Source organism: Astatotilapia calliptera, chromosome 6 (genome assembly GCF_964374335.1).
Source record: "Astatotilapia calliptera chromosome 6, fAstCal68.1, whole genome shotgun sequence".
Lineage (NCBI taxonomy): Eukaryota > Metazoa > Chordata > Actinopteri > Cichliformes > Cichlidae > Astatotilapia > Astatotilapia calliptera.
The window spans coordinates 44,409,784-44,472,283 of NC_137427.1; the positions used below are offsets into that span (position 1 = coordinate 44,409,784).

At 44.1% G+C, this 62,500-nt stretch overlaps 3 protein-coding genes and 1 long non-coding RNA gene across 6 annotated transcripts in view; 1 reads left to right on the plus strand and 3 right to left on the minus strand.

Moving 5' to 3' along the window:
* The first annotated feature begins 2,352 nt into the window (after positions 1–2,352).
* Positions 2,353–3,080, plus strand: LOC145429272 (uncharacterized). Its single transcript, XR_013909510.1, has 2 exons — positions 2,353–2,824; positions 2,910–3,080. It is a non-coding gene; the product is annotated as an uncharacterized LOC145429272 (long non-coding RNA).
* A 5,200-nt stretch (positions 3,081–8,280) lies between these two features.
* Positions 8,281–24,593, minus strand: cd5 (CD5 molecule). The gene is made up of 6 exons (XM_026169396.2): positions 24,392–24,593; positions 17,960–18,115; positions 14,397–14,519; positions 13,666–13,716; positions 10,993–11,058; positions 8,281–10,214 (listed from the first exon to the last, which is right to left on the minus strand). Exons 1-6 carry the CDS (start codon positions 24,441–24,443, stop codon positions 10,144–10,146), a joined length of 519 nt encoding a protein of 172 aa, XP_026025181.1. The 5' UTR covers positions 24,444–24,593; the 3' UTR covers positions 8,281–10,143.
* A 3,768-nt stretch (positions 24,594–28,361) lies between these two features.
* vps37c (VPS37C subunit of ESCRT-I) lies at positions 28,362–41,022 on the minus strand. 2 transcript variants are annotated; one of them, XM_026172174.2, is made up of 5 exons: positions 39,350–41,022; positions 38,641–38,750; positions 36,507–36,678; positions 34,654–34,736; positions 28,362–32,502 (listed from the first exon to the last, which is right to left on the minus strand). In XM_026172174.2, the coding sequence occupies exons 2-5, from the start codon at positions 38,731–38,733 to the stop codon at positions 31,786–31,788; spliced, it is 1,065 nt and encodes a 354-aa protein (XP_026027959.1). In that variant the 5' UTR covers positions 38,734–38,750; positions 39,350–41,022; the 3' UTR covers positions 28,362–31,785. The 2 variants fall into 2 exon arrangements, with proteins under 2 accessions (XP_026027959.1, XP_026027958.1); XM_026172173.2 differs by having other exon boundaries at positions 39,140–41,022.
* Positions 41,023–53,878: 12,856 nt separating this feature from the next.
* LOC145429273 (uncharacterized) overlaps positions 53,879–62,500 on the minus strand; it is a 12,905-nt gene continuing 4,283 nt past the window's right edge. The window contains exons 2-6 of one of the 2 annotated variants that reach the window (XM_080302555.1): positions 59,394–59,460; positions 59,199–59,309; positions 55,579–55,635; positions 54,349–54,498; positions 53,879–54,213 (exon numbers count right to left, since the gene is read on the minus strand). In XM_080302555.1, the coding sequence (XP_080158681.1) occupies positions 54,106–54,213; positions 54,349–54,498; positions 55,579–55,635; positions 59,199–59,309; positions 59,394–59,460 (493 nt within the window). In that variant the 3' untranslated portion in view covers positions 53,879–54,105. The remainder of the gene's footprint in view (positions 54,214–54,348; positions 54,499–55,578; positions 55,636–59,198; positions 59,310–59,393; positions 59,461–62,500) is intronic. The other variant, XM_080302556.1, reaches the window with a different exon arrangement.

Genomic DNA, 62,500 nt, shown 5'->3' on the forward strand with positions numbered 1-62,500 from the left:
CAATGCCACTGATATTTATTGAGACTCATTTTCTCCGGTTGATCTTTCTGAATGTTCAACAAACTGACCCCACTGCCCATTGTTCATCCAGTGGTGCTAGTTTCAGTCATTGTGCAAATGAGTTAATACAAGTCATACCATTTTGTGTTTTCACTATTAGTGTTTTTTAAACGTGGTGCTAAATGTTAAATGTTATTATTTAGGTTACTATAAAAACATGACAAATCTGTGCATGTTGACTTTTATTGCAGTGTTCACGTTTATTGCTGTTTCTCTCTTCAGAATAACTAATCTAACTTTGTCTTCATAGTTTAGTATATGCCACTCTTCCACATTTGTCTCTTTCTTATTCTCATCTCCTTTCATATTTGTCCCGTGTCAATCCCCCCCAGCCCCCACCTCCACAGGATAATCTGCAGCTGTAATCTACCATCATCTGTCATTGTTTCTCTGGATGGAACATTTGCAGCAAGGCCAGATTAACATCCCATGCTGTGACCTGAGCAGGGAGGACAGGGCAAAATACGCCCACTCATATACAGATAGATACAAACATAGAGTCATGTTTCAGTCACTCCCAAGGACATGTTAGGCACTTTGTTACTAGCAGCCTATAACAAAAAAAGTTCCCATTTCTTTAGTTGAATCTATGAAAAGGAGCATAAACCTGGTGTAGGACCAGGAAGATGCACTGTTCACTGAAGCATCATCAGATATGGTCTCAGTGGCTGTTGAGAAGCTAGAGAATGACTTTAGTGCAGTACTACCATGACATGTGATATTACAGTCACCAGCCACTTCATTAGGTTCAACCTGCTTAAATCCCCTTATGCCTGGAAGCTCTCTTAATTCTTAATGGCACAAATAGTGCAGGAAACATCACTGAAATGACCGTCATAGATTCTAGGACTCAAGGTTATCACATTTAGGTGTGCATTTATTTACAGTGCAATCACAAAGTGCTATATACAGTGGTGCAGGTGGGGGAGCGAGACTCCAGGGATCCAGGGAGAGGTAAGAAACATCCAGTCTTCACACACTCTTCACTGGCAGCCACAGGCTCACCAAAGTCCAGGAGGGAAATCCAGGGAGCTCTGCACAAGGAGACTGGGAACATGTTAGCATTCAGAGGCAAGACAACTAGAGCAGACGATGGTCAGTAGCCACAGTAACTGGAGAGAGTTCAACGATCCAGCGAAGACTGCAGTTCAGCCGCCATCTTAAGTGATGGCTGCGATGATGAGTTCATGAGTCGCAGGTGGCTGATTGTCAGCAGGTGTGTTGGCAAAAGGCAGACCAGCGGCGGAGTATCCTGCTGTATGACGCTAGTATTACCACAATAATCACTGAAGACAGAAAGTCATCACAATATTAATCCTTAATGACCTCATAATTTCATGCAAATTGTCCCTCTCTTTTCCTGAGAACCCCAGTTTCAGGAAGTTTTTGTCTGTTTGTTTACATGCTCTCACTGGCACAGATTATAAAGAACAACAAAATAAACTATCATAGCTGTGCAGATGACACACAAATATATATCACAATTCAATTCAATTCAATTTTATTTATATAGCGCCAAATCACAACAAAAGTCGCCTCAAGGCGCTTCATAGATACAGAGAAAAACCCAACAATCAAATGACCCCCTATGAGCAAGCACAATGTCACCAGGAGACCGAGGCCCTGTACAGGCTCTTGGTAAATGCATTGAGGAAATTAATGACTGGTTGTGCCACAATTTTCTCCAGCTAAACAAAAACAAAACTGAGGTAATAGTCTTTGGCGCCAAAGAAAAACGATTACAGGTCACCAGAGAACTTCAATCTATACACCTAAAAACCACAAACCAGGCGAGAAATTTGGGTGTAGTGATGGATGCAGACCTAAACTTAGAAAAACACATTAAGACAATAACAAAGTCAGCTTACTATCACCTCAAGAATATATCAAGGATAAAAGATCTGATGTCTCAACAGGACCTGGAAAAACTAGTCCATGCATTCATCTTTAGTAGGCTTGATTACTGTAACAGCATCTTTACAGGTCTACCCAAAAAATCAGTCAGACAACTACAGCTCATTCAGAACTCTGCTGCTCGAGTCCTCACTAAGACCAAAAAAGTGGACCACATCAGTCCAGCTCTGAGGTCTTTACACTGGCTGCCTGTCCGTCAGAGGATAGACTTTAAAGTTCTGATGCTGGTCTATAAAGCTCTGAATGGTTTAGGACCAAAATACATCAATGACCTCCTGACCCAGTATGAACCTTCCAGATCCCTCAGGTCATCTGGATCCGGTCTTTTATCAGTTCCCAGAGTCAGAACCAGACACGGAGAAGCTGCATTCAGCTTTTATGCTCCTTATATCTGGAACAAACTCCCAGAAAGCCTCAGATCAGCTGAAACACTCAGTTTATTTAAATCCAGGTTGAAGACTCACCTGTTCTCAGCTGCATTTGAATAAAGCACCAAATCCACACTTTAAGCTTAAATTTCAAAACTTACTGTCACAGACCCGGCTCTGGAGGACTCGGGGGTCCGTGACCAGTTTTGACTGTTGTTATTGTTGTTAGTATTATTATTATTTGGTGATGTGTGTTTTCTCCACAATGCTGTGTTAGTCTGTGTCCCACTCGTATGTATAGGCAGGGTGTGGCTGGAGGATGGAGCACAGCCACCTGCAGGCCTGATGGGTGTGGCCCTGCGAAGGACTGGCCACACCTGAAGTTCCTGTCACACCTGTTGGTGATCAGGGCTCGTCGGGGGAGCTACTTAGGAGAGTGTTGGAGCTCCCACCGGCACGGGATCATTGAGTTATCGTACCAAGTTAGTGTGTCAGCATATGTCTGTGTTGTTCGTATATGCCCGCCGAGGGTTAGTGTTGACGGCTGCCTCTATGGTTTCGATGCAGGAGGAAGAGTGGTCCAAAAAGGCAGCACGCACGGGGGGTGCGGAAACACAACAGCGGGGAGCACGAGCACAGACGTCGGAGGGAAGCACGCACACGGGGTTCAAGGGAGCAACGGGGAGTTATTGTATTTACAGCTTTTCACTGTGAATAAAGAGCACTGTTTGCATCGCAGAGTCTGCGTTTTGGGTCCTCCTTTCCCCACATCCCCACGGTCTGCCAGCCAGACCGTGACACTTACATTCTAACTACTGATTTTATCTGTTGTTCTGATTTTATCTACTTTTTTTAAATCAATTTTAAATCGTGCTTTTTATTGTTTTTGTTTTTTAAGGTCTCTATAAAGCACTTTGAATGACTTTGTTGTTGAATTGTGCTATACAAATAAACTTGCCTTGCCTATGGTTGAGGAAAGATCCCAGTCCCATGAGTCGAAACTCATGTTCAAAATCCTGCTCCTCACATACAAGGTCTTAAATAATCAGGCCCCATCTTATCTTAATGACCTTGTAGTACCATATCACCCTATTAGAGCGCTCCGCTCTCGCTCTGCAGGCCTACTTGTTGTTCCTAGAGTATTTAAAAGTAGAATGGGAGGCAGAGCCTTCAGTTTTCAGGCCCCTCTTCTGTGGAACCAGCTTCCAGTTTGGATTCAGGAGACAGACACTATCTCTACTTTCAAGATTAGGCTTCAAACTTTCCTTTTTGCTAAAGCATATAGTTAGGGCTGGACCAGGTGACCCTGAATCCTCCCCTAGTTATGTTCAGTGTTGGGAAGGTTACTTTCAAAATGTATTCCACTCCATTACAGATTACATGCCCCAAAATCTATTTTGTAACGTATTCCGTTACGTTACTCAATGAGAGTAAGGTATTCTGAATATTTTGGATGGATAATATATTATCATATTTTTTACAACTACATGAATGTACTGTTGCTGTGTGATTTATTACTATTACTGAAGGATACTCGTCATTCCAATACCAACTCAATTTTAAAATCTTAAAATGAAATGAGTACCAGGGTGGACATTAGGTAAGGCTGCACTTTTTGCTGCGATCTTGTATAGAAAACTATTTCTGTATCAGTCATATGTTTTCTTTCTGTCTGTTAATAATCATGTGAAACTGCACATGATTATTTGCAGCTAGCAGGTTGTTAATGCTATCCATCAAGTCTAAAACCAGCATGTTAAAACGTCAAATATTAAACACAATTAAATTATGGGGGGATGGCTACAAAAACTCCAGAGGTGCGATGTCATCATGCTCTGCGTTCTCGACACCGGACTCCGTGAATTTACGAAGTCCAGACTAGCAAAAACGCGAGTACAGATAAGATAAGATAACCTTTATTAGTCCCACACGTGGGAAATTTGTTTTGTCACAGCAGGAAGTGGACAGTGCAAAAGTTATGAGGCAAAAATTAGAATACAATAAGAATAAATACAGTACACAACTGTACAGAATAGAATAAAATAAAATAAATATACAATAAGATAAAAATAGAATACAAATACTATATACAACTGAGTAAAAATACAACGATGACAGAAAGGATTATTGCACTTAGTATTATTGCATATGTATGGATGTGTGTGCTTGATCAGTTAAAGTCTTTATTATGGAGTCTGACAGCAGTGGGGAGGAAAGACCTGCGAAATCTCTCCGTCCCACACCGTGGGTGCCGCAGTCTCCCACTGAAGGAGCTGCTCAGTGCTGTCACAGTCTGCTGCATGGGGTGGGAGATGTTGTCCATCAGGGATGACAGCTTAGCCGCCGTTCTCCTGTCACTCACCACCTCCACTGGGTCCAGAGGGCATCCTAGAACAGAGCTGGCCCTTCGGATCACCCTGTTCAGTCTCTTCCTGTCCCCAGGTTCTAATGTAAGCGACCTGTTAATGTTAGTGGTGTCAGATACAAAATGGACCTGGAGCCAGCAGTGCACGGGCAGGAATGCATTTCTTACTTGGAAATGGGATGGGCGACATACTATTGCTGTGTGATTTTTGTTACTATTAATGTAGACTACTCACCACCGAGCTAACATTGTTAGCTGGTGTTAGCTGAAGTTAGTTCATAGACTGCAGACTATTAGGCTGTTTCTAAATACTCATGTACGCCCGTCTGTTGCACCTGTTATGAGCAAGCACTTTGGCGACAGTGGGAAGGAAACACTGTCACGGTACTGGGTCCGTTGGACCCAGTATTTTGAGTTTATTATGTTTTGGTTTAATTTTGCATCATGGATTGTTTTCTTGTTCTCTTGTTGTGGTTGTGATTATTATTATTAGAATTTCATGTTACTGTTATCCATGTTTTAGGAATTGTGGTTTCATGTATAGTTCAGTTCCATGTGTCATTTTCTGTCTCTGTGTTGAGTCCGTGTCTCTGAGTTGCGATTCATGTTTCCTGTTTTATTGTGAAAGTCTTTGTCTTATGTTAGTGTGTGTGCAGCTTTGTTCCCCCTGTCTCGTTAGCCCTGATCTCTCCCAGCTGTGCCTCCCTCCTGTTGCCGATTCCCCCGTTACCACCCTGTGTATATAAGCCCTGTGTTTTCCCATGCTCGGTGTCGTGTCGTACCATCAGATTGTGCCTGTGTGTTTCTGTTCTCCGTATTCAGTGTTCACGTCATGTTTTGTTTTCGTACCAGCAATAAAGCTGAGGTTTTTGAGTTTCAAGTTAGTGTCTGAGTCCTGCGTTTGGATCCTCCTCTCCGCCTGCCCGCACTCAGAGCCCTGACAAAAACTCCCTTTAAACAGGAAGAAACCTCCAGCAGAGCCAGGCTCAGGGAGGGGCGGGGCCATCTGCTGCGACCGGTTGGAGTGAGAGGAGGACGACAGGATAGAAGATCACGGGTGTGTCCATGTCCTCCTAACAGATGTTGGAGCTGGATGTGTTGAGAAACAAGATCTTTTTGTTTCTTTGTGCAACATGGGCCAAAAGTGCATAGAGGACTTATTGTTGTATGAAGAAAGTTTAATAACTCAGTTAGTACATTATGAAATAACATTCTTCAGTAATAATATAGATAATCAAGATGAGGCAGTAACTTACCTCTATATATATACATATATGTAAGAAATAAGAAAGAAAGACACTGGGCAACAATGGCCTACATGGCAGAGTTCAAGACGAAACCCACTGCTGAGCAAAAGGAACATAAGGGCTCATCTCAGTTTTAACAGAAAACATCTTGATTATCTCCAAGACTTCTGAAAAAACACTCTGGAGTAAAAGTAACAGCATTTCAGAAAACATCATACCACAGTAACATTTGTTGGTGTCAGCGTGATGGTCTGGGGCTGTTTTGCTGCATCAGCACCTGGAAGACTTGCTGTGGTAAATGGAAGCACGAGTTCTGCTGTTTACCAAAACATGATGGAGAATGTCCGCACATCTGTTCATGACCTCAAGCTGAAGCTCACCTGGTTCTGCAGCAGGCCAATGATCCAAAACACACCAGAATATCTACCTCTGCATGGCTTAGGAAAAACAAGATGAAGACTTTGGAGTGGGGGGGTCAAAGATGAGCGAGCCTAAATTACATTTTTAGGATAGGGGGCAAAGACATTTCATACAGGCCCATGTAGGTTTGGATTTTTTCCCCTTACCAATAAATGCCTTCATTTAGAAACTGCATTTTATGTTTCCTTGTGTTATTGTTGTCTAATAGTTACATTTGTTTGATGATCTGCAATGTTTAAGTGTGACGAACATAAAGAAAAATAGGAAATCAAGAAGGAGGCAAACCCTTTTTCACACCACTGTGTGCTCCAGTTTGTGCGATATATAATGTTAACATGTTTACATGGTTACTGACTTTGACTGGTTATATTCCAGTTTATTGTGACAAAGCCAATACACAGCCATGGTCTTTTCCTTTTTGCTTCATCAGAGTTCTGCTGAACTGTGCCAATGAGCATGGCTGCCTTCTGTTTGCTTTCCAGCACATTTACAGTTTCCATTCACAGAAAGAGTGATGGTGTCAGAGCCAGGCTGTTTTGGCCAGCAGGGAGGACAAGGCTCTCTCTGGAGCGTTCCTACATGGTTTGAGTGATTATATGAAAGATGGATTAGTTGCTACAAACTTGCCTGTTCAACTCGTGTTGCCATTGGCTGCCACCAGGCCTGAAATGGTAATCTGACATGCCAGGTATTTGCCAGGTGGCATGAAGAGCATGTGGGGCAATGGGTCAATATAGTTTTATAGCAGGCTAGGTAGTGCTGTGCACCAAGCCTACAACCACTGACAGCAGCCCATTTGTTCATTTTCATTACTGACACTGGATTACCCAAATCTCTTAACACAACCAGCCCCTCCCCTACCTCCCGTGTGCTCATGTATCTTTTCAGTTTATTGTTGAAAATGTGGTTGATACAGATAGACAAACAAAAGTGAAAAGACAGAGCGAGAGAAAGAGAAAAATAAACTATACATAGATGCAGCAAAATGCATGTGATTGGTACCAAGCTAGTACCAACACGACTAAAGGAATGAGGTGACCTTTCCGGTCCAGTGGTGTAAAAATAACAATCAACATTAAAAACATAGAGCAGTTTCCAGCTGTACGTGCCCCCACATGCTCGGCCTGCAATCATCATCACAGTCCATGGAGCCGATCCCAGGCTCACCTGTCCCAGCCCCACATACTTGTCTTCCTGTGCAGTACCGCAGTTCATTCTGTTATAGTTTTCTCTGCATTTATGCCACATTATAAATTATGAAAAAAGAAATAATGCACAATGCATTACCATTACTGGTTGTATTACAATACTCCCAGTAGCCACAATGTATGTGGAGTTATTTTTTCTTGTTCAATATACAAATTCCTTATTGGAAGACTTTTATTCTTATAAAGCTTTTAGTTGGTATATCATTGGTTAGCTCTTTAAGACCACATGACAAAATGGCAATTAAAAAACTCTATTTAAAATCTGCAACACAAAGTGTGTAGAAATGGTGATTGTGAGGTTACAGGAGAAAGGACTCCTCTACAGTGACATCACTGAAGTTTTCATCAGTAAGAAGCTTTTGGTTCAAATCCTTTCAGTGGTAGTGGAGACATTGTGTGACACGAACAGCTCAACCCTCAGCCCTCACTTCACCACACAGGAGATGGAAAAATGAGCATAGTGAACAAGGAAGGGCTGATAGAAATGAGAAGAGAACATGAGAGAGAGTTAATGAAAGACAAGAGGGAAGACATACAGATTGCACCAGAAATAACACAAACAGGAAGCTGGTGTCAACGGCAAAGGAAACCACATCTCTGCACTCGGTAACCACCTTCATCCCTGTCTCTCCCCATTTTCTTTGTCTTTCTGTCTTCTTTAAAATCAACAAAATGTTCAAAGAAACAATCAGGTCAACTTGGTTGAATCATTTTACTTATGACAAAAAGTTGCACTTAGTATAACAAACAGTACTATATTACCATGTTACGCTCCAATTGTTCTTTTTCTGAAAATGTTTTGATGAGGAGAATATTTACAACATGTTGAAGATTGTTCCTGCAGTTCTCAGGGTCATCGTTGGTTATTCACGCACAAAGAGTTCAAGTTGTGAAACTTGTAAGCAAGCAAAGTAAAAAGTAAAGTGAAAAGGGCTGTGAAGACGCTGAGGCCACTAACTGCACTAACACTAAAGATATACTCAATCAGACACAACATTTAATAGAATAAAGCACAGAAAGAAAAACATTTATCTGCAAGTTACCATTTAAAAAGCTGGAGTGCTTGCTTAAAATAGCATTTTCTGTTTTCAATCCTTCTTCATGACTAACTTTCATATTAAACAATAAATAAAAAAACAAAAAACAACTTTAGACATTTCTAATTGCTTAGTGGATTCTTCTGAATCATTGGGTGATGTGAGCCAAACTCCACCCAGGAGTTTGTTGCTCATGAACACGTCAAAATGTGATGCAATTCAAAACTTTATTCAATACAGTTATATTTAAACACAGAAGTTGTCTCAAGGTGCTTTACACTGTAAGGCAGAGACCCCTAATTAAAAATGTTTATGTGTGTGAGATATTAATAGATTAAGTGGATTAAACTAAAACTAAATGGACTGTGATGGAGATAAGGCTCTGCAAAACAGGACAAAGGATTTGGTTAAAGTTTGAGAGGATGAGGGCGACAACTCACATGTCAGAGATGTAGAAATGATTTAAATGGTCCTGTCTCTGTCTTGTATTTATTCATGGTTAAGTTACAGGCTTTGCACAACATGTAAAACGCCATCTGTTTCAGTGTCGAGAGTAATTTGGACAAAGCTGCAGGTGGTGTAACCAAAAAGAAACCAAGAGTTACATTCAGACACACAGAAACATGGGGAGCTTTGCACTAAGGTTATATACGACTGTTTTAGAATAGATGTGGTTTTATAGCTGTGTGATTGAGAAAAAAACTCAACTACATTAACGTAAACTTGGAAATCTAGGTGTGTGTGCTACATCCTGTATGTTTTATCGATTTAAACGTTACATGATTGGCACTTGACAACAAACTATAAACAGATGTCTGATTTGATGAAGCTCCTTTTAATGGCTTTGTTCTTTTCCAGAGTGGAATGATTGCACAGCATTCTCTGACATCACTCTCAAAACAAGAATTGGGTGAATTGATTTGGATGTTATCTACTACAAAGTTGTGTGCTGTACAGTCATTCATGAATATTGTGTGCGTGTGTGTGTGTGTGTGTGCGTGTGTGTGTGCGTGTGTGTGTGCATGTGCATGCGTGTGTGCGCATGTGTGTGTGTGTGCGTGTGTGTGTGCATGTGCATGCGTGTGTGCGCATGTGTGTGTGTGTGTGTGTGTGTGTATGTGTGTGTATGTGTGTGTGTGTGTGTGTGTGTGTGTGTGTGTGTGCGTGCATGTGTGCGTGTGTGTGTGTGGTCTACAGTTTTTGGGTTGGTGTTGTAGCTGCCGGGCAGGGATGAGACCCTGTGCAACGTTTTTGTTCTCTCACTGTGGATCTCTCACAGTGGATCTCTCACAGTGGTGAGGCCACAATGAAACTCACTTTTACATAACTTTGAACCTAAATTTGTGACTTCTTGATAGACTCACAAAATAGGTGAAATATAGTTACAAATGAAAATATACTACATTTCCAGCTCACATAAGACAATGATGACAGTGATTATGACGGAGGAAGATGATGGAGGAAGATGACGGAGGAAGATGATGGAGGAAGATGACGGAGGAAGATGATGGAGGAAGATGCAAGTCAGAGGTTGTAGTCACTGTTCCTATTGGATGAAGGCTCTCTGCTGTCAGAGATTACCAAACGATCCAGAGCTGTCGGCACACGGGAGAGACATCAGATTTAGAGCAACAAAATGAACTCTTGTGTACAGACACACACACACAGGTGTGTGTGTATTTATGGCCTTGTGGGGACATCTCGTCTCCCTAGGTGCTAACCCTAACCATTAAAAATGAATGCCTAACCCTGACCCTTATCCTAAACCCCACCATAACCTAATTGTAATCCTGACACTAAAACCACATTTTGACTCTCAACAAGGCCTTCAAACTCGTGGGGACCTGGTTTATGGTCCCCACAAAGATGTTAATACCCGTCTACACACACACACACACACACACACACACACACACACACACACACACACACACAGAGTCTGGATTTATATATTATATATATTTCATATACTTTTCATAACAACATGCCTGGGTCTTTGAGAATATTATTGATGTGGCTAGATGCTGAAGTCGGTGTTTTTGTTAAATCGGGGATAAAAATGTTTTCCTCCGCCACGTCGTTTACCTCCTGTGGTCTGTTCAGGTTCAGTACTCCTCTTTTACAGACTGGACCAATAACTGATTTGGACAGTCCTAAAGTTTCCTCTACCTGTGATGTTTTTTTTCTGTTTAGCCTAATTATGACCTCTTTTATGACTTTATCAGTGACTTGTCCTATTACTTTTGCACTTGTAAAAGTATGTACATGTATGTAACAATTAAATTCTAAAATTTGAAATGCATTTTTCTCAAATATTGTAAAGAATTAAAGGAGGAAATAATTATACATATTTTTTGACTTTGTGTGTGTTACCAGGGTAGGAGTGTCTCTTATCTCCATCATTATTTTTAACTGCCGTTTTCCCTCGATGATAAGACACTGAAAGAGACACAAAGAGATGGGATATCCATTACATTTTTATATGTCTACATGTTTTTCCTTTATTTTTCTGATCATCAACAAAGCACACAAACCACCCATGTACATTAACGAGTGCAGTCCTGTGAATAAGACAATTACATAAACTTTATGAGTCAATAGCTTGTGGAACCACCTTTAGCAGCAATAACCTTAAGTAATCATATTGTGTATGACTGTCTCTTGCAGATCCTTATTCTGCCTCCATATTCTTTACAAAGTTGCTTTAGTGAAGACCTTCAGTGTGTTTGCATAAATGTTTCTCTAAGGTCCTGTCACAGAATTTAAAATTCAATTCAACTTAATTTACATAGCGCCAAAAGACAACAACAGTCACCTCAAGGTGCTTTATACTGTACAGTAGACCCTACAATAATACATACAGAGAAAAACCCAACAATCATATGACCCCCTATGAGCAGCACTTTGGCGACAGTGAGAAGGAAAAACTCCCTTTTAACAGGAAGAACCAGGCTCGGGGGGGGGGGCATCTGCTGTGATTGGTTGGGGTGAGAGAAGGAAGAGAGCCAGAGATTAATAACAAGTATAATTCAGTGCAGAGAGGTCTATTAACACATAGTGAGTGAAAAGGGTGACTGAAAGGAAAAACTCAATGCATCATGGGAATCCCCGGCAGAAGTGACTGCATTGGGCAATCTTAAAAGTAAGATAGTGTCTGTCTCCTGAATCAAACTGGAAGCTGGTCCCACGTAAGAGGGGCCTGAAAACTGAAGGCTCTGCCTGTCATGGTGCCTGTGCTCACCAGCTGATCCTGTATTAGGCAACATGTGTTTTTGATGTTTTTTGCTCTCTCTCTCTCCTGCCGGGGCGATGCTCATTATGGGCTCCCCTCCCCCCCCCCCCCGGCCCACGCACCTGCCATCTCCACACCTGCTGCCTATCTGCATAATCGTGAGCCCTACTTAAGATAGCAGCACTGTGCTAATCGTCGCTGGATCGTTGAGCTATCAGCATCAGTCGCTCAGTAGTTTGAGAATCAGAATCTGTGAGTTGTTTCCATCTGTTCGCCTCTAACTAAAGTTTATGTGTACAGATCTTTCCCGGACCTTTCCCTGCCTGCCTGTCATCTCGTGGACGAGTGTGTGGATTTGTGTAACCCAGTTGTGGAGAGAGGAGAGTGATTCTTTGGAGCGCGTCTGATCCCCTTCCTTTCCCTCCAGCACATTGTATATAGTATCACCTGGTGTTGTCTGTATCAATAAACTGTCTTCTCTACAAGGATTTCTGGTCTGTGCATCAGTCCGTTAACTGAACGTGACACTGCCTCCCATTCTACTTTTAAATACCGCCCCCTCGGCCTGTGCTTCGAGGTTTCTGGTAGTTAGAATGACTCGGGGGTGCTGATTCATTTAAACTAACATAATCATCCTGCTGCAACCAGGTTTCTGTAAGGCAGAGTAAATCGATTTGTTGATCAATTATTGAGTCATGTACTAACAGAGACTTGGAGGAGAGAGACCTCTTCAAACACTTTGAAGTCTGGACTTTGTACCATTGCAACACCTTGATTGTTTTCATGGTCGACCTTTCAGATTTTCTTTTTTCCTCATATTTGACCCAATTTGAGTCAAGCTTTACCTGTCATTCAGATGGCCTCACCTTTGACTCTAGAGTATTATGCTATACAGAGGAGGTTGTGGCGTGGTGATGTGATTGTTTCCATTGTTGTCTCATAGCAAGAAGGCCCTAAGTTATAATTTACTTGCTGAATGGTTGTCTGTCTCTATATATTACAATCAGTCATATGCAGAGTGTTCCCATCCTCTTGCCCTGTGACCAATGGAATAAGCCCCTGATTTGGATGGATGGATAGATATGGCTTAGATAGTTCATGGTCCACTCGAGGACTGCAAGATGTCTGGGTTTGCTCAAAGAAATGTCAAAACACCCAGGAGCAACGTCTCAGTTTAATCTTCAGGCTTGTGAATGCTGATTATAGTACAATATGAAAAAGACTCCACAAGTATAGGTTCTTTGGAAGGATTTCCAGGTAAAACCTCTTTTCTTAAAAAAAGAACACGGAAGCACAACTTAAAGTTGCATTTGAACAAAACACAAGACTTCTGGAACAGTGTTTGGATCAATGAGACCAAAAATGAAATCCTTGGCCATAATGCACAATTCCATATTTGGTAAAAACCAAAGACAGCAAATGTCTGGAAACAATCTAAAGCAACATTGTTACAAACAGGAGTTCCACAAGCCATCGGATCCATTGAGTCCTGTGAAACACTTCTTACATGACCATATATCAAACAGGGTACTATTTTGAAATACAGTATGTTCATACTTCTTCCTACTCCTTTTCAGACCAAACATTGTTACATTATGTCAGACGATTTTGTTTTATTTCATTATATATTTTTTGTTTATCTGAACACATACGTGTGTGTGTGTATATCTACATATATATTCGTATCTGTAAATGAAAATATATGTAGTGTGTATATATTGTTTTTTGTTTTATATGTCTGAAACAAATAAAGATACAATACAATACAATGTGATCAGTGATATTAGAGCTGAGACTTAGAGTGCATGACTCACCGCTGTGACTCTGTGTTGGTCCTATCCAACGATTCTGCCTCCTGTCTGAAACTGGAAATCAACAGTGAACATGTGTGTCAGCACATTAGCTATGCCATACTCTGGTTTCTCTGTTGTGTGCCAATTAAAAACACTCCCAGAAAGTTGATTCTATTCATCGGTACATTTACAAAGTGACCAAATCTAGCACCACTGGCTAACAATGGGCTGTGAGGTCAGTTGCATGATCATTAATATGCAAATTGTCACATGACCACTGATCAATACCATGAGTACCATCCACACAGAGATGACTATGGTTGCAATCACATCATTGTAAGATGGTGACAGTTGTACCCTTAGGCCCCCTCCTTGATTCAGAGATGGTCTTTTCCAGAGATGGTCTCCTCGACTCCTTGATCCTCCTGGCACTTACCAGTGTACACTATATTACTCTGTTTGTGCCAATGGAGCAGATCCTTGGGGTGATTTTTTGCAAAATGATCCTATTGGTCATTGTGCAAATGTACTGTTTATAATGTTGGTGAAACCTGGAGTCAGCTGAGACTAAAGAAGTCACTTGGATTAACGAAATGGTCCCCTCATTGAAAACGCCATTTCCAGATGAGCAGAATGAACTTTCTTGGATTTCACTATCTGAATGACTGAGTGTGCATCAATTTGAATCTGAAGTCTTCCAACAGCACGTCATCTATTCTATTTTATTCTGAAAAAGACCTGTGTGTACTCACATCTCTTCTGCAGGGCTTTTACAGTAGGCCTGGTGAAGCGCATCAGGAAAAGGATGAGCAATATGCAGAAGAGCAACGCTGTCATCACTTTGTAGGTCTTCAGCTGTGCCGCGTCCTTCTCAGCTGGACACACACAAACAGGAAAACACACATATTATCTGAATAGCACATATACTGTATGTATAAAAGCTGGTATTCTGTGTAAAGTACAAATAATAGTTTAACGCAATAGTATACAGATAATTTATTTATTTGATAATAGTACAAAGGTTTGGCATCATCTTTTTGAAATAACTAACATTTTTGTGAAGAATCTGCATATGTTGCTCCTAAACCTGCCATGTAGCATTAATGTGGTTTTACACAGACTGCTCCACGTTTTTATCAGAGTACAGCATGAAGCCAGTTAGACTTTTGGGAAGTTGCTCTCATCAGTTAAGTAGCAGAGGGGGTCATTAATTAGTTTCAGCTTCTACTGTGTTCACGACATTACCAACATGTTCAGGAACAAGAATGAGACAACCTCCAAAACATGAATGGTTTTACAGGTGGAGGCCAATATTTTTCCTTCCTCATCTTTTCTGACTGTTTTTTCACTAGTTTTGCATTTGGCTAAGGTTGGTGTCACTACCGATAGCATGAGGTGATGCTTGGACCCCACAGAGGTTGTGCAGGTAGTCCAACTCCTCCAGAATGGAACATCAATAAGTGCTATTGCCAAAAGGTCTCCCAGCACAGTCCAAGAGAAAGGCAGATAGGGCTGTAGAAGGTCCTTAATCCATCAGGAGGACCGGTATCTGCTCCTTTGTGCAAGGAGGAACAAGATGAGCATTTCCAGAGCTGCAAAAGATCCTTTGGCAGCTAACCGATTCTGATTGTTCTGACCAAACAATCAGAAACAGACTTCACGAGGGTGGCCTGAGCAGGCAACTGCCTCTAGTGGGCTCTGTGCTCACTGCCTGGCACCATGGAGTTGGACTGGTATTTGCCATAGAACACCAGAACTGGCAGGTCCACCACTGGCACAATGTGCTTTTCACAGATGACAGCATGTTGACTGAGCACATGTGACAGACGTGAGAGGGTCTAGAGAAGCACGCTGCCTGTAACATTCTTCTGGATGACCGATTTGGTGCTGCATCAGTGATGGTCTAGGGACACATCTACATGATGTCACAGGCCTCTACAGGCTTGGCAACAGCACCCTGACTGCCATTAGCTTTCAGGATGAAATGCTTGCACCCTTGGACCCTACACTGGTACACATTCCTCCTCATTAGGAGCATGTCCCAATGTTGTCAGGCATGCATACAAACACATGGGGGCTTGTGTGCATGCTCTATTGCTGCAAAGAAATTTAGGTAAAATGGACTAGCCCGCAGCACCTGTCTTTGAATTCAGTCCTCTGTAGGGTGATAATTTACATTTCCATCAAACAGTGTGAGATCTTCTCACTCCCCGGGCCATATCAGTTTAGATATCCAGCGTGGTTTGTTTCCCCACTGAGATCTGATTTCTTGTTTTCCAAGTCTTCCTGTGATTTTTTTCAGCATATTTATAGAAAACAAGTTGTCAGCTGCACTAAGGGAAACCACAGCATCATTTCCACCCTAAATGTGTTTGTGAGTGCAGTGACGACCCATGTTTACAGGTAATGTTTGCTAGTGTTTCTGAGGCCTGGCATAAATTAACAGAATCAATATAGATTCATGTATTTATTTTCCCTCAGTGCCGTCTAGACTCCAAGATCACAACTGGTTTCGGTTGTCGATCATAAATTTAAAAGAGTATCACATGTGTTGCAGTTCTTAAATGCACAACTTAAAGTCTGCAGAGAAAAAACAAGTCAAACCACACGACATGAAATTGGCACCGTTGAACATCTACAAAGACCTGCAGACAGCAGACCAGCCTTTGACCCACAGCACAGGCTGGCATGTTGTTTGCTACTCCAGGGCTCTAGAGTGCCACCAATTTGGTCGCAAATGCGACCAAATTTTTCAGTGGTGCGACTAAAAAAAAATATTTGGTTGCACCTGTGCGACCAAATGTTCGGGTAGCAAAAAAAAAAAAAAAAATCTGCAACCTTCCCTGTGGTCAACAACAGACACACATTTTGCCCCTATCGTGGACTAAACCAATCAGAGATAGTAAGGGGTGGGACCTCTCTGATTGGCTGTGGTCCAGTTGAAAGTGCAGGTGGAAGTGGGAGGTGAGTAGCTTGAATAAAGCGATATCGATTCATTAAATCCTGAATCGACTTTTAAATATAACTGTGTTTTGCCAGAAACGCCAGATTCTCAGATTAAAGCTCACAAAACCATTTCAACAACAACCAAACAGCAGATGAGAGCAGGTACACGGACTCCACACAAAGACGTAAACACAGACCCGACGCATCAGAATCAGCTTTGTCTTTCTCGGCTTTCTCGCCCGACGGCCCGTAGACGGACACGCTGTCGGAGCTCAGCGGTTCTGATGCGTCCGGTCCGCGCTGTGATTACGTCTTTTTGCGCTGATTCTGAGCTGCAGGTTTTGTCTCTCCAGCCAAAATTCACCGAGCCAGCAGCAAAAGAAGCAGCAAACTGCGCTTCACATCTGATCAATGTCGTCATGAATTTTGCTGTTTTGCTTCCACGACTATTAAAATCACACTTCCTGCACAGCTAGCTCTATCTCTCTCTCTGTACTTCAAGAACAGTTCCCGTCTCCAATCTCTGTTTTCTGTATTATTCAGTCGCTTATTACCCACCAGTCTACCGTTGTTTACAGCGCTGTGGCTGCTGTCTTTTTCTTTTTCACTTAAATGACCTCAGACAAGAAAGCCTATTTTTTCTGTTGTTCAATACTGAAGAAATTTAAACTTTATATGCAGAACATTGTAGAATATTTTTAGGGTTTTCTGCTATAAAAAGCCAGACCAGGAAAATCTCCTTCATGTTTTTCTGTTTTATTCTCAGTTACTTTCACACAAAGGCATCTGCTGTGATGTTCACAATTCTGATGAAGTCAGTGCTGATAAATGATCAGAATTATAATATATCTGACTGTCTGAGGCTAAGTTGAATCGAATCGGGACTTTGAAAACCGGAATCGAATGGATTATAGAAATCAGTGATGATACCCAGCCCTAGTGAGCAGCCTGGGCACGACAGAAGTGGATGTAGCTGTAATAGGAAAAGAACTATTGCTAACTTTTCTGTTAAGGCCTGATCCTTCTGAAATTCATAGCCAGTGCTCTGACACGGTGCCATCAATCTTTGAATGCTGAAAAAGCACAGTGTATCCAGAAAAACACATTATATTATATCAATTATTATAAAATTTGTGTGCGCCTAACTTTTGTGCCAGTACGCCCATGGCAAAAAGTTAGTCTAGAGCCCTGTACTCTCTCAGTAACGCTGTCACCTTGATGATCTCTGCCTTCAATCCAATCCAGCTATGGCTCTCTGATCTGACACACATCTTTCAAATGATGCCTGAATTGTGTTTGTTTTTTTGTTTTTGTTTTTTGACCAAACAGGAAGCGGTGGATAGAAAATGCAGGATTACCACAACATTACCTTTACATTTGGTTGAAGAAGTGACTGCATTGGGCGCTTTATTCACAACGTTTGTAGTTTTAGAGGTGGTGGCAGTTGTCACAGGACTGCTAGTCAGGGAAATGGAGCTGACAGTGTAGTTTTCAGTTTGGGTATAGTCTGGAGTTTGGGTATTTCCTGGAGGACACATATCAGTTAGTATATATAACAAAAGTACAACAATAATGAATGTGTCCCCCTGTTGTGGACTTCAGTATGTGGACTAGAGACGCTGTGAATCAAACCTTATGAAGACGACCTGCAGGGAAGAATAAAGTTACAAGAAACATGGAACAAAATCATACATTTACAAGAGAAACAAAGATATTCTTTAAGATTATGTTTGTGAGAAAATAAAAAACAACAAACGAAAAGATTTTTCAAGGAACAGCATCCTTAAAGTTTATCTTCCATTGGACGGTCGTTGCTGTGAAGCTGACTATGACCCAGCTAAGCTCCTGCAGATTACAGCATATAAACCTTTGATCCTCATCAACTGCAGACGCACATTCAGGACCTGCTCTACACTGTTCCAAAAAATAGTAATGTCACAGCATCTTACTGTATATTTTACAGTTTTGTCTTTCTAGAATATCATTACATTTACATAAGTAGACTGTGACTTTACATGTCAAAGGTAAAATAACATCACTGTAAATATAGTAAAACACAATTTACTTGTTTTTTAAATATATTTTTTGTACATGTGCATATTTAGATTGTAAAGATACATTCAGAAATGTATCATAATCTCACAAATATTTGTCTGTTATGTGAGAGAATGATCTGTTAAATTCAAATGTAATACTATGGAAAAATATATAAAATGATCGAAAATTAATGAGAATAATCAATAATTAAAGGAGCATTTGAATTGTAAGTTTGCTGAAAAGTTCATGTCATCCAGGTCTGATTCAATAATTCAGAGGTAACAAGTGAAAATATAATTAATAGGAATAAAAACATAAAACATTGCACGGCCACGCTGTGCTAATTATATATTTTAAAAAATAAATGTAGAGGTAGGAATTGCAATTAATATAAATCTCAAAGTATTCCCAACATTCCTGAACAGAAAGAGGCCTCTGCACCTGGGGTGAGGGTGTGGCCATGAAAACAATGTGACATGTCATTGGATGTTGGGACACATAATAACATGACACTAAGCATCGGCCAATGAATGTGAACTAACAACCACAAGGTTGCGGGTATGGCTGCGCTGTAGGAAAATCCTAATGTGAAAGTATTTTACTGCATTTCACAGTTTTGTTCTGTTCTTCTAGAACATCATTAAAGTTACATAAATAGACTGATTTCACATTTCAAATGTAAATTAACGTTAAATCACTGTCATGATTGTTAAATATGCATATGTCTGTACATATGCATATTTAGATACAGATTCACAAATGTATCATGCTTTCACAAATATCTGTCCGTTATTTGAAAGATTGAACTGCTATGGAAAAGTATATAACATGATCCCTATAAGCTTGTGTTACATCACATAAGTATTATTATCATTGCTGTTTCTTCACCTACCGCCTACTGGTGATGGCCAGAGGGGCTGATAGTGCGATATGGCAGCCTCGCCTCTGTCGGTCTGTCCCAGGGCATGCAATCCATTATTATTTACGTTAACTGTATATTTCTGTACATTTACGTATTATGATTCATATTGCCACGTTCAGTGACCTTGTTTACAGGTAATTTCATTGTTTGATCACATTAAAATGTTCCTAATTTAATGTCTAAAAGCACTTGGAAAAGGCAGAATCCCATGTGAAGTGAGCCCTATTTACATTACTGGAAATAACCGTATTTTCATGAGGAAGTTATTTTACGGTGGTATTTTGGCGCCCCAGCTGCTGGATTATTACCGTTTTTTTAAGATGTTTTTTTAACAGTGTACTCAAAGCACTTTGGAAATTGGTGAAACCAGAAGAAAAGACTTGATGCTACAAATTTATAGTTTTGTGAATTTTGTCCCGCATGTTGGAAATGTTATTTTTTAGAGCCGTAACAAACTGTAAAAAATGACATCAAAGTTCATTGATGGATATTTAGTTTTTAATCAGCGATGACTTTCTTAGTAAACTAGTAGCAGGTACGTGAGCTCTGATGTGTTTTTAGATATCACCTTCTTATTCTTGAAACACCAGAAACCATCTTCTATTTGGTGCCGCTGAGCTGTAGTGGTGACACAAGTTTCAGCGGCATGGATTTCAAAGCCTCTGCAAACAGAAGTGAAACTATGTGCACGACTAAACCGCTGTAGGGAAACATGTACAGATAAGACCTTTTTATATAAAGATGAACAGTACAGACTGACCCACATTTCAAACTTATCTTACTAATAAAATATGCTAATTTTATCTGGAATACATACAAAACATTTCATATGTATGCATGTTATTTTTAATTTATTTTTACTGGTATTTTTTTCTTATTTATTTTATCATTTGGCTTGTGTCACAGTCGAGGTTTGTGTGGATCAGAATGAACAGGAAAGCTTTAAAAAGCAATCGTTTTTAGGGACAACTAAAACAACAAACAACAAAGTGTAAATGTACAGTAGTACTACCATTAAAATGTACCCGACGTATCAAACCAGTAAAATTACCCTTTGAGTATATCATGAACAGTATCAGGTCATTGGGTGCTACTCCTAAAGCATAATTCAGTGCCCGTTCGAATGTGAACTCTATTGTATGGTCATTTTTGGCTGACGATAACAACGACTGTTTGCACTACGACAAGCAGATCAAAATGGCCAAAGAGGCTGACGGCCCCTCTGAAGCATTTTCTCTGTTTTCTGCAACAGTGTCGGGCAGCGATCATCCGAGGACCCTGAAAGCACCACAGGTGACCTTTGTAGACGGTCTAAACCAGGGGTGTCAAACTCAAATACACAGTGGGCCAAAATTCAAAACTGGAACAAAGTCGCGGGCTAACGTTAATATTTATTGAAAAAAAAAAATCTTCCTCCAGATTTAAGAATGAATCTCTTTTTATGGACTCAATTTTTGCTGGAAAACTGAATATGGAACAAGCAAAGCTTAATACTAAACAATATATATATTAGCTGTATGATACCAGTAGGCCCGCTCTAATAGTAATTTGGTATGGCTTCGCGGGCCAAATGTAATTAGGCTGCGGGCCAAATTTGGTCCGCGGGCCAGAGTTTGACACCTGTGGTCTAAACTAACATCACATCTTGCATTCACCTTGATTTTATTCCCTCTTCCTGCTCAAAATGAGTCTTTGTTAGTATCTCGAACTCATTGTCTCATGTTATCGATCCACCGCTCAGGATCATTGTGCTGCTGAAGTAACGCGCCGATACTGAAGTATCTGTGGGGGGTATTTTAAGTACGCTATATTTTTCCAGCACTTGCTTTTACACTACAAGCCACAATCACACATTTATACAGTGCTTCTTCTTCTGTTATCTTTACTACACACACTCGCACCAACAGATAATCAACAGTTCAGTAACTTGCTCAAAGATATGAAGGAACTCTGCAGAAACCGGGAGCGATACTCAGATTAGTGGACGAACGCGGTGCTAAATCGTATCTGCCAGTAAAACTAGTGTTTAATAAGAGTGCGCTTTTCTCTGTCAGTTAAAGCAGGTTTCAGACTCACTGATGTCATTTCTAGCTTTTGTCTCATTCCAGGTAAATTATTACCTGTAAAAATGACTCACAGCACATCGTTATCTCTCCATATATTTACTTTAGTAACTAAACTCATGAAGATTTGTAGATTAAATAAGATCAAAAGTCCAGCTGACGGTTGTTTCTGCAGTGCATCATTGATGCCTGACAGAGGGCAGCTACAACACATCGCACAGGCTGTAACTGCGCTGTGGTGTGAGCGCTGGTGATACTCGGTTGTAATAAAAATGAGTTCATGACCGTTTTACAGTTCACAGCAGTTTACCATTGATTTGTTGCATTGGTGTTATGACAGCATTTTTTATTTTGGTTAGAAAAATAGCTTTTTCTCATCACTATCCATTCCAGACTAGCGATCGACACAATAGTACGCAGCACCCTGAATACGCAGTCAGCGGTGGACAAACTCGGCCCAGCTGCTGGGATATCACAATATCAGCATGTTGGTGAAGACAAGAGTCATACGAGCAGCACACATTAATGACGAGTTGGCACCAGAAATGTTTTTCCTGTGCTCAGATTAAAATCAGTCCAAAATAAAAGAAAGATGAAGACAAAGGATGATTTGGGCGATACTTTGCTAACAGCTTCCTAGTTCACTAAGATAACGACGAAGGTTTTGACGCTGAGTAAAACCAGCAGGATTGTAAATGCAGGGAGGATTTGTGCTTGTGTCGGTGGCCTTTAGCTGTGCTCTGTATTGTTTGCATCATCACGTACTGCATGAAATAATGTGCAGCAGACAACATTTAACCTTTGAAATCTCTTATTTTAATGGATGTGAATAATCTGCATCTGGTCTCTTTATTCTCACGTTATTTGTAACCATCTTCTGTCTGTTTTTGAGGTGTTATTTTATTCTGTTTTTTACTTTAAAACAAGTTTAAAACCATGTTGCAGTCACGCGTGCTTGGTGCAAACACACAAAATAAAACAGTGTAAAAACGATGCTTGAAAACTTCCTGCATGCAGTGTGGGTGTCTCCTGTAATTTATATTCAGCATTGTTGTTGCATGATGTTCACAGAACCTGAACGACCTTAAAGCAAATCAGATTTAAACATCCCACATCGATAGTTTTCAACATTTTCCAATCGTGTGAGCAATGATGATGCGAAACAGACAAGAATTAAATGTTTAATAAGAGGCTAAAATATATATTTAAATTTATTTTAATGTTCGAGTGTTTAACAGTAATTTTCTTATTGTCCTGGTGTTATCGAGCTCACGGCTTTATAAGAAAAATAATGAATTTCTCAGGTTTACGACAAACTTTGCGATGCTTGAATTCAAATTGACGCTTCTGTCAGCAGTTTAAGGTCAGTAACAGCTTTTCATTAAAAACAAGATTTTAGGTGATGGAAGGATGAAAGGCCGATCAGACCTGCCAGGCTGCGGCGACGGTCGGCACAAAATCACCTGGATAAAAAGGTGAAGTGGAAGAAATGAATTAGAGGTCTCAGAGAGCGGGTCAGACGCCAGCGCCTTCAATGGAACGGCGCTCTGCATTCGCAGCAGCAAACGGACTGACACTGGAAGGACGACCCACTGACACCATGCTGGTGTGTCTCTTGTCTGTGTTTTATTTCCCAGAAGCTGTTTTTGTTGGAGTGCATTGTGAGGCTGACTGGGCCACACCGATCTTTGACGCTCCTGCAGGTTTTCACTACTGATGGCAAATGACATGACGGACAGCGTTCCTCTCCAACGCCTGACGTGTGATATGTTAAAATGACTTTGTTGTTGAAAAGAGTAAACATGCTCAGTGCTAGTTTCCTGCTGCTCCTTTTGTTTCCATGTCTAAAGTATTTGTGAGTGTTTAGGGTCCGTGGACCACAGCTTTGTGCTGCTGGGAGACACTGGAGCCCACGGCGTCAGTGCACATGTTAAACTCGGTGAACAAATAGGAGGCCAGTATTCACATTATCTTTACTATACTTACTGTACTATCTTTAGTATTTTAAGTTTGTGGGGTGAAAATAAGTGTTTGCTTCACTTTTTGAGGAAGCACCTGTTAGCTAAGTTCAGCTCCACAAAGAGGCCTTCAGCAGAGGAGCAGGACGCTGCTGCTCAAAGCTTTGAGTTCTTAGTGACGCTGACAGTATTTAGCTCATTGTTGGTGGTGTGGTAGAGGAGACGCTGCCAGTTAGGTGAAACCAATACGATGAGATACAGCAGACTCTCCGGACTGTAAAATATCCAAGTTAATTATTGGTGACACGGACGTGTTCCCGTGAGTTAGTAACACAGTGACCGCTACCTTTATAGTCGTTACTATAAAGGTTACAATGCAGGTCACTGAATGTTTTCAGCAGTGACACACGCACAACAACAGGGCTGACACTGTAAGATGGTCGTGTTGTTGTAGTGTGATGCAGTGATCACAGAGTCCTCCACACGCTCACTCTTTACCTGATGTTTGTTAGCATAAAATCAGCTCCGAGCGTTCATTCATCCTCATGGTGAATATATGACATGTCAAACCACGAGCTCCACATTACAGCTCTAAGCTCTCGATTATTGCTCGCTCATCAAGGTTTGTCTGATGAAAGCAAAGTTAAATGAAAGGACGGACTTTACTGACCTCTCGCAACAAAGTGAGGAGTTTATCTCGTGCCCCTAAGCACTGCGTCTACAATGCATCCACAGTTACAGCGAAATGAGACAAACCGGTCTGACTGAGAGGCCTGCTTTGCTTTTAGTATTCAGTTTGCCCCAAAATAAAGCAGACTTACCATTAGTCACAAGTAAGAGCGCAGAGATGATCACAAGAGCCCTCAGATCCATCACAGTATCAACGTGCCACCAGAAGGTAAGTGAGAAGGCAGACAGACGACACAAATCAGATCAAGGCAGCAACAACAGTAAACCTGATGTGAAAGGAAATGATGCAGAAGTGTCAAACTCCTCTGCCCTGCCCTCCCTCCCCCTTCTCCAGGCTGTGAATCACTTCATCCCCAGCCTGCTGCTGCTGCTCGTGCTTGTGCAAAAGTGCAAATTTCCTCCCTTCAAAGCGAGCTGAGTGAAGAAAGGCAGAAAGGGGTGGGGAAAGTAGCACGATAAGAAGCGAGGAAGAAGGAAGGGGTAGGAGGAAGAGGTGAAGGGAAGACTTACGTGCATGTGTGTATTCATTTTCACTTCAGCAGTTCTGACTCACAAGTCTCTGTCGCCCGCCGAGTCCGACTGCAGCAACATAAACCTGTTTTCAGGTGGCGTCGCTCTCGGTTAGCTTTAGTTCTGAGGCTGAAATCTTACACTAGTGTGTCCCTCTGCTTTTCATAAAGACACCAACACACACACGCTGTGGAAGCTTCCTCGGACACCTGACTTTAGGGGTAACGAGCCCACACGTGTTAACATCTATACGTAAACACACATAACGTACATATTTACAGTCGTGGTCAGATGTTTACATCCACTCATCACGTGGTCGAATGTCATGTTAGTTTAGGGCTTTTCTTTTTCCAGGGTGGAACAGCTGTTCAGCTTTACAAAGAAGAGTTTATTTTGGATCATCCAAAATACATGAACTGTTTCTAAAGTATGTATTTATAAACCCCACTAACGTTTGGTTAAGTGTCTCTGTTGTAACTTGACTGGACATTTTTGTAGTCATCAACAACCCGCCTGACATTCAACCTCTCGAGCAGAGTTCTTTTAAAGTGGCTGGCTTCCCGGCACACAGCCGGCTTTGGGAAGGCCATTCCACAAACAGATTTGTGGTGAGCTTTGACTGTAATGAAACTGTGTTGTTCCTGTGGCTGACTAACTGATTCAAATATGAACAACACAGTTTATAAAACAATGTCTGCATCTTTATTCTCCCCCTTGAAAAAAATCCGTGCACACAGCACACTCGTAGAAGTAAAATTTACACAACACATTACTCCTGAATAAAGTGGGATTAGCGTGAGGACACAAACTCTGTGCGGCCAGGATGGCTGCGTTTCTGCACCTCCCACATTAAACAATGCTCAAAATAAAATCAATATCGTATTATACACGATACTGCACATTGTAGATAATCTAATGTATAACAGGCTTACAGCAGTTTTAAGATAAGTTTAAATTCTTATAACACAGCATAAAGTCACATGACCTCTAAAATTCACACAGCATATTTATTCATTTTTTATTTTTTCTTTTCTGCATCTTTGTTGTGCATTTATTTGTTGTAGTGGTATTTCACATTGTAAAGCGATTTGTGCAGCCTGTTGGTAATGTGCTATATAAATAAATTTCAGTTCAGATCATTTTTACTTCAAACATTTCAAACAGGTGCCTTCACAATCATTACAAAATATCATTCCATTATTTGTTTGAAAAGGAGTAGGCTGAAGTATTTACTTATTTGTCCCTACCCCCTCAAGTTTTACCTCTCATTCATTTAATTTTTTTTTTGTCTTAAATTAAACAAACAATAATAAAAATATATATTCGAGTAAAATCAAGTGTTGGCTTTTTTTAAATTCTCTATTTTTAACATGTTTGATTTTATTTTCTGTTTATGTTATTTGTCTATGTTTAGCACGTTTGATTTTAAAGTGCTTAATAAATAAAGTTGGTGCTGAGAGTCGTTCATCGTCACCCTTCAAAGGGACGCTGCAGCATGAAGAAGAATAAAAGCAGTGCAGCCATGTTATTAGCAAAACATAAAGACAAGAAAACAAACTTAATACAAAGTTGTAACACAAAATACGGCACACTCAGACAGTATGTGTCAGCACACACTCAGTTTGCCGTGCTGTGTGCAGACACAGACTGGGGGGGAATACAGTTTGGCTGCTGGAGCAGAGCCGAGCATCGAGTTGGCTGTTTGGGTTCATGAATGTAAACGTTTTCAGACATGAGAAATTAAGATGTTTATACCAGGTTATGAGAGATATATATATATATATATATATATATATATATATATATTAATAACAGTGAGCTCTCAGGTAACACGCTGTAATCTGATGCACTGGGGAAACACAAGAACTGTGCTGCTTACAGCGAGCTACAGCTGCAGAGCGTAAATATCAAGCACATTGTCAGAGATCTTTTCAGTACAAGACATGAAGCAGTTACAATGTTCCAAAGTAAGAATTCATATAACATAAACAGTACAGGGAGGGACGGGTGGCTGTAGCTCAGGAGCTCGAGCTACTCATCTGCTGACGGGACGGTTGGTGGTTTGATCCTATGCTAAAATGATTTCATCAGAGTGTGAATGTTAGATTCACATAGTAGAAAGTGAGACGTGGTGTGTAACGTGCTATAATCACTGCGGCTTTTTAAACAATGATGTGTTGTATACATGTGACAAAAACATGTACATTTGATCCCACAGCAGGATCTGGAGGCCCTGTGTGCGTGCTGTCATGTTAGCAGCAGATTAGCGTTTCCTTAGACTTCACCATGTGCAAAGATCCGAGCATAAATTACGACACCACAAGATGACAAGTTTGTGCAGGAACTGTGACTAAGTGAACTCATACATCATCCTCTGGGTCTGTGACAAACAAAAATATCTTGTGTTGTTGATTCATCTCGGCGTGGACTTTGCACACTACTTTACTCCGTCACCTTCGTCACTCTCGTTTTCTCTCATTCTCCACCTCTGGTTTACGGCGCCGTAGATACGACAAAACCCCCACAACTTTCAACTCCTACTCCTCTCTGCACTGAATTTCCCAAATGTCTGCGCGTTTTCCCCTCACAGGAGCTGGCGTCATGAGCTTCACAAACCATCACCCACAGCACATCCACGAGCTCGTATCAGTCTCTCAGGCAAGAACGTGATGTTTGGGAATAGTGTTTGCAGCGTATACAACAAAACTCACTGACCCATCTAAAAGGAATTGTAAATGAAAAAGTCTTTGAAAAACCGTAATGTCTCAAATCAATATCATGGTATATCACAACACACTGTAACAAGTGCAGCACGTGGACTACTGAAGTGAAAGATGTGACATTTATTGACATATTAGTTCCTCAGACATGATCAGAAGAATGATTTTTTGCACATTGACACTGATCTATGAATCATTCAAGCATGAAAACTGCACCATGTACCATTTTTAAATCTTAAATCTTTAGTAACTTTGTCAAAAAACACACCATGTGCTCCCATTTCTGTACTCGAGTCTGTGAGAAATGAAAGAAAACACTTTGACAGCCATAAAATAATAATTTTACACCAACAAGGTGAATCCCAAAGTGCTAAAAAGGGAAACTTGTGAAGTACATCCTTAAAATACCTGAGGAGGCTCTGGCGTCCTGAGTCCAGCCGCTGTCTGTGAGTGGTGCATGCTGTGGAGTCTTACGTCCTTCCACGATGCCTCCTCTCCTTCGTTCCCAGTTTTCTGCTGTTAGTAAGCACGCTACCATTGGACGCCATCGTCCTGCGTTTGTGTTTCCATCCCGGATGCTCTCCAGTCCTCGGCCTCCTTCCTTCCATGTAGCGTGCAGTCTCATGGTCCTGGTGTGAAGCCCTCCACTCATGTAAGGAGCTTCCTTGTCTTGATATCAGTGGCTCCTCATTGATCCAGTTAAAACCGGGTTTTCTTGGTATTAGAGAACTTTACACACCTAACTTTGATGAGTGAAGGTTTTGGTAACATTTAAGATTCATTTTCATGACTCGATGCACCTCACACAAATCATTTTTATAGCAGTATGACTCCATGAATCCTAACGTAATAAAGACTCTGAGCATTTTACTTCAAATCAACTTGTTTAATTATTCACAACCAAAACAAGAAAGAAAACATTTTCTCTTTTTCCATCTACATCATCAGTAATAGAATCCCTCCAGATCAGAACCATTAAATCAATCTGATATTTCCCTCCAGAATATTAATGCTAACTATATTAAGACATCTGCCTTGTGCTTGTTCTAAAACACTGTAAAACTATTATTATTGTTGTCGTCATTTTTCCTAACAACACTGAAGTCCTCAGGACAAATCCACCACCGTCATGTCTTTATCGTATGTGAAAGCTCGTCATGCTCGGGTTATTGCAGCATCTCTATGTGAAGTCGTCACCTACTCGTGTTCACGTAAAACCAACTGAAACCAGCGAGACATCTGCTGTGTGTGTGTGCAGTAAGACTCCACAGGTAACACCAGAGGGCGACGTTAGCACCAAGAGAGGTGCAGCGTCAGCTCTCATCCAATCAGACGGCGCCAGTCTGTCAGCTGGTGCCACTGTGTGGACATCTGAGGTACTGAGAGCTGGATTCAGGTGAGCCATCACATGCACTCTGTCAGCTACAGCCCACATTTACCTGTGAGGAGTAAGGCACCCTTTATAAAAGACTAATTCACCTAATGCTGAAATATTTGTTTATATGTTAGTTTCTATCAAGCATTAATCAATTCAGAGTTGGCAGTAATCGTAAACCAGGAAAAGCAAACAGTGAACTGCCAATTACATCGACTACTGCCATGAAAGGTCTAAAGTACATTTGCAGTCACTGCCCTCGGGGTACCTGGTTCCTGCAGAGGAGCTAATGCTGGTCTCTTTCCTTCAGTGTCTTTGCTCTGTGACAGACATCAGCACGGTGAGCGAGCGGTTTATAAAGAGAACCTTACTGCCGTGGCTTAGCGCTCTGTGGCTAGTAACAGACAGGTCAGTTACACGCAACAGCTGACTGTACCTGTGCCTCTAAGTGTTTTCTATGTGCAGACGGTACACGAGTGAGTTTCATCAGACTCCCTCCCTGTTCAGAAGAGCGAACCTTCCATCTTTGTTTCCAGCAGACCTTACAGCGAGTCTGATGCTCGTGTCTGTGGTGGAGCATGTGCTCCTTCACCACAGCGAGCCACTTTACACTTCTGCTTTCTTTCTGACAGCCAGCCGTCCATCACAGGCGCTTTCAGACAGGCAGAGGAACAGAGGATGGTTATACTAACCTGGTTAAATAAAAAATAAATGACCTCTCCAAACACCACAGAAACCTCTGTGTGACTGAGTGTACAGTGACTGTTTGCTGACTGACTGAACACCTGCTACTGCCACTGTGAAAGCCTTTGTGCTGGCAGTCTTAGCGACAGCTCTTAAAGCAGGAAGAGGTGATCTTTGACCTTGGCAGGGAAGTCAGCTGATATCCAACTTCTTCTAAATCATGTAACATCTGAAGAAGCGTGGCTCACACTGGCTACTACGATAATGACTGAATGTATCCGCACAGTGCTCGCCCTAGCATTAGCCAGCTCTCAGCTGAAGCCTGCACAGCCCGTCTTCAGGTACAGATTTACCGTGTTTTGATTAACAGCAGGTTCAACTTTGCTCTTTGCGTGTCTGACATGCACTGAAACAAAAAGGATTTCTGCACACCGCTCTCCGCTGCACAACCACACCGGGATTCCTCCCCCTCTTTAACATCATCATCATCATTCAGTCGCCTGAACTCTGAGCTCGCTTCACTAATGCAGCTTTCTGGAGCTTTCTAGCGGTGCAGTATTTCTGAGTGCCAGATCACTTTAGATTCAGTTCAGTCACTTGGAGGGATGTAAGGTACAGCTCGTCACCAAAGAAATGTGAGATTTACGCGTTTGCCTGTCACAATGTTGGCACTTCAGTTTAAAAATACACACATACTAAATTCCCTTCAACACCTCCACCTCACCTACGATGGTCTGCAGTGCCAAAGTGTTTGAAGCCAACACAAAGCTTGACTTTGGAGAGCCTCCGTGGACCAATCAGAGAGGTGCAGGGAGCACACAGCAACATGAGTGACACCAACTAATCCCTTTGTGTCAGCTTCTCCACGATAAAACATGCTTATAAGGAAATCAAGAGTGTGACCGTTCTGACAAGCGACCCTTCCTGGGTTTCCCTTTGAATTACTTATTGGAAAAATACAAAACAAAAGATCGTGAAGATGTGTGGAGAAAACCAGAAACCTGCCTACAGTGTCGGTTCTCCAGCTAGGCTTCCACTCACAGAAACAGACATGTTTGTTGACTTTACAGAAAAGTAGGAAAGGACATCACAGTCGGGATCAGGAATCTGAAGAATTTTCCAAGTCTGCCTGTTTCCTCTTCGAGTGCTTTAAGCAGGGCTGAGAGGAGAAGCTGCTGACACAGCTGCAGCTGGGGACGTCGCAGCACCAATGCTTACAGTAGCTTCCAAATGCTGTACATGTACTGTGACCTGGAAATACACGTGGTATTTTCTGTGTAGTGTACTGTAGGTTACACACGGTGGGCTCTTGTTTTAAAGGGGCAGTGCGCACACTGCTGCTGCTGTTGAGATAGTCACCGGCTGTTTCTACTCTGGTATCTGCTACTGGCATTGGTGTGCACTACTACAAACGTAGTACTGTGACATCTCTTGCTGCAGTTTGCTTCCTCTGTCCAACACTAATGAAAGGAAGAGGAATGAAAGCAGTGTCATCAGCAGAAGTTTCTTTGGTTAAAGGAAACAAAGTGGCCGCGTTCACATTCGCTTGCAACTGGAAGAGCTGAATATCCGGGCAGCTACAGATAAGAATATGGGAACTTCAAACCCTGCACTTCAACTTCATGTAAGAATCGTACTGTGTACCGGCCTTCTCCTTTTTAATGGCATCATTTACGCCCAGAGGTCACCAAAGCAGAACATAAAGCTTCCATATCTCGTCGGTGCTCACAGAAAACAATGTGAACCACACAGACTATGGCAGGGGATGGGGACACTGTCACAGAGTGTGATTCTTGCCATGTATTTGTCATAAGGGGGAGTGCACTTGTGTCTATAAGGACTTTCTGATTGCCAAACAGCAACACACACACACACACACACACACACACACACACACACACACAAATGACATGGAAGAGGAGGGAGGAGACAACGATGTGCAGAAGGAAGAAGGTGCGTGAGCCAGAGACAGTGTTTGAACGCTTAAACACAAACGCAACAACCTGAGACCAGAGTAGGGGGAGTTGGTGGGTCGACAAAGGAAGGGCAAAGAAATAAACAGAGACAGACTGATATTAGAGAAATAGTGCAACAAAGTAAAGCGAGAGACCTCTTGAGTCTGGGAGCATCGGAGAAAGGACAGGGCGAGGAGAGCAGGAGTGAGGGAAGAGAAAATGGTGAGACAGCAAAGGAGGAAAGATTTAAGAAGAAGAGAGACAGCGGAGCAGCAGTGCTTTCAGGAGTACGGCTGTGGAACTCCATATCCCGGTCTGTACATGGGTCTCCCTGTTGCTGACTGAGAATTGGAATAGGCTGGCCCAGATGGGTAGCTGTAGCCCCCGTAGCTGTAGGAGGCCGGGTAGGGCGCAGGGCCACTCTGAGCGTGGCTCGGGGTGTACTGGCCAAATGCTGAGCCCGGATGTGGCGAAGGAAAGGAGGGCTGGGCCGGGTAAGGGCAGCTGGCCGAAGCTGGAGGCCCAAAAGGGGGGCTAGGGCCAGAGTAGCTCCCTGCCGGAGGGAAAGCTGAAGTGGGACCTGGGTAAGGAGGGAACTGTGACGGGGCATTGGCTGGAACAGAACCTGCTGCTGCCACTACAGCAGGAGGAGTAGGGCCCGACACGGGGTACGGACTGTAGGGGAGCCCAGATGAGCCCCCTGCAGACGAGGACACGGGCTGAGAGGCGTTCTGAGGTTTGGAACTCGGCTGCTGTTGATTCGTCGTCGTTGCTGTTGTTGTCTGTTGATCCCACGGTGACAGCGGGGTGGCAGAGTCCTCTTTCAGGCATGCTGACGACGTCATGGCGGTGGCATTGCCCTCGCTCCTCTGTCGCAGGATTTCTTGGAGTTTCTCTATCCGTACGCGTCTTTTGTGAGCGAGTGAGCGCAGGGAGAGGAATCGGTCGAGGAAGGAGTCCAGCGGAAGAGATCCCTCCAGAAACTCATCTGCTAGAGCCTGCGGGACGAGACAGGTAAGACAAATGAGCGGTGCTTACTGCTGAGCAGGTATCAAACTACCTCTAAGGTCAAATTACTTGTAGTAGCCACAGACTAATGATGTGCTGCGGGGTGGGACCCACTGCTTCACAACCTGCACAATGTGACGGCACCCTGAAAACAAGCCCACCGCCTGCCACAGCCCAGATAAACAGCAGCCGCTGTTAAAGGAAGTGCAAAATCCTTCAAAGTAAAAGCATTTCTAGTTCGGATAGGTCTGCACTGCTGAGCTGCCCAACTAGATAACACAGTGTGCCCAGGGGCGCACTTAGTCCAGCTAGTCTTTAGTTGAATTTCCTGATGAATGAAGCAACTAATCCAAAACACAGCACGGAGACACGAGCTGTTCGGGCGACTGGACGAATATACTGACTATCGCCGATAGACTGAGCCCATGAGTAGGTTTGCTAATAATAATGTAGCTAATAGAAGCAGTCAACAGAAATACAAATAATAGCGCTGTTTTAACAACACCCTCTTTCATCTGCGATGCCCCTCCTCACAGGGCACTCAGATGCTTGTTGGAGCTGCAGAAGCTGGTGACAGCCTAACACACTCAGCTGGATGGTGGACGCGTGCATGCTCCTCTAAGTTAGTCGTGTTTGAGGACTTTGCTCACACTATATGTCTGCACGAGTGACACACCGCTGTGGTTACATCCTTAGGTTTACCTTTTTCATCCCAAATTGGTGATTGGCGAGTCAATGAGGGGTCATCACGACAAACACGATTGCATGACAGACAGTCAAAATCTCTGAAATGTCTCTGTCAGCGTATTTTGGGCAGTTTGTCCAAAGTTCGTTCGTTCTGCGCTCCAGATTTTAATGGCGTTAATCACGTTAATGCAGCGTTAACGCTGACAGCCATAATTGTTTTTGGAAATGAGTTCGTCCATGTTTGGACTTCTGTGTTGTAAACACGCAAATCAGTCCGTGCATAATTACATTGCTCCGCCCATCACAAAGCCTGCGCATGCGTAAATATATCGCCCAACCCTAGTGTCCACCATGCTGTCACAAACAGGTGGGTCGCATATTTACAGGCATCAGTGAGTGTGGCTGAGTAAAGAGGAGGAGCAGAGTCATCAGGAGGTCACGTGGACCCTCACGCTCGCTGCCTGATGGTGACGTTTACGTCAGTCACATCTGACTGGAGCATAGTGAGCTCGTGGGAAGTAGAATCCCAGCTCACCCATCCATCGCTGCTTTTCAGGGGGTGGGTACCATAGGCAGCAGCTCAGACGCTCTTCCACGGGGACAACAAAGCGTTCCCAGCTTTTGTCTGATCACTTCAGTGAAAGCTGACCACATCCTGACACCTGTGGCTGCAGCTCAGCTGGCAGAGCAGGTCACCTACTAACCAGATGGTTGGTGGTTTGATCCCAGTCTGCATGCCAAATATCCTCGGGCAAGAAACTAACTCCACGTTGCTTTCTGATGCATCCATCGGCGTGTGAATGTGTCCATAAATTTTTATGAAGAGAAACTAACTTTACACTGGCGTAGACGTTCACAGGCTGAGACCTTCTGAACCAAAGACATCATCTGATGGTGATTTGTGTGATTCCAAAACCTGCATTGATGTGTCAGCATTAATGGGCTCTTCACTCAGGAGCAAATTCACCGTACCATGTGCACTAACGCACAGCCAATCATGGCTACAGAATGCATCGTGTAATGATATCATACCAGGTTGTCTGTCTGCTCCATCTCAGAGATGGCGGCATCAAAAATAATTTTGATTGGTCAGACCACAGAACAGTCCAGTTAATCTGAAACAGCCTCAAAAATCCAACTTAAAACTCATCAGTGTTTCATCGAATGGTACATGCATTAGTGGGTGAAGCAGGAAACGCTGCTCCTGAGCCCACACACTGACTTCCACCACGCTGTCATGTCTGCATGCATGCAGAGACTCATAGGAAACAACACATCCCATCTTCAGGAAACTCTTTAATCTATTCGTGATCGTCGGCGTTTAGAACCCAACTTTAAACTGTTGCCTTTCGCTCATATTACCTGAACATGCTGAGCCCACGTTAAAAACATTGACGCGTCTGCCTTTACGTTAAACGATGCACCTGCAACATGTTTGACAGTCGAACACTGACCTCTGACTCTTCTTCTGTTTTGCTGCCCTCTGTCTGTAGTCTTGAGAACAGCGCTTCTGGAGACACCTGACCTGCCATGCCATCTGAGGGGAGCAAGAGTTAGAAAGAGACCGAGTATGAGCCTGGGCGTGTCTGATGATGGAAACATTAAACGCTCAGACTGATGAGAGCTGTGGACTCACATTATTATAATGGATTAAAAACACAGGCAAACTGAGAGGCATGCTGGGAAATTCCCACCTGTGTGTCCCACAAATAGACTTTACCTGGGTGGGCTGCACAGGTACAAGTCCAGCTGCTAAGGACAGAGATTCTGCAGACTGTTTCCAAACGAACGTTCAATAACGGTGCTGAAGTGCACACTTTCAGCTTTGAATCAAGAGGGTTTATACACATTCTGAACGAACCATTTTACACACGGTGCCTCGCTCACTCTGGCTCGGTGGCTGTACACAGACTCAATACTGCCATGGTCCCCTCATGTATCGATCCATCTATCTGGCAGCTCCACCTGCACAGCGGTGGAGGAAGAACTACGACTCACTGCAACACTGCACATTCATCTGGTGCCAGTTTATTAGGATTTGTATGTATTGGGCACATAAAGACTCAGCTCTCTGAAGCTGGCGCTCCCTCTGTTTTTAAACACAGACACAGATAACCATGTACTGTCGCACAATGAGCCACTGTCAAATCACCAGCTAACCTGCCAAGCAGGTTTTTCAACAGGTTCGAACTGGGAACCTTCCTTCACTGAGGTGACTGTTTATTACCGACTCACTCTTGAAACTCCGTCTGACTATCAGGTCCATGAGGTTCGTCCCACCCAGTCTTAGTTTGGCCCATGGTACATGGCTGGCGTTTATATGGTGTTTTTCACTCTCACCTAACACTTCAAGGACATTTGAACTTTGAGCTGCATCCATGAACACATTTAACAGCCTCACATGCAAACCTAGATGGATGCATGAAAGAGTACCTGGGGTATCTTCTCCAAAGGCACTTCAAACATACAGATGCAGAAGAGAAATAATAAAATCCTGAGTCACATAAAGCAAGGCTTTCAGGGGCCACGGTGAGGGATGGGTCCAGTGCCCACACTGTGTGTACTACTACCACACCCAGGGCACTGGCACTGCCAGCCTCATACTAGGAGCACCTGTGGTATAAATGTGAAACTCTTTTCAGAAAGGCTGACCTCTCATTTTGAGGTCAAGGTCACCGGGATTCAGAGTCATCTGAGACTTTAATTTTAGTAGATGTCAAACTCACTTTACATCATCGCCTGACCCCGACCAGTGACACTCCCCTTTGTGCGTTTAACTACACATTAAATGATAAAGAAACGCTGCTGTAGTAAATGATGCACGGCTCTGACATTTTCAGAAATAAATGTGTAAAATGACACCAAGTGTACCTATGTAAAAAAAGAAAGTCCTATAACAGACGGAAAAATAGGAGCAGTTTGACAACAACACCCCATCAGGTGAAAAACAAAGAAACGCTTCTGAGTGACACTTCAGGTCACTTACTAACCAGAAGGTCGGTAGTTCGATCGCTGCCTCCTGCAGTCTGCACGCCAAGATACTCAACCAGGTTCAAGTTCATCCATCAGAGTGTGAGTGTGTGTGAATGTTGTAGTAAGAGCTCAGAGAGAGTAGAAGAGTGCTGTACGTGAATCAGTCCAGTTCCCATTTCAGACATTTATAGTCAACGTCCAAAAAGACAAATCTACTTTAACCTTTTTTGACAATCAGTGGCTTTTATGTGATCATCGCACGTGATGAAAACTCACTCAGTGACAAGTGAGTCAGGTGCAGTCAGTAGTGTGCAGTGTTCATCCCTCCCCCTACCTTTCAGGGAGCAGTGCTGTCTATAGGTTTCTCTGACTGCCTCTAGTTGAGAATATCTCTCCACCAGCAGCTCCTTCTGCGACTCCAAGCGAGGCTTCATGTCCAGGTTTTGCTCAGCCAGGCTGCGATTTGATGCCAAAGCCATTTCTCTCTCCAGCTGGATGTTCTGGATCTGAAACAAAAGCATGTGATGCAATGGGAATTAGAACTTTAAGTGTCGGCATCAAACACGTGTCTGTGTAGATCCTTCAGTGTGTCTGCATCACCACATATACAAGTACTGAAATGTGGCGTTTAGTAAGCCTCAGCAGTCTTCTCTAAAAGACCGAACGATGGACTGACTTGGTGGAAGGATGTCAGCAGATTCTCCTCGTGTAGAACATAGAGTCATATCAAAAGCACTACTGCAACCACAGCGACTAACACAGGAGCCTCGTGTGTGCTGCAAACGAGCCGGATTCTCCATCTTGTTCTTGGCGTGTAAAATAACTGCAGTTAATAAGTTTGTTAGGCTGACATAAGTGTGTGCGTGTCCTGTTCCTGTACTGTGAGTACGCGTCACAGCTGAGGCATATCTTTACAGTTTTAACACGAGCCTGTGTCTTTGTGTGTACAGCCCTGCGATGTGAAACAGCTGAACAACGTTCCTAACGCTGCGTTCAGTCAAGTCAAGACCAGGATCCGGCCCTGGACTGGACTTTGGTGGAATCAGTGGGACAGCTCTGCTGTCTGTCCGCTCTCTGCACAGCTCATCAGTTTTATCTGACTGCTGTTTTTCATGCGTGAGTACATAATGTTTATTATTTTGTGACGCACATATACAGCTATGGGGACATTTTTTCCACGATTACGACCCCAAAAACATCACACGACTTTCACAACAGTCTTAATATGAGACGAACTCAAAGGAAACTGTGTCGCAGCGTCATTATTTACTGACTGAATATTACACATTCGTCAGTGGAAAACGTCTGTTGGCCTCTGGGATTAGCAGCATGTTTGAAAGTGTCACTGCGGTCAGGCTGGCATAAAGAGTTGCCCAAAAAGCCTTCACCTCATTTCTTTCCATTTTGCTTCCACGCAGTCAGACGCGTCATTTTCAAAGTGAGCAACAGTTCTCAGGCTTTTCTTTGGACACTGGCTGTTTTCAGTACTTGTACCTGATCATGTTCAGGGCAATGTTATTTGGTTTGTTAAGCCCCCTAACTCTGACCTATAAATCACTCAAGCAGAAAAATCGGCTCACTCAAGGGATGAACCAGTATTGTGTCTGCACACAACAGGCAGCTTAGCAAAGTTAGAAATGTCATCTTCAGGCACTTTGTTGCTAGCAGCATGCCACAAAGCACGTCATTTCTTCCCATTCCTCCCAGTTGAAGTTATGAAAACTTAACACAGCGTGACAACCGACAAAGTGACTCTCTACAAGCTTTAACCTGAAACCCTGCTCTGTCTTGGCGTGCACTCAGTTCTTAAAAATCGGATTAAACTGGATGACAAATGACGAAATGGCAGATAAACCACTGAGACTCCTCTCACAGGTGACTGTGTTGTCTCTGTTCACCTTGAGTAGCTCAGGTTTCAGCAGTTCAATGTCAGTATCTAACCTAATGATTTCAGGAGATCTGCCAACATTTGAAATCATCAGAACACTTTCACAAAACAAAACACCTGAAGTATTCTGGACTCAGTTTGAACCAGCTCAGAGATAAGGGGACATGAGTCAGTCATTTGAAATAGGAGGTGATGAAGGACACGAAGTTCCTCGGAACAACTCAACAATTTTGCATGACTGCAAACAAAGCAAAGGTTACAGGGACAAAGGCAAATCCCTATTTGCTCACTTCTAGGACAATTATAATAACTCCTAACTTTATTATTTTGAAGAAGAAAAGTACCACACAACTACTGAACATTTAAAACTAAAATGCTTCCCACTGACCGCCTCGTCTTTGTCACTTTTCACTGAGCTGATGTAACCTTGGCAGAAAGACTTTATAGACCGTTTGAGATTTAAATTAGAAACCGGTTGTAGGGTCACTGCAATGCCACATAATCAAACTCCTGACTTCTCATTAAGGGAATTTAATCGGCGTTTCGACAAAGGGGAAGAAAAATGAAGCACCAGTTTCACCTCATCGGACTCCAGAGCCATCGATTCCACCCTCTCCGGACTGTCCAGGAGCTCCTGTAGCTCTGATTGGCTGAGGTCCTGAAGCTTCTCCATTTGATTTGCCAGGATGGCTGTCCAACATAAACAAATCAGGAAAGAGACATTAGAAACGCTCGTTAGAGACAGAAAGTTGACATTTACAATCTCCGAGCAGCCATGAGCCGCTCTGAGGCAGCCCGGAAAATCAAGAAAACACCAACCACGTCCCTCGCTGCTGTTCCCTAAAGAAAGTCACCACGATGTAGGCGATATATGAAAACTGCACTTAGTTATTTTCCCGCAATATGCCATTAGACAAATTATAATACAACAAATTAGCCAATGACGGCTAACAGCTAGCTAGCATAATAAAAGCGCAGTACAAACATATGGAGGCAAGTGACTGTAGGCCCCAAAACACAACAAGCTGTCTGGGCGCACAGTGAAGCGAGAACACGGGTGAAAATGAGCCGGTACTTACACGACGCTAGCAAACCAAATTCAGTGCGGCACAGAGTGGCGGTGACATCCAACAGCACCTATTTATTCCAACTGACAGGTGACGTGACACGTCCTCGGGATCTGTAATCTGCCCCGGCTCGATCCACACACACAAACACCAACCGCTTTGTTTCCGACGCCCTTTGGCCGCAAAGCTATCTACTGCTAATCGACCGACGTCCAATCTCACCTGACGGCTCGGCGCTAAGCGATACGATGACAACAGTCGCTATGATCGCAATGTCAGGCACTCAGCTACCGTCAACTTCGAAGGAAGCTCAGCGATTTGGTGCTCAAAACCGGAGCTTAGAGTCACCCCCTCAGTCCTGACGACGACTGTCAAACGCCGGTGTCTTCCGAAGATGCCTACTTTAATAAACACTCGACTACAGTCGACAAAATGCTAGAATGGAGGAAGAATTTCGCTGAAAATAGGAAAGTTTCACTCCACACTGACAGAAACCGCCGCCATTTTTGGAAGCCTACACGAATTGCGGGTGGTATTCGGACAAATCCCGAACATTCTGAATACAGCGCTCGTGAACTTTAATTACATCGAAGTTTGTATGTATAAATGCTTCCCGATAATTATTATTTCTGGGCACACTTGGATGTAATTATTTTAACTGTGTCCGTTTTCCCTAGTGTGTCCCCCATAAGGCAGGGTAATGGTACAGTCCGGTGCTCAGCTGATATAAGGGAAACCCCTGCGTGACTGTAATGTTCCGTCCTCTGCTGTGATGTCCACTTTCCACAGCGGCAAAAACACCACTGAATCCATAAAAGCGAGCTCTCACGTATTTGGCTCGTATTGCAGGCGGGTTTGTGAGCAGTAATAGCTATTAATACTAATAATAACGTATTGTAGTACTTTTTCGAGACTTGTCTTCAAATGTTATGTTTTCCTAACTCAGTGGTTCCCAAACTTTTTTGCCAGGCCCCCCTTTGTTTTACAAGAAAAATGTTCACGCCACCCCCGCGCGCGCACATGCACGCGCAAACACATCCTTTAACCACACACGCCCATATTTTGCTCCATTGCGGTTTATTTCACACCTCAAACATTTAGGAAACAATTAACTAAATACAGGTAATCTGCAGGTAGTAATAAAATAAACTACTAACTCTTTTACGCTGCGTCCGCACCTACACGGGTGATTTTGAAAACGTAAACGGCGTTTCGAATCACCGAAAACGGAGATTTTTTTAAAACTCCTTTTTTGTGTTTACGTGTGGACGAGGAATACAGAGTTCGTCATGCAACTGCAAGACTCAGCAGTCCATCTGCATCTTAAGGTCAAAGGGCACTCTTTCGAGGATGCCAATGTTCACATTTTGGACAGAGAGGACAGATGGTTTGAAAGAAGCATCTATGTCCACTGTGCGCGACCATCTTTGAACAGAGGCGGGGTTTACGACACCAACTCTCTGCCATCTATAATCCAGTTTTGAGATCCCTTCCCAGACGCCTTAACACCCACTCACATCGTGGGCCATCTGACCTCAGGAAATCACATGATAAGGTGGGGCCAGGTTTCACAATGAACTCACCCGAAACTCTGGCGGATTGGGACCCACACCCAGTTTCACACCTTGGCTCAGGCGATTAGAGGATCATCAGGGGGTCCTTTTGTCCCTCTGTGGGGGGAAACTCCCACTAGGTTTATATCTGGGACTCCCCACCATTTGACCTTAGAACTGAAGAAGCTTCTCGGATGAGAGGTGAAACATCTTCAAGCAACATCTTCATTTGCATTTCTGAAACTATTTGTTGAACACTGAACTTGCCAAAAGAAAAAAAACAGACTGAACATACCTTCTTAAATAAAACCAAATAAAACCTAATTAGAATGACTAATTGAACTCAATGCCACTTTTGTCCTTCTTTGTTAGGCACAAGCCAAAATGTCCCATCCCACCACATCCCAAACACATGCTCTGTTACTGGTTGACAGCTGATATTTTGCTGTGTGGTTAGCTTTACAGAAACCCTCCCTTCTACAGATTGGTGAGTGAAACTGTAGGTTTCTATGTTACTCGGCAGTAATTAGCACGATTCTGTGTCCACACAGTTTAATCATATTCAACTTAAATGAATTATGTTGAACTGAGAAAGCACTGGGTGACAATGGGAAGGGAAAAGTTTGTTTTAACAGGAAGAATAACTTTGGACACATTAAATAAAATGTAAAGAGGAAAACTGCAAAACCATCCCCTTAAGTAACAGCAGTGACACAGTGCACACGTTATTTCCTCTGGAATCAGAGATAAGCTTGTTGAAAGTGTCAGTGTTATTAATGTTACAACACTAATGCTGAAGTATTGCGCATTCTTGATTTTGCAGGGATATAATAACCTGAGCTCTTTCCCTGTGGATGATGAGAGTTTTTGTAACCATGGTTACTCATTGTCACGCACACCCGTGTACAGCACTCTGAGCAGCTGCATGATTTCAGGTTTACACCATCACAGATGTGTTCGCCTTTCCCTCTGACCTTCTGTCGTACTTCATTAGGAATGAATAAACAACTTCGAAGCACTGAGAGCCTCTGATTCACTTACACAAGTTTGCATTAGAGCCAGAGGCAGCTCCGTCTCACCTCACGTTTGTCTTTCTCGTTTACTTTTTTAAATAATTCTTATAACCACTGTTGAAGTCTTTTAGCTACCTAATCACCACCAAATCAGCCGGCTTTGCAGCACAGCTGCTGGAGTCCTGCACAGTGTTGAACCCTGTTTGTCACCACTCACAGTTTACAACAGTAAACATATAACATAAAGCTCACAGTTATACTCAGCTGGTATTGATTTCTTTGATTAGGGTAGTTTGGTGAGACAGAGATGGAAGTGTTTCAAATGTGACTTTGCTCATGATAACCAGAGATAAATGGATTCTGTCCTTTGATAAAGACCTGGGGCTATTCAGAAAGTTTCCTGTGGCTAAAGACGTGCTGATTCAAAGGATAACCTTCACTCACTGGTAACACTGGAGTGTAAAAACGTAATCCTGTCTGTAAAACCAGTTTTGCAACGTTCTACCACAAAACTGTACAGGTTACTCTACACACAGCTGGCAGATGTAAAGGAAAAGAGCATCAGTGCTTGTGCAGCCTAACTGCTAATCCCTGGGTAACTTCAGAAGATCAAGCCACTTCCAACATAATGGATTAAAGTAGAAATACATCCATCTTTTAACAGCCTATCCAGTACGTGCTTATGAAATTGCAGACACGGTTTCACATAAAGCTGCAGAAGTAAAATATAAATTAGTAACAATACACTAAATGTTTACTCTACAGGAATACATGCAGGGAAATTCTAGTTCAAAGTAAAGTGTAAATATGAAGGATTTTTCTGTATTATTTTATGTGTACTTTCCTGCAGTGAAAGCTACTGCGACATCATCTATTAGTCCTGTTTTAAGGGAAGGATATGACGAAGAGGGCGGGTCTGACTGAAACTGTTTGCCCATTTCCTGATGACCTGTCAATCATAAATCGTCAGTCTAGATTAGATTAGATGAAACTTTATTCATCCCTCGGGTGGGTTCCTCCGGGAAATTCAGTTTGTGTAATATAATGTAATATAAGCTTCCATTGTGAAACATAGTATCAGTACAGAATGCAGGTTTAGGCGCTTTGCATTTTTGCACCGCGAAGCTATCGCAATGTTTCTGTTTAATGTGATTTTTTTGTTTGTTTCCTTTGGTGTTTGGTATAGAAGTCATATCCTTTAATCCTTAAACACAGCTTTAACCATCTCTGTTTTATTTGTTTATTTTACTTTATTATTCACATTATTATCTGTGCCCTGTGACTGTCCAGGCAAAGAAGAAGGCCAAGCCACCTCGGCTCGGACCACAACCCCCAGGAGAGCAGGCCAGCAACCATCCAAAACGAGCAACGCCGAGTGGGGAACGGTAGGAGGTGAATCCCCACCCCCACTCTCAATGACAGTTTCTCACAGGGACCGAGGCTCAGTGAGCCTCCAACCCAGATCTAGCTACAGACACACAGAAGCTGCACAAAGACATCCACCACACCCTGTGATTTGAGGATGGACAGGTGCTCCAACCAACCCTGGTCCCAGACAGGGTTGAAAAATGGGAAATGGAGACAGATGGACACACAGCGCGGCCATCAAATCCATGTGCATCGCCCTACGTAGCTTGTGCTCCTCCCGCTCATACCTTGTGTGTGAGTGATGTGTTTTCAGAGGAAGTGGGGAAAGGAAAGGATTCAGGATGTTTAAGACTCCCAGAAGGAGAGAGCCAGCACAAAGAGTCATATTTCCTATATACCACCCACTGAGAGAGAACCCAGAGCCCGTGTCAGCAGCATCCCAGGCCATCGCTGCACCCGAGAACCCACAAGAAACCTAGAAGGTGGGAAAACTGACAGAACGAATGAGATGACAAAGAGAGCAGAAATGAGCTTTGTCTAAAGGGTGGCAGATCTCACCCAAAGAGGACTAGCCACCCTTCAGTCATCCAAGAGGTGCTCAGAGTAGAGCCCAAAAAACAGCTGAGGTAGTTTGGGAATCAGGGGGAGGTGTTCGGGTGCCTGGGTTTTCAGTTTTGTGTTATTTATGAACTTTGATATCATTTCTAGTCTTTGGTTTCTTTATTAGAGCTCTGTCTTCTGGTTTCTGTGTTCCATAGTTACTCCCCTGGCTGCTGTGTCCCCTTGTCAAGTCCGCGTCTCTGTGTTATGTTTCCTGTTTCACTTTGAAGTCCGTGTCTCAGGTTATTGTTTCAGGTTTTGCTTCCCCTGTCTCGTTAGCTCTGATTTGCCCCAGCTGTGTTTCCCTTCTGTCTCTCATTCACTGGCTGTGTCCGAATTCAGGGGAAGGAAGCAATGTCCCGCGGTTTTCCATGTATTGCCGCTTACATACAGCTAATTTAGATTTTTTCGAATTGGTGATATGTTGTGGGGAACAAAGACCAAATGCTTAATTTATGAAAATGAGGAGAAAACGTTCACCTCTTCACTAGGGTGAAGAACTGGGCCGCTACGGCGTGGATGTACAAGAATAAATCACTTTACACATCATATTCATATGAGTACGGTCCCATTAACCCTCATGCTGCACAGCAGCAGTCCCCCAACCTTTGGTGCGCCACAGACCGGTTTATGTCAGACACGGAGCCTTTAAGGTGTCGCGGATAAATACAACCACATAAAATGATCCGACCAAGACGAAAACTGTTGTATTTTGTAAATATAATAATAAACGTGAATGTACTGTGTAATTGTGTAACTTTATTAGCAGCGTCCTCCTGAAATGCGCCAACATTGACAGTAACATCCTCCTCTCTGCCGCTTAATGCTCTCTGGTCGCTATGGTAACGTGTAAATATGTCTTTCAAAATAAGACGCACAACTACAACAAGGGGAAAGACCCAGGGAAACCGAGTTAACGATACAAACCCTGAAAACCATAAATTTCACAGCGGAGCCTCAACTCTCGTGGCCTGGTACCAAACGACCCACGGACCGCTGCTGTGCAGAACCTGTGATGTCCAGACGGCGTTCCTCTGCTGTGAAAACCTTTGGGTTTAGGGATTAACATAGTTGCCATGGTTTCCTTTCTTCTCTTATTTGTTGTGTGTGATCAGGACAATTCTGGAGAAGATGGGCCTGCAGGGGAAAGTCACCCGCTTGCAGGCCAGAAGACATGAGATAAGTTCAAAAAATACAAAGTACGTCTGTGTGTTATCAAGAAGATGATTCTTAAGAACACAAGTTAATATGCAGGAGGGGGAGATACAGGAGAGGTGGAGGAAGATCTCAGCCTGGGCGTCTATTGTCTTATGTAGTCTGGAAGATGAGTGGATGGTGGGGTGGGTGCAGTTTTCTCTGTGGTGGGGTTGGGTGGACTGTCCCGGGCTCTGTGGGGCCGGGCGGCGCTGCTGCACTGGGCCCGGTCTGGATGGGCCTGGGCCCCCTTTCCCTGGCGGGTCGCGGAGTATGGGGGTGCCTACTGGGGTCAGCGGGGGAGCTGGGCCCAGGGAGGGGTCACTTGCCCCTCCCTTCCTTCCCTCCCCATCTCCAGCTGCCTCCCTCTTCCCGCGCCACCACAACCACCCACACATGCAGGGCCTTGGAGTAGGGGTATGTCACCAGGGTGCAGAGGAGGCTACCCCCCCCTCTGTCCCCTTCTGGCTGCCTCTGCCTCAATTTTATCCCACAACTTAGACATTCACATTACTCACACTCTCATTACACATACATATAGGATCTTGGGGGTGGGCACGATACACGGAGTCCAAAGTACCATCAGGGTGTACACCCCACCCCTGGCATCGTTGCCCACCTCTCAATTTTAAATACACGTAGACATTGAGGGCTAGCAGGAGGGACCATGCGCTTACCTGCTGCTCTCTGGCAGGTAGCTCCATGCCCTCCTGGGTTTTAAATGCACCTTAGAACACACATGCATCAACACTACAATGAGCGGGTGGAGGGAGGTTTGGAGTCTTCTCCCACCCCCATTCTTTGCGACCTGCTGGTGCAGGGGGGCTAGGACTAGGAGGAGGAGTTGGCCGTCCGACTGCGGTCTGGAGTGTGGGGCCTTCCTGCTGCTGCGGAGTCGGGGCGGTCTGCCTCCCCCCACCACAGGGAAAAGGGAAACACCACCTGGGTCTGGGTGCAGTTCCCCCCTCCAGGGGCAAGGGCACCTAGACCCGGTTTGTAGAGTACGCTTGGGGAGTGTGATCGTGTGTACAGCGTCTCTTTATGTCTGTCTCCACGTTGGTTGAGTGTGGAGTAAGTGCATATGAGAGCATGAGGGTGGGAATGGATGTTTGTATCTGTGTGTGCCTGTATGTCTGTGTCTATATGTCAGGTTGGGTGTCAGGCGCCACCTCTCTGGGGACATCTCAGGCCCTCCAAGGTTTGGAGGCCTATCTCCCCCTACCACCACTTCCCCTGCCAGTGGCGGACCCCCTCAGACATCGGTGCGTTGGTGGTTCTTTGTGTCCGGGGATGGGCGTCCAGGTACACACCGGCTCACTCCTTGGCGGCCGCTTATCGGGGCCTGGAGCCTGGGGCTCGCTCGGGCCACTTCGGAGGTGGGGTGCCCCCGGCCTCTCGGCCTGGGGCTCGGTCACTCAGGCACAGCTGGCTGCCGGCGGAGCTCACGGGCGCGTCACTGCAACTCCCCCTGGCTTCTGCTCCGCGGCTGCTGAGTGAGCCCTCATCTGGGACTCTCCTCAGCTCTTTCTGGGACAGTGGCGCGGCTGCCCCTCTGTTGGTCTTCCTTGGTCTCTTGTGTTCTGGGGGCCTCTGGATGTCTGGAGTTTTGATCTCCTCCATACCTGCTTCATGCCCTGGAGGACGGGGCTGTGGCCCCCCCACACCCTCTAGCAGATCACTACATGAAGGAACCTTTTAAAAAACAAAAAACAAGCGCGTCCATGCTCACAGGTGTACACACGGGTGATCACACCCACAAACTACACCCTTTTTGCTCCTACCTCAAAGCACACTGTGTTCTGTTGATCTTATGTGCTGCACAATAATGTTTAATATTTAGTATTTACTGTCATATTCCCATATATCATTGTGATGTTGTTTATTCTGTTACTCTTGTTCTCTTCTGCTTGCTTTCTTTTTTCTTTCTCAGCAGGTGATCCAGGTGATTGATATATGCATTTTTTTTCTCTGCTCATTCTGTTGGTTTTTGTCTTTTGCCCTTCTCCCCCGTCCCTCTTCTCAGCTGTTTCTCTTTCCCTCTTTCTTTCTCCCCTTCTTTCCTCCAGTCAAGTCTGTCCCGTATTCAGTAAGTGAAAATAAAATAAACAATAAAAGGTGAATCAAATGGACCATTATGGCAAGGCTGGGATGGTCAGTTTGGTAAAGTAAATCCGTTGGGCATCTTTCTTTGCCTTTAGACAACAATTCTGATGCAAAAGAGCCAAACGGGACAGGCAAAAAAAAAAAAAAAAAAAAAAAAAAAGAACACAAGTTAATAAATGTGCAACTACTAAGAGTTGTTGTGGTGTTTTTATTTGCCTGCTGTCATCTTTGATTTCCTCTGCCTTTAGGATTGCAAGTATCCAGGCTCAGGAGAGGGGTCAGTGGGAAGCCCACTGCTGTGCTTGGCCCTGGTTTGCCCTCATGGATGAGGTGATAGGGCAGATGCCTTCCACTAAGCCTCCTGTCCTAATGTCCTCTCTCCCTGAGGACACTCCAGGGCCAAGCACAGCAGTGTGTGACCAAAACGACAGCGATGACGAAGCGGCTCAGCCACCTACGACAGGGAGGAAGAGGAGAAGAGATGATGAGCTGCTAGACCTCATCAGAGAGGACATGAGGCAGCAAAGAGAGGCTGAGGAGAGGAGAGCAGGGAGAGGATGGACCGACTGTTTCACTTCTAGAAAGATCAGTTCCCAAATGACGTATGTATTGAGAAATGCATTTATTTGAATATATTTGTTACATTGTTATATGTGTTGCATTAGTTTAAAGGTTTTATGTTATTAATAAACTGATTCAAACAAACAGTAATTGTCACTGAACTCAGTTTGATTTACAGGCATTTTTAACATGTATGAACACGACGCTAACTTTGAACAGTATTACTTGGATATTAAACAAGAATATTTCAAATACACAGTATGTAAAGATGAAAAACAATATTTACAGTTGTTCACACAGGATTAAGCTGAGTGACCTGATCAACTCCAGGCAGGTCAGGTGGCAGCTGTTTTTTAGCCGGTTTAATTTTACTATCTCTTTCCGACCGGGTTCCCGCAACTCTAAGCCTGACGCCTTGTCCCGTCAATTCTCTCCCAAATCTGAGTCTACAGGGGAGGCCACTATCATCCCCTCGTCCTGCGTGGTGGGGGCCGTGACGTGGGAAATCGAGAGCCTGGTGCGGCGTGCGCAGCTGCAGGAACCGGACCCCGGTTCGGGCCCGCCTGGCAAGCTGTTTGTCCCGTCGGCCGTGCGCGCACGCGTCCTGCACTGGGTGCACGCTTCTCGATTCGCCTGTCACCCCGGCGTGCGTCATACGGTTTCCCTGTTAAGGTGCTCCTTTTGGTGGCCCGCTTTGGCGAGTGATGCCTGCAAATATGTACTGGCCTGCAACACCTGTGCATGCAATAAGAGCCATCACCTGGCCCCCCCGGGCTGCTACACCCCCTGCCTGTCCTGGGTCGGCCCTGGTCGCATATTGTGGTGGACCGGGTTGCCGCGTTCCTCTAACCACTCGGTTATCTTCACCATTGTCGACAGGTTCTCCAAGGCGGCGCATTTTGTCCCTCTATCTAAGCTCCCTTCTGCCCTCGAAACTGCTCACTTGCTCGTTGATCACGTTTTTCGTTTACATGGGATTCCTTTGGACATTGTGTCTGACAGGGGACTTTTTGTGCTGCTTTGGGGGTGGGGGTGAGCCTTTCCTCGGACTATCACCCGCAGTCTAATGGACAGACTGAAAGGGCTAATCAGCAGCTGGAGTCCACTCTGCGCTGTGTGGCCTCCTCTGACCCCGCTTCCTGGAGTAGTCATCTTGCCTGGATTGAATATGCTTATAACTCCCTCACCTCGGCTGCCACTGGTTTTTCTCCGTTTGAGATATGTCTTGGATATCAGCCGCCGCTGTTTCCTCTCAGGAGGCGGAGGTTGCAGTCCCAGCGGTGCTGACCATTTACATCGCAGTCGGCGGATCTGGCGCCAGGCTAAGGCAGCGCTGCTCCGGACTGCAACTCGGACCCGCCATGCTGCTGATCGGAGGAGGACGCCTGCACCTCGATACATGGTGGGCCAACAGGTTTGGCTGTCCTCTGCAAATATTCCTCTGAAGTGCATGTCCAGGAAGCTCGCTCCTCGCTTCCTGGGTCCTTTCACGAGCCAACGCATCATCAACCCTGTTTCTGTGAGGCTGCAGCTGCCGGCCTCCATGAGGGTTCATCCCACATTTCATGTTTCTCAACTCAAGCCTGTCTCTCACAGCCCGCTGTGCCCACCCTCTGGGGGACTGGGAGGGATATGGCCCGGAGGAGCACTCCTGGATCCCTGGGGCCTTTATTGTGGACCAGGGTCTTATTACGGATTTTTACAGAAAGCATCCTGACAAGCCTGGAGGGCCGCCGGGAGGCATCCCTTGAGGGGGGGGGCTACTATTACGAGTCGTTGGGCATGCGTGTTGTTGTTCCTGGGTTTTCTTTCCCTTTTTGAGACACAGGTAGGCGGGGCGGTGCTTGATGGTATTTCGGCACACCTGCGGTGCATTGGACGTCGTCAGTGGGAGCATTGATGGAGCTGAGTGACAGACGTCTGGTGTCGGAGTATTGTCGCTTCCACAAGTGCTAACGTGCTTTTGCAAGGTTAATCTGTTGGTTCCGCGCTACTGAGCTGCATGTTTTAAGATCCGTCTCCTGCCTGCTTTCCCTCTACACCAGCCTGTCTCGCCGCCTGCTCGCCTGCCTGTTTCTTTGTGTGCTTGCCCTCTTTGGATCTGTGACAGAGACTTACCTCGCGCCGGCCTGTGACCACTGGCTTACCTGTATTTCGGTGTTTCAAGTAAGCTCTCCAACTCTCCCCGTCCGCCTCAGTTTTACTCTCGACGTTATCTCCTAACTCTGTTTTGTCCCTCGTCCTCAGGTAGCTCCGGTGCGCCATCTATCCTCCCGCATACCTCGGCTCCGTTTCATCCCCTCGGCTCTGTCTCCTCGCACATTTACCCGGCCACTGTATATAGCCCCTTCCCTTGTAAATATTCCCGTATCACTGTAAATAAATCTGCTTCACCGCGATCCTGTGCCCGTGTGTGTTTCTGCCACTAAATCCACCCGTTTAAATTTCCCAAACAAGCTCCTTCATCATAATTATGCAAATTCTCATGACCATTGATCAACAACCACCATGGCCATGAGTACCATTCACAGAGAGTTGGGGAATGGCTGCAATCACAGCATTGTAAGGTTCAAGGTTCTTTATTCGTCACATGCATCGTTATACAATTATAACACACACTGAAATGTAACCTGACACGCTCGTCGACTTGTGCAAAGGGGGGGAGAACTTTTTTTGTTTGCCTGTCCCGTTTGGCTCTTTTGCATCAGAATTATTGTCTAAAGGCAAAGAAAGATGCCCAACGGATTTACTTTAACAAATAGACCATCCCAGCGGTAATGGTCCATTTGATTCACCTTTTATTGTTTATTTTATTTTTTATTTTTACTTGCTGAATATGGGACAGACTTGAATGTGGAAAAGAAAAGGGAGAACGGAAGAGGGGGAAAAACAGCTGAGAAGAGGGACTTGGGTAAAGGGCAAAAAACAAACCAACAAAATAAGCAGACAAAAAAAAAACAAATATCGATCACCTGGATCACCTGTTGAGAAAGAAAAAAGAAAACAAGCAGAAGAAAACGAGAGCAACATAATAAACAACATCACGATGATATATGGGAATATGACAGTAAATACTAAATATTAAACATTATTGTGCAACACGTAAGATCAACAGAACACAGTGTGCTTTGAGGTAGGAGCCAAAAAGGGTGTAGTTTGTGGGTGTGATCACCCGTGTGTACACCTGTGAGCATGGACGCGCTTGTTTTTAAAAGGTTCCTTCATGTAATGATCTGCTAGAGGGTGTGGGGGGGCCACAGCCCCGTCCTCCAGGGCATGAAGCAGGTATGGAGGAGATCAAAACTCCAGACATCCAGAGGCCCCCAGAACACAAGAGACCTGCGGCCTGCTGAAGGGGGGGCCAGTAGGAGGAGTTGGCCGTCCGACTGGGGTCTGGAGTGTGGGGCCTCCCTGCTGCTACGGAGTCGGGGTGGTCTGCCTCTCCCCACCGCAGGGAAAAGGGTAACACCACCTGGGTCTGGGTGCAGTTCCCCCTCCAGGGGCAAGGGTACCTAGACCCGGTTTGTAGAGTACGCTTGGGGAGTGTGATCGTGTGTACAACGTCTCTTTATGTCTGTCTCCACGTTGGTTGAGTGTGGAGTAAGTGCATATGAGAGCATGAGGGTGGGAATGGATGTTTGTGTCTGTGTGTGCCTGTATGTCTGTGTCTATATGTCAGGTTGGGTATCAGACGCCACCTCTCTGGGGACATCTCAGGCCCTCCAAGGTTTGGAGGCCTATCTCCCCCCACCACCACTTCCCCTGCCAGTGGCGGACCCCCTCAGACATCGGTGCGTTGGTGGTTCTTTGTGTCTGGGGATGGGCGTCCAGGTACACACCGGCTCACTCCTGGTGGCCGCTTATCGGGGCCTGGAGCCTGGGGCCTGGGGCCCGCTCAGGCCACTTCGGGGGTGGGGTGCCCCCGGCCTCTCGGCCTGGGGCTCGGTCACTCAGGCACAGCTGGCTGCCGGCGGAGCTCACGGGCGCGTCACTGCAACCCCCCCTGGCTTCTGCTCCGCGGCTGCTGAGTGAGCCCTCATCTGGGACTCTCCTCAGCTCTTACTGGGACAGTGGCGCAGCTGCCCCTCTGTTGGTCTTCCTTGGGGGAGAACATTTTAGATGGCACTCATCATCAGAAAGGTTGCTGACTCCTGCTCTAAACCCACCGGCACAATGTACATTTCAAATTCCTTTACTTTTAAATATGTTCATATTGTCTATTTTGTAAAATGTTCAGATTGTCCATTCCTATTTAATCAGAATCAGAATACTTTATTAATCCCGAAGGAAATTCACTTAATGTACAGAATTCACCTGCTTGCTGCATACATGATACTACTGCACATTCACATAGAAGTCAGTGTGCCATATGACTGAAACATGAAACAAACAAACCCATCAGCACATAAAAGCGAAAAATCACAGCCCGGTAAAGTCCAGCTATGGTTTGCCGACCCCTGGTTTAGTGTCTAGAAGAGAGTCGTGTGTGTGTGTGTGTGTGTGTGTGTGTGTGTGTGTGTGTGTGTGTGAGAGAGAGAGAGAGAGAGAGAGAGAGTCTCTCTGTCCTTGCCCGGATGATGGTAAATGGCCTGTATTTCTATAGCGCTTTTCTAGTCCCTAAGGACCCCAAAGCGCTTTACACAACCAGTCATCCACCCATTCACACATGCGTGATGATGCTGAACCTTCTACCAGATTGTAGAAGTTGGAACAGTTTGTTGCCAAGATGGGACGGGACCTTCAGTATCTGCTCTAGTCCGGCATCTCCTGGTGTAGGTGTCCTGAAGCGGGGGGAGAGCAATCCTGCAGCAGCGTTCTGCTGTACGGATCACTCTCTGGAGAGCTTTTTGGTCCTTCACACAGCTGTTCCCGAACCACGATGTCATGTTCTGTGTGAGGATGCTCTCCACAGCGCCTGTATAGAAAATCCTGAGGATCTTTGGAGAGACCCTGAACTTCCTCAGTTGTCGTAGGTGATACAGGCGCTGCCTAGCCTTTTTGGTCTGGACCTGAATGTGGGCAGCCCATGTCAGGTCTGAGGAGATGTGGACACCAAGATACTTGAAGGACTGCACCCTCTCCACTGGAGCTCCATTGATGATAATGGGCTTGTAGTCTCTGTGCTGACCCCTTCTGAAGTCCACCACCAGCTCCTTGGTCTTGCTGACGTTCAGCTGGAGGTGGTTGTCCTGGCACCACGATGCCAGATTCTTCACTTCATCCATGTAGGCCGCCTCATCGTTGTTGGAGATGGCACCCAACACCACTGTGTCGTCAGCAAACTTCACAATGGTGTTGGAGCCATGGGTGGCCACACAGTCTGAAGTGTAGAGGGAGTAGAGCAGTGGCAAGAGGACACATCCCTGAGGTGCTCCTGTGTTGATGGTGATGCTGTTGGAGAAGCGCCTGCCCACCCTCACCACCTGAGTTCTGCCAGTGAGGAAGTCCAACACCCATGCACACAGACGGCTGTTAAGTCCCAGATCCCTCAGCTTTGTGAACAGTCTGCAGGGCACTATTGTGTTAAATGCTGAACTGTAATCAACAAACAGCATTCGCACATAGTTACCCTGTTTCTTGTCCGCGTGGCTGAGGGTGGTGTGCAGGATGTGGGCGATGGCATCCTCGGTGGATCTGTTGGGTCGGTAGGTGAACTGGAGCAGATCTGTGGTGTCTGGGATGGAGGAGGAGGAGATGGTGACAGATGTACCCTTAGGCCCCTCCTCCATTCAGAGATGGTCTTTCCCTTTTCACATAAATGGCCTCCTTGACTCCGCCCTGATACATCCTCATCATTGAAAGAGTGTCCACTGGCCTGTAGGTGTAAATAGACTGCAGAGTCCTGGCCTGATGAGGTGGCTCTTCTGTGTTGTGCCATCCGCTTCGCCAGAGGTCGTTTGGTTTCCCCGATGTATAAATCCTGGCAATCCTCCTGCACTTAACAGCGTACACTATGTTACTCTGTTTGGTCGGGGGACCCGATCCTTGGGGTGGACCAGATTTTGGCGCAGCGTGTTTTGGGGTTTAAAAGCCACAGAGACCCGGTGTTTAGAAAAAAATGTGATAACTATTTAATATAAGTCAGGAAAGATATTGAAAATGAAAATATGTAACAGCATAACTGATGTATGGGTTAGGGTCACATGATTCAGCCCTGACTAAAGGTTTTATCAACAAAAGTTTGAAGACTAACAGTGAGGCCATCTGTCTACTGAAAGCAGACTGGAAGCTGGGAAAAGGGAACAGTGTGTGCAATGCTAGGCCTCCCCATCACCAGGAGCTCAACAGAAAATTAGATGGTAACTTTAGTACAACCAAGCTACCATTCACAAAGAGGTCAACCTATGAAGACCACATAATACAGTGGCAACCAGTAATCACATTTATTAATGAGGGTCTTTGTTATACAGTGGTTACAAAACATAAGATATAGTGAAAGTAGTTGTTTGTACAGAGGGTGGGATCAGTAGATATTCTGACTTGTCAGTAAAGGAAAAGTCAGATTCCATTAAGTTTTCTTACACCAGGAATCAAGCTCAGGACACCAAAGTAGAATGACTACTACAGTGGTTTTGGTTTGTGTGTCTCAGTTTGTCTTCAGTGTTTTGAAGGCGGCGATAGAGAGGAGACAGTGCATGACCACAGCACCGGTGTCAAAGAGCAGCAGCAGCAGCGTCACACTCCAGGAGTAGTCCTGCAGAGCACAAGAGAGACAGGCTGTACTACAATCCACAGGACTTTTAGGATTAGAAAGGGGGAAAATGAAAAGAGATCAATGTGTCAAAATAAGTGAAAGGGGAAAAACCAAAACATAACTGATGACACTGACTGCCAGTAGTTGTGGGAGGCAACCCCTCGAGTAGTAGTCATCCGAGCATGTGACTTCTCTGGGTGATGTGTGGAGGGTGTAGTAATACAGGCCGAAAGCAAGCAACGTCCCCAACAGACCAACCACATTGCTGCAGACACAACCTTGAAGCTGCAGAGGAGACAGTGATTTTATTAATCATGCAAGATTATGTAATACAAAAAATGCTCATTTTATCAGGAATGTAATCAGGTATTGGGACACTGTGAGACATGATAGCAGTCTTAGTCTTTTGGCATGTTTCTTATACTTACTCTACATGTTTCAGAACAAACTAATTTTAAGATTACACAAACCTGAGTATCATTACTTTAAAAACTGTGTTTTTGAAATGTAATGATTTTACACCACATGCAACAGGACTAAAACACTTTAGCTTTTTCCTCATCGAATGGGCATCATCAGGATGTTTTTGGGAAACCTGAGTGCCTTTGTGTTCTTCTTGGTCAGCATTGGGTTCCTCCTAAGCCTATGCCCATGCATTTTTGCCCAGTCTTATAACTGAGGCAGGTGAGGCCTGCAGGTCTGTAGATGATGTTCTGGCTTCTTGGAGCAATTTTGCTCTCACTGTTGTTTACTGGAGTCCCAAAGCATTACAAATGTCTTTGTAACACTTTTAGACAAGGTGTGGGGAACTCCAGGCCTCGAGGGCCGGTGTCCTGCAGGTTGTGTCCTTGATCCAAAACAGCTGATTTAAATGGCAAAATGACTTCTTCAACATGTCTTCAAGTTCTCCAGAGGCCTGGTAATGAACTAATCATGTGATTCAGGTGTGTTGACCAAGGGTGAGATCTAAAACCTCAGGACTGTGGCCCCCGAGGCCTGGAATTGCTCACCCCTGGTCTAGACCGACAGACATCGATGACTATTGTCTCAGCTGCTTCTTTAGTTCGATGCTTGCCGTTACTTTTTGAGGTCTTTCAGGCTACGTCGCAAAAACAATAGTGCTCAATCCCAGTTATGCCAAGGATTCTCTCTCTCTCACACACACACACACACACACACACACACACACACACACACACACACACACACACACACACACACACACACACACACACACACACACACACAGCAGTGTATTTGCTGTTAGAAAACCCGTCTAATGTGATATTTTAGTTTTTGAGTTTGGTTTTTTTGTTCCCTTTTTTTTCAATCTGACCTTCACATTAGCATTTCATGCCAACTCACTAGTAGTCTGCTAGGGTTCTTTTCATTGGCCATTGTCAAGGACCCCCCTGCCATAACCTGCAAGACACACAAGAAATATAACTGGAAGGTTAATGTTGCTTCAATGATAAATGATAGCAAGCAGGAGCGCACAAATCAAACAGTGTACAAGTCAAATATGAAAGAGTAGAACAAAATCCTCGAACTAAGGAATTCTTTCATTTGTTGGGGCGGGGGGTACACACAGCACATGGTTTAATTCAACTTACAAAAATATTTTAAAATCAAAAGCTTTTCCATTTTGAACGATGAGAGATTCCAGTTGTTCTACAGTTTGTGGCCTCCTTTACTGTATGAACTCTTATGATGCACCATGTCCTACATGTACTCCAACATGTAGGACAGGATTCACACAAGGCCTTCCCTGAACAAAAACAACATGCGTACTGTGTGTATATGCAGGCAATGGGCAACTTTTTAGCTCTTTTCTACTGCACTTGATCACTTAAAGCACTTTATACAACATGCCTCATTCAAGTACTTTTTTCTACCCAAGTGCTTCATATACAACATACACCCACTCCAAAGGACACTTTGTACACTCTGTTTGTTCCCATCAGGCTGCAGGCCAAAAGACAATTTAGTCTGCAGGCTGGAGCCACGAGAAATCAAAGCACCTACTTTCCAGTTAGTAGCAGAACTGGTCTAATGTGAGGGACTAAATCAATCATTTGAGATTAAAAGATGTTCAGTCTCATCTCTTTTAATTCTTATTCTCATTTTTATTTTCATGTCTATTTAAGCTTAATTCATAACAGTATTTATAACAGTATGTTTGCACTGAAGCACCGCAGCAATTTCCTAATGTTGTAAACCCGCTCAACATTTGGCAATAAAACCCTTTCTGATTCTGATTCTGATTCTGATGCTCCCCCAAAAGTGCAACAATCTGATTCTTGCCATAATGAAGTCAGTTACATTATGGCAAGGACCCGATGCACACAGTGTGTGGAGGCTGTATGGGAATTTCTTTTACTTATGTATTAATCACATTATTTTATTGTATGATGCCTTGGTGCCACTGGATTTTAACATGTCTCACACTCATACAGTAAGACAAATGGTGGGGGTGGAGTAAGGAAGTTGGGGGAAGCAGACAACTCCTCAGGAAGAGTCTTTTGTGTCTTCGAGGACTCTGGGAGGCAGCAAGGGAGTGTGAAACAGCTGTGTACTGCCTTTTGTTCCTGGAGAAGGTATTTAACTGAGAGCCATGCTGGGCTCAGACTCTGCTGACCGTCTGTCCCGCGGTCATGCAGGGACTTCATCAAGCTTGGTTGTCTGTTCTTTGTGTTTTGATTAAAGAACGTTAGCTACCGCTCACCGCTCGTCTGCAGCCTTTATTTGAATGGAAAACTTCCACAACAAAAGTGAGAGTCCATTTATTCCTATTAGCCACAATGACAACAACCACAGTAATAATTATGATTTTATACTGCGGTGTCTTTTCAGTCGAGGTGAACTCAGTCCTCCTTCTCTGGCCTCTCTCACAGACAGTTTTGGGCTAATGTAGACAACAGGGCTGTCGACCCAAAACGGCCCCCAGGCTTCTGTTTGAGGCATCCATCTACAGATTAAAACTGGCCAGAGGGGCCGATGGCGCGATATGGCAGCCTCGCTTCTGTCAGTCTGCCCCAGGGCAGCTGTGGCTACACCTGTAGCCTCCACCAGTGTGTGAATGTGAGAGTGAATGAATAGTGGTATTGTAAAGCGCTTTGAGGGCCCTGAAAAGCGCTATATAAATGTGTGGGATCTGTCACAAAGTGGAAATTTGTGTTTATTTTATGGTTTATGTTGTTTTGATCATACTTGTTTTATCCTGATATTTATATTGCAGTCCCAACAGCAAGAAGAGTTAGAGGGGGAGGCGACGGGTGTAGTCAACAGCAGGCCTACCAGCCTTAGCGGCTACACATCCACTGACCTGGGTGTGTGGCATCTTTGTGAGTGAGATCAGATAGGTTGCTGGTCTGCACCACGAAACTAAGCATGAACTAGCAGCAGTTGCCAGTCAGACCCAAAAACTGCTTCACCTCTTTTTTGGTTCTGGGACGATGGCTGTAGTTTTGTCTGTCTGCAGGCGCACCTGCCTGCCTCCCAGGTGATGCCCCAGATAGTGTGCCGCCCTCCATCAATGTGCTCACTTCTTTTTGGGTTGGCTATGAGCCCTCCTGCCTCAGGGACTCCCGGACACAGTAGCCCATGGTCAAATCCAGCGTTGTGAAAAAACAAGCAGTGCCTAACTGGACCAGTAGCTTGTCAAACTGGGGCTTGGAATAAACATCAACCTGACAGCTTGTGGTATCCCACACAGAGCCATAAAGACCCATTTCTCCTCACCACAAGTACTATGGAGCAACACCAGGAACTGCAGGGCTCTATCACTCCCACCTCCAGCATAGACGCCACCTCCTTCTGATAAATTTGTCTTACATGTTCAGGTAACCAATAGGTGCGTGACTGCACCACCACGCCAGAGCACATTTCAACAGTGCTCTATGAGTGTAGTACAACCAGGCAGGGGGAGAACACATCTGCAAAGTGCTGTTGCAGTACAGCAACATCTGCTATGTGGGCCTGTGTGAGATGGTCATCACAATGGAGCAAGACAGGAATGGTCGAATCTGGCACCTCTGACGACTCATCTTTCCTTCACCAGTCTCATCTGAGAAGCTGTTCCAGCCCAGAGCGTTCTCACTCCCAAGGCGTAACATGTCGACGTTTTGTCACGTCCCGCGGCGTTCCTGAGGAACGCGAAAGGAGACCTTCGGCGTTCTTATGGTACGCGGCGGGTTATGGCTGGAATCCAGTGCAATGACGCTCCCGTGGTAATAGACGTTCCAGCCCTGTATTCCAGCCCTAAACCTAACCTTATCCCTAGCCCTGACCATAACCTTATTCCTGATCTTATCCAGGACTTTAATGATGTTAAATAGCGTGTTTCTAAGCGATTTGAAGAAAAAGAGCGAACATGTGTAGATTCAGTCCAGACGGTTCTCATATGTCCTCTTTTTTCCGAGGTCGTCATTTAGGAACGTGGTGGGTAGCCGAAAACGTAATATGGTGACGATTTGTCACCTAGCGTAAAATGTTACGCTTTGGGAGTGAGAAGGGTTGTCCAGCCTCTCTATACGCTTCGACTTAGTGGTATATCTGCATGTCCCTGTCCGATCGCACTACTTATTAGTCAAGATCACCCAATCGCCATGTGACCACAAAGGGTCCTTGCCACTTAGCAAGGATCCTTGAGCTAGAAGAAAGAAGCAATACAATCAAAAACTGTCTGAGCCTAGCCCCTCTGTTGTGCAAGCTCTGCTGACGTTCCTGGGCCTGAAGCAAATTTTCCCGGGACAATCTCCCATATGGGTGTAGCCTTGCTCTCAGGTTCTGAACGTACGCCCTAGAGCAGGACATCTACACATTGGAAGGTTGGTGGTTCAATGCTTGGCTCCTCCAGTCTGAGTGTCAAGATCCTGGGCAAGATGCTAACCCAAAGTTGTTCTCTGAAGCGTCCATCAGAGTGTGAATGTGTGTGAATGTTACGTTATGGCTGCAAATTGGTGGAGGAATCATGAAGTACATACCACAATTCCTAAGACTAGTGGCAGTATGAAGAGTTTTGGAAGACTTTGGTCAATGTAAGCAAACGGGGCAGAGAACAGCACCTGGAACAGCCCCAACAGGATGGTGAGCACCTGCGCAAAAGACAACCACTGAATAATATATATGAAGTTACAAGTGAGCTTCAGCCAAGCAGCTTAGTTGTGTCTAAATCTCACCGCAACACTCTCAGGGTCAAACCAGGCAAAGAGGCGACGTAACCTTGCTCCCTCAGAAGCCATGTCACTGCAAGACAGGAAACAGTATATCAAACTGCAGTATGGACAGTATATCCACACAAATGTGGACACAGGCAGGTGAGAATCAGTTCTCAAACAGTTCAGAAATAACAATGAGACTAAGAGCTTCACTAAGTGCTACTGGTAGACTAACCTAAACATCACACCAGTGTAAGAATTGGTGGATGACTGGATGTAGCGTAAAGCGCTTCTCAAATATGAAACAATAAAACCAGTGTAACAGTATGATTCAGGTTAACATAAATATGATGAACTGTTACAAACACATGCACCTGAAATCTTTACAAAACATTAAAAAGAAACTCTCCCACTGTGAAAAGGAAATCCTCGGATACACAGGAGTAAACAGGAGACCACTTCATTTGCAGACAAAGTCTTTAACCTGCACACTTACCTGGTACTCAGTATGCTACACAGAGACATCTGCATGCTGTCTTATGCTTATATGAAGATCAGAACTATGATGAATCACTAATTGCCAAATTTGTAAAGTCTACTAATCACAAAGTGGAGTCTGTCTACAAGACATGGGGCACAATCTGGAGGCCAAATGGAGAACAATAGGAACACGCTATGATGTTGCCAAACGTTCAGTTGTTAGAGTACTTTTGCTGTTCTGGGATTTATTCTTCCCGATTTCTCTTTTCTGCCAGAAAAACAAACAAACAAAAAAATCAGCTCTGTTCTGGTCAGAACTCAAAGTCAGATTTATTCTTAATCCCACTAAAAACATAAACCAAGTGCGGCTAAAAAAATAAAAACATACCCAACCGGACGATAAAGCAGATTAAAAAAGAAAAAGGCTATGCACAGACCCACATACGTATGTGTGTGTATGTGCTGTTTGTTTGGAAAGGCTCTCATGCATTGGGGAACAGAGAACACAATGAGATAGGGAAAGATAAAAGTAACTGCGTGTTAGTTCATTAAAACCACATGTCAGAATCCTCTTGGGAAGAACAGGAATGCTGCAGGACAAGAAACAGATGGTGGTGAGAAGAAGGAGAAGAGGGAAGGAAAAAGAGGAAAAGGCATGAAGAGGGAAAACAGATTGATAGGCAGGTTAATAAAATAGTCTTACAACAACGTTTTCTGCTTCACTACGCTGCCAACATTCACTCCTTTGTTCATGTGATGTATTCTTACCAACGTGGGGATCCCAGTACAGTTCTGCATCCCAAAGAAGCAGAACTTTGAGAAAATCGGATTCCAGTTTTACATTTAGTAGAAGTAGTTTTATTCTTTGTATAGTATTAATATTGAAGAGCGAAGTGCTCTAATAGGGTGATATGGTACTACAAGGTCATTAAGATAAGATGGGGCCTGATTATTTAAGACCTTGTATGTGAGGAGCAGGATTTTGAATTCTGGATTTAACAGGAAGCCAATACAGGAGAAATCTGCTCTCTCTTTCTAGTCCCTGTCAGGACTCTTGCTGCAGCATTTTGGATCAGCTGAAGGCTTTTCAGGGAGTTTTTAGGACTTCCTGATAATAATGAATTACAGTCGTCCAGCCTGGAAGTAATAAATGCATGAACTAGTTTTTCAGCGTCACTCTAAGACAGGATATTTCTAACTTTAGAGATGTTGGACCTCGATCTTAAAATACAGTGAGACACCTCGATCACTGAGAACAGCATTTCCCATATGGATGCAATGTTTTTAAACAGATGTGTATTGATGTTCTTTTCACTTCATCTACACAGTCGTTCCACACTCTGACACCTGCGACTGTGATGCTCTGATATTTCACATTAGTCCTTACTGCCGTCGTGCTGAACATGATGATTTGGTGACATTTGGAACAAGTTCTGAATGTTGTGGGATAAAGAGTGTGTGAAAGGGTGTTCTAATGTAAGCATTTAATGTGATAAAAAGTGTATTGGATGGTTCTTTGTTCTCTGTTATTCATGTATATGTGGTGTCCAGTGACTGACAGTGTGCATTACAGTTCAGACGATGGAGATAGGGTACAGACAAGTGGAAAACATAGTGAATATGGGCAGCTACAGACAGAACACATACAAAGCTCTGTCAAGCATACTGCTTAAAGTTTAGTGTTCTTGGTGTTCTTGGTCTATGTGAGTTTTGTAGACTTTGACTGTGGAACCTCACGATGTTCATCCTTCAGACCAGATTGGATGTGAGTGTCCATCTTTAGATATCATATACTTTAATCTACTAAAGCTCCAAAACTGTGGAGCAGCAAACCACCCACTCCTCACATCTTAAACAGGTTTAAACACTGTCTCAGTGCCTGGGCACATGTGTGTCATGGTTAACTTTACACAAGCTGCTTTTCCTCTGTAAACCACTTTGTGACTGTTTTATTTTTACTTTTATTTTTTAAATCCTTAAACTCGCTATATAAATAAATGTAAACTTTTTCATTTACAAACATTTTACCATACACTTCTATACAACCAGATCTTTATACCAGCCAGAGGAGTGCGCCCCCGGTTGGTCATTGGAAACAAGAACTGATTTGATGAAACGTGTGTGTAACATCAAATCTATGACAGCACTGATGGAGCTGCCATCTCGTCGTATTTGCTGCCATTGACTGAATCCTGATTTGGACCCTTTCCAAGAATCTTCTTCTTCTGTGGGGATTCCACACTGTCACAGTCTGTGGTGTTGGTGTCAAACACTGCTCTGTAACGAATGAGTATGAAGTACAAAGATATGAGCTGTTTGTTGAGCTGAAGAGAAGGAAGTGTCGAGATCTACTGTGAGAAACTGCTGAATGTACAAGTGTGTGTGTGTGTGTGTGTGTGTCTGTGTGTGTGTCTGTGTGTGTGTGTGTGTGTGTGTGTGTGTGTGTGTCTGTGAATAGACGATGCATGTGGTTACATGAGCTGTTTAGGGAGGGTCGGGTTCTTCTTCTACTTTCCTGCTGAGCAGATTGTCTGGACTCAGTGAGCAGCATTAACAACGACCCAACATTAGTTTAATTTCTGGCTTATTCTCTACTTATTTTTTGTCATGTTGAATTAAAGTATGAAAGGAACTGAGAAGTTGGTAAT

Coding starts and splice junctions, on each gene's coding strand:
- vps37c (XM_026172174.2), bottom strand. CDS start 38,733: ATGGAGAAGCTTCAGGACCTCAGCCAATCAGAGCTACAGGAGCTCCTG. Junction 34,737..36,506: donor ACAGCACTGCTCCCTGAAAG/GTAGGGGGAGGG, acceptor TGCTCCCCTCAG/ATGGCATGGCAGGTCAGGTG. Junction 32,503..34,653: donor AAACAGAAGAAGAGTCAGAG/GTCAGTGTTCGA, acceptor CTCGTCCCGCAG/GCTCTAGCAGATGAGTTTCT.
- cd5 (XM_026169396.2), bottom strand. CDS start 24,443: ATGGATCTGAGGGCTCTTGTGATCATCTCTGCGCTCTTACTTGTGACT. Junction 18,116..24,391: donor GCTCTTACTTGTGACTAATG/GTAAGTCTGCTT, acceptor TGTGTCCTCCAG/GAAATACCCAAACTCCAGAC. Junction 11,059..13,665: donor ACCAACACAGAGTCACAGCG/GTGAGTCATGCA, acceptor TGTCTCTTTCAG/TGTCTTATCATCGAGGGAAA.